At 37.2% G+C, this 65,157-nt stretch overlaps 3 protein-coding genes across 4 annotated transcripts in view; 2 read left to right on the top strand and 1 right to left on the bottom strand.

Annotated features, from left to right (window-relative positions):
• Positions 1-4,650: 4,650 nt before the first annotated feature.
• On the top strand, positions 4,651-20,413 carry LOC132184744 (Transmembrane Fragile-X-F-associated protein). Of its 2 annotated transcripts, XM_059598484.2 has the most exons (14): positions 4,651-4,813; positions 8,329-8,419; positions 8,558-8,642; positions 8,929-9,013; positions 11,499-11,568; positions 13,180-13,249; positions 16,237-16,282; positions 16,420-16,669; positions 16,777-16,982; positions 17,110-17,184; positions 18,187-18,256; positions 18,531-18,611; positions 19,832-19,911; positions 20,028-20,413. In XM_059598484.2, the coding sequence occupies exons 1-14, from the start codon at positions 4,695-4,697 to the stop codon at positions 20,104-20,106; spliced, it is 1,407 nt and encodes a 468-aa protein (XP_059454467.2). In that variant the 5' UTR covers positions 4,651-4,694; the 3' UTR covers positions 20,107-20,413. The 2 variants fall into 2 exon arrangements, with proteins under 2 accessions (XP_059454467.2, XP_059454468.2); XM_059598485.2 differs by lacking the exons at positions 19,832-19,911; positions 20,028-20,413 and adding an exon at positions 19,513-19,825.
• Positions 20,414-20,766: 353 nt separating this feature from the next.
• Positions 20,767-26,197, bottom strand: LOC132184746 (leucoanthocyanidin reductase). Its single transcript, XM_059598486.2, has 5 exons — positions 25,812-26,197; positions 25,514-25,654; positions 24,730-24,967; positions 21,330-21,533; positions 20,767-21,207 (listed from the first exon to the last, which is right to left on the bottom strand). The coding sequence occupies exons 1-5, from the start codon at positions 26,013-26,015 to the stop codon at positions 20,942-20,944; spliced, it is 1,053 nt and encodes a 350-aa protein (XP_059454469.2). The 5' UTR covers positions 26,016-26,197; the 3' UTR covers positions 20,767-20,941.
• A 38,224-nt stretch (positions 26,198-64,421) lies between these two features.
• The window catches only part of LOC148584463 (uncharacterized), a 2,090-nt gene continuing 1,354 nt past the window's right edge, over positions 64,422-65,157 (top strand). The window contains exons 1-2 of the mRNA XM_088518462.1: positions 64,422-64,859; positions 65,052-65,157. The exon at positions 65,052-65,157 is cut by the window's right edge and continues 204 nt beyond it. Coding sequence (XP_088374588.1) covers positions 64,422-64,859; positions 65,052-65,157 — 544 coding nt within the window. The remainder of the gene's footprint in view (positions 64,860-65,051) is intronic.

Genomic DNA, 65,157 nt, shown 5'->3' with positions numbered 1-65,157 from the left:
TTGTGCTCGATCGCAAGTACCTTGCGATTGATCGTAGTACCAGGGAGCTCCAATTTTCCCATATTCTCTTTTTGAGCCTAAATCACCCAGTTTTACTTCACTTTCTTCCAAAACCAAATAATTAAAACATGTAAGATAAGGGCTGAAAATATGAATATTTTAACGCTTATCAGCTCATATTCTCTTGGTTATTATCAGTCATTGGTAAGAAGATCTAGAGGTTTTATCATCCCTAAGATTTGTCATGTTCTTGAAGAAAGAAGAACTTGTTCTTCGTGTTCTTGAGAAAAGAAATTTTTTTTCTTCATGTTCTTAAAGAATTAAGAACTTGTTCTTCATGTTCTTGAAGAAGGAAAAACATGTTCTTGGAGAAGCAAAATTTTTTTTTTACCCAAAGTCAGGAGTGGCCATTGATATCCAAATAAGTAGGGCTGGGTATCGGTCATATCGGTCCGGTTAATGGGCTTATCAGTCGGTTAACCGATAAGCTATCGGTTAACCAAATCCTAACAGATTACCGACCGATAAGAAATGTTAACCGAAAATTATCGGTCATATCGGTAATCGGTTAACCAGTCGGTTAAATCGGTTTGGGCTTTTGTGGGCTTTTTATTGAGCTTTTAACTAGTTGCCAATTGGGCCAAAAATTAATTGTTTTGGAGGCCTAAATACATTTTGTTGGGCTAAAGTCTAAAATAACTTATTAAAAATTAGTTATTTTTTAGTATGTTTTTGGCTAAAATAGCTTATTGAAGCTTTTTTTTATTATTATTTTTTATTTATTTTTTAAATATAAATATAAAATTATAAAAAATTAAAAATTAAAAAACTTATTGGTCATATTGATTTTTCGATAAAAAATTATTAACCGACCGATAAGCTTATCGGTATAAAATTTTTAACTGATTACCGACCGATAACTATCGGTTACGGTTACTATCAGTTCGGTTAAATTCGGTAATCGATAACCGGTTAATATGCCCACCCCTACAAATAAGTGTTTTTCGTTCTTACGATTTAATTTTAAACAACTATTTTTCACATGTTCTTTATAAAGATTTATTGGGCATGAGAATTTGATTATTTCGCTGCACAAATATCTGATTTGCAATCATATTCCCAACATTTGAATCCAATGGTTGTTCATGAACTGAATAACCATGTTTGATTGATGGTTATGATATGACGTACATTATTAGTAGCGTGGGTCATCCAAGGTCAGACTCGGTCGGGCTGCTAGTGTATGTACGGTAGCTTGTAATAACCGGGGCACCGATATTATATTACATGTCCCTCGGGACAGCATCAACCCTACCAGGAATGGGAAATATCTCAGGTAGATCATATAGGGTTGGACTATGACATGATTCTCGCATTACAACATGTACTATATCTATATTGCATCCATGACCATATGATGAACTGTGACCCATACTATTGCATTTATACTCATTAAGTTATCTGACTTACATTTGTATCTTTTCCACCTATGTGTATACTTGTGTTGTTATAAATAATATAGTAGAAGATGGATGCTGAGAAGTATCCTGTTGTTGTGAGGGATTTGATTTGGGTCATTTTTTAGGACTTGGAACCCGTATGACTCAAGTTAATATAGGATGCTGATGTAGCTACCCGCCAGGATATGATAGAGATTATCGTTATGTTTTACCTCATTAAATGTATAGTTTAATTATGTTTTCAGAACAATTAAATTTAGTCTGTAACATATTTTGATGACTGATCTTTGAGTGCGACATTTGAAGGTTTATCGAGTTTATGGTGCTTTAAGTTTTACTCTGGTTATTTATTGATTGTAGGTTTAAATTATGACTATCTCTGTTATAAGTGAAAAGTATTCCGCTACAAACTCTCTTTGGAGAGAATAAGATCCTTGAGTTTTATTTCTCGTGGAATAAGACTGGGAAGCGAAACATGAAGTTAATTACCAGTTAATTGATTTTACTCGGGCGTTACAATATATGATAGCCATTATGTGTCCATGTCTAAGAACACTATTTACAATTACTCCCTTTGAATTTTCACCACTTTTATAATTATCGTCACAAAGTTCAAAAATTCTTAATTTAGTGTATCAAATTTCCAATTTTTTGCAATATCACCAATTCGTTAGATTTTTCCGTTAAATCTTAATGTATGGGTGCCAAAATTATTTTTTTTTTTGGAAAAAAAAAAATTGCAAAGATTCAAGCATTTGTCAAGATTTAACGGAGTTTGCAAAAAGACACGCCTCCGAATTTTTACAATTTGTATTTTTATTATAATAAAATGAAAGTATTTTGACATGATTTAATGAACAAAAAAAAAAAAAAAACTAACATAGAAGTGGCATTGCAAAAATTTAAAAGTTTTTGAATTTTGGATTGCAAAAGTGATGGAAGTTTAGAGGGTTAAGTGAAGTTTCCCCTAATTTTTTTTTTTTAAAAAAAGAAAAAAAATAATAATAATCAAGGTGTGGAATTTTTTTATTTATTTCTTAAATTATCATTTTTATTAGAGTTAGGGGTATAAATGAGCCGAGCTCAGACAAGCTATAATAATCAAGGTGTGGAAATTTTTTATTTTTTCATTTTTTTTCTTAAATTATCGAATTTATTAGAGTTAAGGGTGTAAATGAGTTGAGCTTGGAAGAGCTTTGCTTGTCCGAGCTCGGCTCGTTTAAATTTTATTTGAGTTGAGCTCAAGGACAAGTTGAAAAAGTGAGTTCAAGCTCGGCTCACATATTAAACGAACCGAGCCGAGCCGTCTCAGCAATCAGCTCAAATATTAACTAATTTTTGTTACAAATTTTTTTTCACTGAAAAGATTAAAAAAGCCGGCTTGTGCATGTGTAAGCATTAGCCAGCTATTGGCTTACACCTAACCTGCTATTACAGCAAGGGCGCACCAAGTTCTTGTCTCTCAATTGCTCTATGTGCTTTATTTTTAGAGATAAGTAAGGGTGGGAGTGAGCTTGGTTTTAGTAATGTGAGACAAAAGTTTGCATTGTGTTTTTTGAAAAGGCTGGACAAACACAAGGGAAAGTGAGACTTTGACCATGTGGGAGGTTGGATTTGGATTCTTGGCGTGGAGATGAACGTGTGGGAGGAGGTTGGATTCTTTTGGTACGTAGATACTCATCTAGTGTGGGATACTCTTCAATGAATTAGAAAATAACTCATCAGTAGAGCAAAAAAATCACATGAGCAACTATTAGAAACAAAAAAATAAAAAATAAAAAATCATTCACATTTAATATTAAAAATCATATGAATAATTATACATGGTAGGACATTCTTCCTTTGAAGCAATTATACATGATATAATATATAATATATTTTATAACATATTGTTTGTAATATATATATATATACGAGTCGAGCCGAGCTTATACGAGTTTGCTTCGTTTAATATTCGAGTTAGGATTTGTGTTCACAAACGGCTCATTTAATAATCGAGTCGAGCTTATACGAGCTGATCTCCAGTTCGGGGAACGGTGTTCGTTCGCTTACACCCCTAATTAGAGTATTTTTGTTCGGGGATCTCCAGTCCTAACTCAATAAATATGTGATATAATTATGATTTGTGTTCGTTTGCTTACACCCCTTACTCCTAATTGGAGTATTTTTGTTTTATTGAAAAAACATATCGGGTCATTTTTTTATCTTTTTGCTGGCATTGAAAGGACATTGTCAATTTTTTTAGTAATTTAAGAGAGGATATTATCTCAATTGAAAGTTTGAGGGAACATTTTTAATTAGGTAAAAGTTTCAACAAAAAAATAGTAAAACATATATAGATCCTCAAAAATTTCTTAAAGTGACTTTATTATATTTTTGAACTCCTAACAATTATATTTAAAACAAATAATTCAGATTGTGCTATTGAAAGTTTGAGAGAATATTTTCAATTAGGTGATAATTTGAAAAAAAAAAAAATAGTAAAACATATCTTGATCCTGAAAAATTTCTTAAAGTGACTTTATTATATTTTTAAAGTCCTAACAATTATATTTAAAACAAATAATTTAGATTGCGCAGTCTTACTGTTTACCACTTTTAAAACATCTAATTTTACCTTAATTAGTTGTATTTGATTTGATGATAAATGTTAATCTAATTATTTAAAGTAAAAATAACAATAATTAAAATCTAATTATTATTAAGAAAAAAATCATTCCATAAATGGCGAGGCAACCACAAAAAAAAAAAAAAAAAAAAAAGAAGAAAAAAGGCAAATTTTCGACAAACAAAATAAAAACCCAAAAAATCCGGGGGGACCGCCCAAATCAAACGACAAGCAAACACACCTTGGGCCTTTGCTTTGCCGTGAAAGCAAAGTTAGAGATTAAAGAGTTCCAATAGTAAATAGTGGAAGAATAGAGCTTTAGAGAGAGAGAGAGAGAGACAGAGAAAGCAGCAGTTATGCGTTTTGTTTTTATGTTCATCAAAGAGAGAGAGAGAGAGAATAAATGTATGCCTTTCCCTCCTCGCGCCCATCGAAAACAGAGAGCCAACTTCCAACTTTAGAGAGAGAGAGAGAGAGAAAGCGATTATCCATATAAATTTCCTTTTTTTTAAATTTTTTTTTTTTCTTCATTTTTGCTTGTAATTCATAGCTGCTATCTCTATATCTCTTTCCCCGTTTTTTTTTTTGGTGTGGTGGGTTGAAATTGGGAATTTTTGAGTTGTCAAATGATGAGCTGGAGGAGAGTATTGAACTCCGTTCAGGCCGTAGCAGCCCACAGCCTCCTCTTGTGCTTCACGCTCTTGCTCGTCCTCAAGCTCGACCATGTCGTCTCCTACTCCTGGTGGTAAGTTTTTTTTCTTCTTCTATATATTTGCAGTTGTATGTGAATCCTTTTCGGTTTTGCATTTGGTTGTTTTTTTTTCTTTTATGGTATTTTTTATTTGTGGTGTTTGGTTTTTATTGGATTGGGGTTATGGATTATGCTTGTTTTTCATAAACTGTCAAAATTGTGTGAATGTATTTTCCATTTTGTATTTGGTTGTTTTTTCTATTTCAGTTGGTGTTTGAATTCGTGGGTGTTTTGGTTTTTAGTCGATCGGTTTGGGATTTTGATTGTTTCAAAAAGGTAGGGAGGTGAAAGTGTCAAAATTTTATGGGTTTTGTTTCAGGTTTAGTGTGTGTGTATGCGCGTGGATGTATTTTCCATTTTGTTTGCTTGTTTTTCTTTTTTATTTGGTGTTTGTATTTGCCGGAGTTTGGTTTTATTGGATTGGTTGTGGATTTGATTGTTTCGAAAAGGTGGTAAGGTGGAAAAGTGTTAAATTTTATGGGTTTTGTTTGAATTTTGTTTAGAGCAATTATTGGGTGAAGCAACTCATGGGCTTTGTGTGTGCTTGTGTGTGTTTTTCCATTTTATAAGGTTTGTAGTGGTTACTGGTTAGTTTAGTTGTCCCAACGAACGTATGCCCCGCTCTCTTTTGGGAAGTAAATGGAGGAAATGAATTATGGGACCTACAAATCAATCATTATGTTATTTTGATTTTTTTTTTGATGGTGAAAAACTGGTGGCCGAAGTGCAAAATACTTTTTCCTGAATAGATTTATTGTGAAATTGTGTATTTGGTCGGGAAATAAGTGCATCTTCTTTCTACTGGCAGTTATAATGTAATTGTGTTTAAACAAATTTGACAAAATTGTGGAATCAGAGAACATATATAAATTAAGAAACAAGTTAAACGAGAAAAATATGTGATATAATTATGATTATGAATGTTTGGGATACAAATGATAATTGTCACAAAAAATAGCATTGAATTATATGCCAGAGCTGAAAAAAATAGGGTGCTAGTGTAACTTACGAATCAGAAAAACTCATCCTGACATTGTAAAAGCATAAGAAACAAGATTGAAAGGATTGGGAATTATTAGTGTGTCTAGTCTTTTGATTGTTAGTTGATAGTAAAGCTTAAGTTCATAATAAAGCTGTAGGTAGTTACCCTTTTTCATTTTGGGCTGGGTTTGAAGGTTTGTCCGGTTTGAGGTACTTTTGTTGTGAGAGTTGTCATAAAAAAAATAAAAAAATAGTTTACTTCTCATTGGCCTTAAATTGAAGGTTGAAAGTAATCTGCTCTGGATTTTGGGCCTAATGGTTAGATAATCTCAGAAAGCGACATGTTATTGTGATGAACAGATGTTGTATGTGTAAGAGAAGTGAGGAGAAGGTGGACCATCTTCTTCTTCATTGTGAGGTAGCTTCTGCTTTGTGGAGTGTCATCTTTGGTTGTTTTGGGATGTCTTGGGTGATGCCTAGACGGGTTTTCGATTTGTTTGCCTGTTGGTGGTCTTCTGGAAGGAGGGGGAGTGCCGCGGTCTGGAAGATGGTGCCTACTTGCCTTTTTTGGTGTTTATGGAGAGAGAGGAACAACAGGTGCTTTGAAGACTTGGAGAGGTCCTAGGAGGACATTTTATCCTCTTGTTTCCATACTTTGTATCTTTGGACTGTAGCGTATGTGTCCCTCGTTGCCGATTAGCTTTGATAATTTTCTTGTTCACTTTTCTATTTCTAGTTAGGTGATCCCTTTTGTATACTCCCTGTGTACTTTGAGGCACCTTACGCTTTTAATAAGACTGGTTATTACTTATAAAAAAAAAACACTACAATTCAAGGGAATTAGCCTCTCAATTATTTTCTAGTTTGATGTGCTGGTGGTAAATTTAATTTGATTAGGAATGCTTATGTCAGGAAGATGGTATTATATCTAGATAAAGCATGAAGGGTTTTGAATTATACACTCCATACTGGGTGATCTTGAATGGATCTATCACTGGGTTAGGTATGCGGTGAAATTCGGTTTCTCACTTGTTGGATAGGTTTCTTTTTCTCCAGATTCAAGGACATGTTCAAAAAAGCAGTTCAAGGAGCGATACCTACACCAATGCAGCTCATCTTCAAGAATATTGGAGCACGATTCTATTAACTAGGGGTGCTTCTCCTCATAATGGTTAAAATATGAGGCTTTCTCATCAATCATTCTTATAAAGTTGCTTGTTATGGTGGGAGACTTGCCTAGTGTTATGTTGCAAAAGTTGTATTCTATGAGAAACTGAAACTTACCCTAAATCACTAGAGTCAACGTAATACCAAGGCATTTGGCATATATATAATGTATGCATGTATCTTGCGTGTGCCTGTGTAGGGACTCATTAGACATTAGCAAAGCAACCCAAATAGATGAGAATTATAAATTGGAATGATTGGATTATTGAATTTCAATTTATATTATGTTATTTAGTGAGTCAATCGGGATAATCATATGATTAGAGCTAATCAAAGTTCAGTTTTTTGGAAACTTTGGCCAGAAGAGGAAAAAGCTTGAGGTTAAAATCTAGAGTGGGATTGAGTTTTACAAAATTGCTAATGGAGAAAGAGAAGTATTTTGGTATCTGGTTTAACAATCCAGCAATTTGTGGGCGGTGTGTATAAAAATTGCCATTGAGATTGAGCTGACTGGCAACCCTATTTAAAGTCGCAATGTTTAGCCGTACTTTTAAGTTCTTTGGTGGAGCCTTGCTGTTGGTTTGAAAGTACAGTGGCTAGAGTGATCCTTCCGAATGATGTAAGAGCGGGTCTTTTTGATTATGGGAATGGGCATCTTTCAATTTTCAAAGATTATGTGAAATTATGGACGGAGATTTAACAAGGGCAACTGTGGAATTTCTTCCCTGAAATAATTACTAATAGCACTTGCTCAACATTTCTTGCCCTTTTCTTTAAAGGATGGCCAACTTCCAGTAGTTTGGTGCGAAGCTCCCTGAAGTGATCTGACAAAGTCTTTCTGTGCTGATTAAAGCTTGTGGTCATATTCTCTTTAACAAGGTGTGGCTGGGGGATCCAAATATTGGATGTTCTGTTGATAGCTTGACCAACATTTAAGACTTAAGATCGGGTTGAGAAAGGTTTAGATTTACTGCAGCAAAACTTAAGTGGATTGTTAAATTATTAATTGAGGAGTAAATTGTAGATTTGCTGGGTTTATAGAAAATTTATGATGTATTCCAGTAATTAGCCTGAGTTGTAATATAGCCTAAACTATGTTGTATGGGGTGGTTGACAAAACAATCCAAAACTGTATAATGGAATTTCATCTTCTTGAATATAATTTTTGAAGATAATTGATGTGCTACTGTGTTATGATTTGAGTACCTCAGGAAAAAAATGACATTCTTGTAATCCGAAGCTTGTGATACACATAAATTGTTTATAAATATATTGAAAAATCTCTCCCCCATGTCACCACCCCCCCTCTCTCCCCCAAGAAAAAAGGCTTAATTACTAAATCTATTAATTTCAATGTACAGGATTATATTTTTCCCGCTTTGGATATTTCATGCAGTTGTTGCCCGAGGACGATTTTCATTACCTGCTCCATCAGTTCCACATAATCGTCATGTATGTTGTTATGCTTCTCTGCAATACCGGAGATTATTTTGTGGGACTGATTCATATATCAGCTGTGTGAATATTAAAATCTCAAATCTATGATCATGATCTGCAATTGTATACACTAATATTCTCTTTCTTGGACAGTGGGCACCGTGCCATGCCATTGTTGCAACACCATTGCTTATTGCATTTGAGTTGCTCCTTTGTATATATCTTGAGAGTTTTTATGGTAAGCAGCTGACACCCTAGCTTTTTAGCTAACCATTGGGTATTGACAACTGGAACTAATACAGTTTGTTTGTTTTTACTTTTCTTTTCATGCCCTGGGAATAACTTTGGTTTTTGAGTTGTTAATTACATTAATTCATGAGCATTAGTTTTTTTCAATTATCCAGCTCCTAAGCTTTATATCATGTGATTGATTCATTGTGCTAGAAGGCCTTTAATTCTTGCCATGATGGCAGGAGTTTGAGTTCTTAAAGTCTCAACTTATTAATGCATTACTTTTCGTACAGTTAATGGTTCTGCAGCTGTAAACTTGAAGATTGTCTTTCTTCCCTTACTGGCACTTGAAATAATTATTCTGATTGACAATTTCAGGTATTTTCTTTCTCATGAATTCTTTTGTTTTATTTGTTCGTGCTTTATTATATACCATTCCTTCTTGAAACAGAGATCATAAACTTAACTCACCTGTTCTAACATATAGTAAGTATAGTGGAAAGCAAATAGCATCGCTTTGTTTTCATCAGATGCACATCTTAGTTCATTTGAGTTCATTTTTGTTGAACTTGAATGGAATACTGAGTTATTGATACATGCAGTTGAATGAGCTCGTCCTGTTATCTTTCTCTGCTGTTTCTTTCTTTGTCCCCTTTTCAATACCAAGGATTCATTCTTTACAGACCCTGAAATGAATTTCTTTCATTTTTATGCAGTTTGTAATGCAGCATATATTGCTTCTAACACATTTATAAAATAGAAAGATATTCAGTTCAAATCCCTCTACACATGGATAGCAGCATTCAATAGTTTGCCATTTTCTAGTTTTCTTAAGTTTTTGGATTTTTGTTCTTTTTCTCCATATTAGGGGTTTCGCTTATATACTTCTTGTGTACTAGGGTTGCGCTCCTTTGCACTATTAATGAGATTGAATAACTTATAAAAAGAATAGAAAGCTTACTTTAAAAAAGAAGAAAGGATGATTTGAAGATAAAATGTGAAGTTTCTATTTTTAAGAAAAGAGAAATAAGTTCAAGTTGGGTGACTTCTCTTTTATACTTCTTGTGAGAGCACCTTATGCTTTTAATGATATCTCGATTACTTATAAAAAAAAAAAAGGAAAAAAAGAAAGGAGAAAATAAGTTATATGAGGGAAGATCTTGTGAATTTACCTTTTGATAGAGAAGGGTAAATGCATTGCAAACATCTATTATTGCATTATTTTTAAAGATTTTCCTACATTAGGAATGTGGTATTATGTCGGGAAATGAAGATGTGACTGATCTAAAACTATGGTTACTTATAGCTGAATTAAAAGGTGTAAACAATATAGTTTAAGGGTATATAAAATTAAAAGGGTTTTTCAATTTTTTTTTTGTCTTGACAATTTATAGTAAATATGTTATGTTCCTATTTACCTTTGCGAGTATGATATTGCCGAGAAGTAAATGTCCAATCAAAATGTCGCCTTCTGCACACCCCCCCACCCCCCTGCGGTTCAAATGGCAAAACTCTTATGCTGAATTTCTTAGGAGGGATTCTGAATTTTAATATTTTATAAATATAGAACATTGATTAAAAAAACAGTGAAAAAATTTTCCATTATCAAACTAAGAAGAACAATTTTAATCTACACTGAAACGACTGTGGCTGCATGCTATATAGCAAGTAACTACTATAAGTAACCGATAACAGGTACACAGGGTTTTGAGTTATAAAGTAAAAAATAACTGCTAGCTTCTAATGGATGGCAAATTTCAAGGAATTATTAATGGAAGAAGGTTGCCAATTGGTTGGTAAGCCTTCTGTCAGGCAATGATTCTCATTGAACTCAACAGTGTGTAATGTAAGTCGATGGTGGAAGAGGAACTTGAAGTTGGAGCATTAGATTTGGGAACATTCCAGAGCAATGAGCCCTAGAACTTAGAAGTGACTGAGATACAAGTTTTCAGTTGTTCAATGACAAACACCAGGAGTTCAAATCTTCAACAATGTCAGAAAACCCAAGATTATGCAAATGAAAGAGATTTTGAATAAATTAACATCCTAAAGAAAGAAAAAATTAGAAATTAAAGAACTATCTGGTGTATTGTAGAGAGACTTAAAGATTTAATGTTGGTGAAGCTTTGCTGGAAACTTTGAGCCCTTTGCTGAATTCCACGTTCATCCCTTGCCCTCCTCATTTTTGTTGTGGGTTTTGGGGTACTAGTGCTTGAATGTTCAAATGGTTACTGCTTTTGGTGTTTTCTAGAAGATAATTTCATATCTAATTGACGTTACCACAAACAGTTATTACAAAAAAGACATTTCGGTTTTGTTTGGTAAGGTTCACACCTTGGAAGAATTCTGCCACTTTCCTTCAACCCTGTGTCGTAATTTCTTCACCTTGTCTTCATTGCCTATAGAAACAATGCTGGATCCTGCAAATGTTTTTCCAGGCAGGAGTATGTATGGAAGAGTTCATTTGTATTGTGCTTTATTTGAGTTAGCTTGTCCATCCTGGGTAATGATTTCTTTCCTTTGGTTCTATAAGTTTGTACGTTAAAAGGTGCACATATGCGGGGTAGTATTTCATGAAACAGTAATTGTAGATTATTGCTTGAACTAATTTTTATCCCTTCCTATCAGCCTCTTTTTGACAATTATATTTGGCTTGGTAATTAACTCATGCACCTAACCGGAGTTGAATTTGTGATCTAACTCACCACCCCATACTTATGGGAGCTAAAAGTGCTATTTGCCCCAAAGGCCTTCGGTACTCTCTCACAAGTCACTATCAGACATAAATTTCAATTTAGTATCATGATTTTATTGTGAACAAGTATGCTTCAGGCTTTGTAACTGGTATTCATTTCTTTCACAGAATGTGTAGGGCTCTAATGCCTGGAGACGAAGAAAGCATGAGTGATGAGGCTATATGGGAGACACTTCCCGTAAGTCTATTGAACTAGTTGCTTAATTGTCTAAGGCTTGTCTTATATTGCCTATTAATGATTAATGGATTAGAAGTCATATGATTATCCTGATTGCTTTAATATATCTATGTACTGTTGTATTTATTTTAATTAATTAGTGTTGGGTCCCTTCCGGTTATTTGGTGTTAAATCCTTCTACAGTGTAATGAGTTGTCATGATGGTTTCTGTTTCTCTTGGAAGAGTGTTTGGCAGACTAAGGTTTCGTTGAGGGTGGCCTGTTTTGTATGGTGGTCGGCTGCCCTAGGAAAGATCCTTTTCATGGACAATCTCGAGAAACGGCACGTCATTTTGGTTGATAGGTGCTATATGTGTAAAAGGAATGAGGAGTCTGTGGACCATCTCCTTCTTTGTTGTGAGGTTGCTTGTGCCATTTGGAATGTTTTCCTCATTCGATTTGGGTTGTCTTTGGTTATGCTTAGACGAGTAGTCGATTTGTATGCTGCTTGTTGGACTGCTGGCAGCACTTGGAGTGCACCTTTGTGGAAGGTGGTGCCTTTCGTGGTGTTTATAGAGAGAAAGAAATGATATAAGTTTTGAGGACCGCAATAGGATTTTGGAGGAGATAAGTCTTTATTTTTCAACATGTATTTTTGGACAGCTGTTTATGTTTTTCCCTTGGTGATTAGTTATTATAATTTTCTTGTTCTTTTTGCCTTATCTAGCTAGGTGGCTTCTCTTGTATATTTCTTGTGTAAATGGGGCGCCTTATGCTTTTAATGATTACTCGATTACTTATTGAAAAAAAAAAGTAATTAATAAAATGTGAATGAATTTAAATGAAGAATAAGATGACAAGAATGTTCTAAGTTAGACCTCCTTGAGAATTTTTGACATCTTGGAACTCTACAAGCTTTTAAAATCTATATTGGAAGAAAATAAAGTTATATAGTAGAAGTCTAGTAATAATGGACTATATGAAACATTATAGATATTTTTAAAGGAAATGATGTGAGAAACAATGTAGTTGGGTTTTTTTTTTTTGTTTTTGGGAGGGGGGTTGAAACAGTGACCTCTTAAAGACTATAAAAAATGACTGGTTGTTTTATTCAAAGCATTTGTATTGAAACAATTCTTATGAGTCTGCAAAATTGATGTCATTCATGCATCTTGTCAACGCTTTGCTGCTGGATTCCTCTCTGCTTCTAGCAAGATGCAACCTCTCTGCTGGATTACTGTTGCATGGGACTTTTTTTTTTTGTTAGTAAATGCAGCATTGGTCAGCATCTGGGGCATTTAATGATATCCATTGGTATTTAAAATGAATCTGTTGGTTAAATTTTGGAAATGACCAATGATTTGGGTTTACATCCTCTGCTATGCTTTCTGTTCATGTGCTTTATAAGAGGCACATTTCTGGATATTAACTTTAACATTCAAGTAGCATGATCACAAACTTCGGCTTTTTTTGAAATGTGTTGGTTTGTAATATCAACTCCTGGTTTTAATTTTGGTTGTGAATCTGTCTAGCATTTCTGAAAACAATCTGGTGTCCGCCCTTTATGTTCTCTTTAAATAGTTTCTCACTGATTCAAAAAGGACTGAAGGATTTGCCAATGTATTGATTGTAGCACTTTTGGGTTGCAATCTCCATGGTCTTCTTTGCTGCTGCTACCATCTTCACCCTCCTAAAGCTTTGTGGTAATTTCTCTTTCTCCATAATTTTCAAACATAGCTACAATAAATGCACTATAATAAGTAAAGACTAATTTTTTTCTTCTCGTAAGCTTTATCTTACGGTCTCATGATCTGTTGTGTTATTACTGCCATATCATTTATTGGATAGCACCATTTTAATGGCCATCTTAATCTACTTTATATTTTTTTTGCTTGGAATTCTTTCGTGCATGACCAGAACTATTCCTTTTATAGAAAAGTAATATTGCTAGATTGACGAGTTACCCTTTTTTTTTTTTATTATTTATTGTACACTACCCAGAAAATGCAGTTGACTTCTTTAGGAAAGGCAAGGCTGATGAATTAAACACCACTCAGTAAGTTGAAGCAAATTGTTTATATGCAGCCTTCTCATAAGAGGGGGGGGGGGGGGGAGAAAAAAGGAAAAAAGAAGGAAAAGTCTTCGTTCTTTCTCTGAGATTTGTTGCATGGATACATCCATATTGTATTCGTATCCTGTAACTTTTTTTAGGGTCTCGCTCCCTGAGTTCAAGAGTATATACTCTTGCGTTATACGGTCCTATGTGTCATAGAGAAGTGTCTTCTTGGTTAGGGCCAACTAGGGCCGATCATGGACTGGTGTGATTGGTATTTTTCACGTTGTTCTGATGACTGAACTAAGGCTGTTGGTTATTTTAAAAATTGTGTCAAGCCGCACTGATTAGTGTTCCCAAACTGAGTTGATTCGCATGCCATCAGTTTGGTGGGGCTTGCCAGGTCGGTTTGGGCCTTTTTGAGTGTTGAGTTCTGGTTTTGTTTGGTGCATTTGTGCTTTCAAGTTCAGTCATTTTGGGCCCAAACCTGCGCTGATGTTTTGTTTGAGCGTTTGAGTTTTGAGTCCTGGTTTAGCTGTGTCAGCTCATAATAGCCCATTGCAAAATTGTAATGTAACGAAAAGAACCTGCTCATTTCTAACAAGGAAGTTGCACTTACATATATATAATATTTAGAAAAGGGGATCCAACATTAACACTCTGACTCTCTACCTTCAAATTGGTTTCTCAGGAATCTAATGTGTTTTTATTCCCTCCATGCCCCCATCCTAAACCAAAGGTTCCCATAACTTCACTCAAATCTATATCCTTAGCATCTGATTAGATCCATAATATAATTGCCGTCCCCTTCCCGGCTATTCAATGCCATCTACCCTACTCCAAATTCAGTTAGAGCAATCATTTTTTCTCTTGCAAAGCAACACAAAGCAAATATTTATGATGCGGGACAAAAAGACTTAAGAGAATAAAGCTTAGCGAAAAGAGGGAGAAGCCAAAAGAGAAGAGGATGAAGCTGGGAAAAAGCTTTAGAAAGTCGGGAGAAGCAAGCCAGAAGAAATTAGGGGAAGGGGAAGACAAATTCATGTCTCACAAAATCTCAATTCATCATAAACTCCTCAATACATCAGAAAAATATGTTTAAATAGGTGAGGGCTAAACCCGAAACCTAACCCTAGTAGTTCCTAGGCTGACAGCCCATAACATAAAACCCAAAATTATAAAGGTAACATAACCCGTCTGAAAATAAATGACATAAATAAAACCAAAATACAACTAATAAAAAGTCCAATTAGGCCCAATAATAATTCGTAGTGGCCAGTGTCTGATGTCCCCATCAATTTAAAGCTAGGAAGATACGTAACCTTAATTTCTATTTATCTTTTGTTCTTCAGCAATGGTTGAAGCACAAACATGGACAACACAACCAATGAGCAACCTTGGACCCGACACAAGCACAAAAGACTTAAGTCATAGACATCTTGGCTACCCCATCAAGGGATGAGTGTTGATGATGACCTAGTCACACTAGAGGATAATGAAAGAGAATATTAAAATATTAATTAAACAATTAAATTCATAATTTCTTATCAATTTAAGCCTCTGGGACAATTGGTGATTTTACATGGTATCATAACAGAAGTCCTAAGTTTGAATCCTTCACAGCTGATCTCTCATTTTAGTTAAATATTCCATGTGTTGAACCTCACTTGTTGATATGGAGTTTGAACCCTACATGTGAGGGAGAGTGTTAAAATTTAATTAAATGATTAAATTCACAATTTCCTATAAGTTTAAGCTTTTAAGACAGTTTAAGCTTTCAAATTGAGCATTGAGCCTGAGCCGAAGGCGTTGTATACTTGAAATGGAAACAACATGCTGTCATTTGACTATCAAAAACTGATTGATTTTGGTTGGTTTCTTTGACACCTTGATCAGCCCTAGGTTGATCAAGTTGTTGGAACATTATTGTTGGCGCCTTCAAATCATAATCTCAAAAAGCAACACTTTATTATTACTAATATGGTGATGCTTCACTCCAAAACTTGATTCCACGCTTCAAGTGTGGATGCTTGAGGTTCACCATCCGTTTGGTGAAATTTGTTATTGACTAAACCTTCAATTTCCATGTAACATGAATGGAAGAAACCAATTTTTATGTCACCATCCATATCCGAGAGACATGAATGAAGGAATCCAATTTTTCTTTCTTTCATTAATGGAGTAGCTTATCATAGGATGGAAAGAAATAGACAATTTTTCATTACGCATTAACAATAAGAAAATTTTGTAGGAATATTATGTTCTAATTACATATTACTAATTCTTAAGGTGTTAGTGTCCTAATTACTAACTGCCATGTTGTGTTCTTTTGTTTTTCTTTTTGCATTTTACAGTCCCTGGTTCGCCGTGTCTTCATTTATTTATTTTATTGTTTCCCTGTATTTACTGCCTGTTGAATGCCTTTTGTGCTTGTTGAGGATTTCTCCATAGAAGATTTTTCTTTATTGGAATTTCTAAATTCTTGAACCTTACTAATTTTTGGTGGATTGAGAGTCCTTGTTCAGGACAATGGTGGGTTGCTGTGGTTTCTCACATTTTTTATGGCTTCTGCCTCTTTGTCATTACTTTATATATTACTCCTGTATATTATTTAATTGAGTACACATGATGTAACAGGTGATGTAGGTGCTCTTGGCTGGTGGGACTTATTTATAAATTTTGGGTATGATTAATGTACTCTAATGTCATTTATACTGTTTAATGTGTAATTTTTAGCAGTGTTTCCTTGAACATTGGTACATCAATGTTTATCTTCAAGGTTTGGAATGAAAAATAAATTCTGAACCTTTTCTTTTTCAGTATTGCGGAATGCTTTTCCTTTCTTGTTTGTACAAAGTGGTCTAATCCGGTGATTCATAGAAACTCTCGCACAAGGGAAGCTAGTTCATCTTCTACAACTATTAGGTATATTGACTGGACCAATGGTTTAGTAATTTCTCCAGAGGAGGATCAACAGCAAGATAGAATGTGCAGTCTGCAAGACATTGGAGGCCATATCATGAAAATTCCGATAATTGGTTTTCAAATCCTCCTGTGTATGCGCCTAGAGGTATGCTTTTTTTTGAACAAAAAAATAGAGGTATGCATTTTAAAGTTGTGGTAATGCCTAGTCTTTGGGATATCTTATCAATAGACGTATGTTGTTTCTGATTTCAGGGAACTCCTGCTAATGCTAGGCATATACCACTGCCAGTTCTTTTCTCTCCTCTTTTCCTACTGCAAGGTGCAGGTCTCCTATTTGCTGCCTCTAGGTTGGTGGAGAAAATTGTACTTTTACTTCATAGTGGAGTTGGCACAGGATTATATTTTCGATTTTCTGCAAGTGCTCATGACTGCTTCGGGTTCTTGCACCATGGTTCCAGGTAATGACTTCTTCCCCCTCCCATTGAAAAATCTTGAATAGGCAGGACTGAACTTACTGAATCCATAATGTAAAAATTGACTGATGCAAGTGCTATGGATTCCTAATCTGAAAATCTTCAACAACAGGCTACTGGGTTGGTGGTCAATTGATGAAGGCAGTCGAGAAGAACAGGCCCGACTATTCCAGCAGGGGGCTTCTGGGTTAGTATTCCTTTTACCTGTGCTATAATATTTTTAAGTGTATATGCAAATGTTATAAATGTGTTTTGGTTGCATATGTGAACATGTGACTGAGTGACATGGTATCCTGTCTTTTATGCAATAAAAAATTTATTATAGGCAAAAATATAATTTAACAATAGATGCAAAATCACTGAAATCAGTAAAAAAAATGCAGAAAATTTGCTGGTGTAGCAGTACACCAGAATATGAACATACTGCGGCAACTAATTGAGCTTCTTTTTTTTTTTTTTCCCCGCTGGAGGCATGAAGATATATGAAATAAAAATGCTTACTTTAGGGGAAGAAAAATTATTTATTCTGTTTGAAATTAGTTTTTCCGATGCATGTAGGATGCTGCATTTGATTTTTTTTCCTGTTTGGATAACATATTTGAATCACATTTCTAATGGCCTTTCTATTTTTTTTTTTTTTGAGATATTCTCATATATCTGGTCCTTAATTTTCCTTGATTCGCCATTAGTCTTTAATAATAAGGAATACTTGTGGTGCCAATTTCCTACCGGATTTTGAGAGATTGGTTACTTGCAGGAGCATTCCACTTTTCTACTGAAGAACAAAATATAATAATAATGCCACTTAGTAATGTCATGTCATTTTTTGTCATTGTCTACTCCCTGTTCATTGTTGTCATGTGCTTGACCATATAGTTTCACGCAAATTTTAGTGTCAATGGGTAATGTGCATTGGATATTATTAAATTTTGACTACTGATAACTAGCCAGAAATAATCTTCTAATTTGGATTGTTACAATCACATGAAGGCCATTTATGAAAATGGACTGTCCTTATTTCATGTATCATGTGTTCATCTTTAGAACATTATGATACAGCTTGAAAGTGCAGTCATTTCCTTTCTGCCTGTGGGTGTCATTATATCTTTACTTTCCATAGGAAATTCATCAAAAGGTTTTGCACTCTGCAATTCTGCTGATCTTTGTACATTGATTCCTTGCCATACAGGTATAACACTTTCTGTGGCTATCCACCTGAGATGGTGAAGAAAATGCCTAAAAAGGATCTTGCAGAGGAGGTGATCATAATTCTCTTGGCATTTATTTGTTTGTTTCTTTTTGCAATCATAAATTATTTCTCTATATGCATTTATAGATGCATGCATACACATATAAATTTTTACATAGATGATAATATTAATACCTATAAATATCTGATTAAATTTCCCCATTATTGGTTTTGCTTATGTTTTACCTGTTGTTTTCATTGGTAAATTTCAGCAAATTCCAAAATTATAAATGACACAACTACTGTTTTCATTTGTGTTGTATTTATGATTCATTTTATCTCAGGTTTGGAGACTGCAAGCAGCTCTAGGTGAGCAGACGGAAATCACAAAATACAGTCAACAGGAGTTTGAAAGACTTCAAAATGTAATTTTCTCATCCTTGATTACTAGTTTAACAACAATGTGCAATGATGTGAACTTGTGAATTTGTGAACTTTTTGCATTCAGAACCATTGTTTTCTGTTCTTGGACAAATTAGTCTCATAATATTATTGAAAGAAAAGGGCAAAGCCCTCGTACACAATTTAGCCTCACCTTGAGAATTACTTTGACCAAGATGCAACTAGGATTTAAAGTTGACATATGCTGAATACCCTCATGTCATTTCTAGAGTTTAGACTTGTATACATTCTCACAAAAGATTCAAATTTTTGTAATGTGTGAGTTTCAATTATAGGCGATTATAAATCTTGGATTAATATGCATGTCAACATTTAGTTAATGAGCATCATTGTAATTCAGAGTTCTCACATCCAGAATTTTTGCGGCCTTGTTGTCTAACTTTTCAGAATACGACTCCAATTTTTATCTGTAGGGCCTTAATTTATTCAACAATTGTTCTCATGGTTTTAGGAAGTTGTGTTGAATTAAGAATGTGCATAATTTTTATGCAGACCCTAAGGGAAAGTTGAACGTGCAACTGAATGAAGTAGGGAAAGTGGTGGTGATAATGATAATGACATAATTAGCCAAAATTAAGTTTTTGTATATGGGATTGCCTCATTTAAGATTTTCATGCAAGCTCAGAATCTAGTTGATTTTTGCAACTCGAGAGGTTTTTACTGGAAAGTTTTTTATAATTATTTATGTGTTGTCCCAAGGAATACTATTTGAATTAAGAAACTTAATTTGCAAGGAGTATAACATGAAAGGTAGTATTTATGTAATCATTACTTTATACATCTGCATTGTATCAATTATCTAAGCGCAGTGGGTAATAACATTTGTTACTCTCATTATAATGGCTGTTAAAATGAGATGTGCAGAAGGTGTTTTTGATGAAAATGATTGATTTTAGATATCCAAAGTCCATACAGTTACACCAAGGCATTCATTGTTAAGTGCAAAACCAGTCCCACAAATATTGGTGTGTTGATTTCATCTGAAACAAAAGGTACTGTGAATGCATCCTCAATTACACCACGTTCGCCTGTCAAATTGGAAATTGATGTCTTGGGTGTCTTTTGTATGTGCATGTGTATTGAGGCATCCATGCTTGTTTGAGATCCTGTTCATTTTGAAAATTGCTTCTAATAAATGTGAATCCACCTCAATGCATTAATGTTGTCCCGATGCACTGGCCAGGAAAAGGTTTTATGTAGGGTTTGCTTTGAGGGAGAGATTAGTGTGGTCCTACTTCCATGCAGGCATCGTATCCTTTGCAGGTAGCTGTTCTTACCTTGATGCTCCTTCTTACTAACATGCAAACTTCATTAATCTCAATCCTTTTTACTTTTTCATTTTTCTAGTATGGTTTTTATTGTTTCCTAATGCATTGCAGTTCCTGCTGTGAGAAGTGTAAAAAATGCCCAATTTGCCGCATCCCTATTGACGAGCGCTTGCCTGTATATGATGTTTAGGTTTTAACTTGCCCTGTTTGTTTTCCAAGAGCACAAATTGGAGCCGCATAGAGAAAAGGTAAAAAAAAAAAAAAACAACAGGAGAATGTTTATTACAGTTTCACACTTTTTACTGAAACTTGTACAATAGTGAGTGTTGCTTGTGCAAGTTAACATGACAAGGATTAGGTCATACACGAATTGCAGTTGCTATAACTATACAAAGCTTGGTTAGCTGTTTTTCAAAAAATTTTCCTCCTAAATTGTAAATATACTAAAACTTTTGTAGGCGGAAATAACAGTAATAGCAAGTTGCAAGTTCTTTTCATGCCGTTTTAACAGCAATTGTGTTGATGTGAGCTGTATTCTGTGAAAAAACACTAATTTTATCTTCATATGTTATGTGAAAAAGACTGACACCACATTATAGGGTAAATTTAGTATGTAATGAAGTCAATATGAGCTGAAAAAATATTTAATTATTGCTGTTTTATTTCTCAGCTTGTTTCCTTTTTTGTTCATAAAGGCTGACCAACATTTTACCATGGTAGGATATTGTGCTTGATTTGAACATATTTTACATGGTAGAATTTTCCTAATCATTGATGGGAAAAATAAAAAAGATGACAGTGTTCACATATTAGAACTTGAAAAGAAGACCCTTTCTGCAGTGGGTGGGAATAGGGGGACAACATAGAAAACTCCAATATTCAATCCAAATTTAGAATGAAACAGATGCCCCCTACCTTGTAACTTGGGGTGCTTTATCGCATAGAATTCGAAATTATCTAGTACTTGAAGATTTGAATACACATTTAGTGAGAGTCCTTGAGCAATTGCAGTGACAGAAATGTTGTCATGCTGTGATAATCAGGGCTTCTGGTTTAGAATTAGGCCCAATTATGGCATCCTTGCTCATTTTCTCCTCAACTACCTTTTTGACTTCAACACTCTTTACGACAAAGTCATTGAAGCAGTCATCAATGGTTCTGAAAGGTGTGTCCGGATACAGAGAGCAGACATCAACATCGTTAGGGTTGTCCATCGAGTAATTTATTTGGCAGCCCCTTATGAAAATGTCGTGGGTAAGGGCTGCGACAATGCTTTCTGGGATGCGCATATCTGCAAATAAAAGAGTGAATGCCCGTGAAATGTATTGGGCCGGATATTGTTTTCCTCCTCCGAACTTGGTTGGTTCGGAGGGAGTGCATTTGTGACGAAAGCGTAGGAGGTTTGAAGCATACCTTTGGCAGCAGCAAGTAGGTCGTCCTCTGAAATGGTGACCCTAGGAAGCTCGCGCTCGATCTTCTTCTCCCACAAAGAGGCGAGCTCGTTCATGTTTAGTAGATTGCTTGGTGGTCGAAAATGAACACATTTGTTGAGTGTTCGAGCATCATCAATGGTTTTCATAGTGAATTTTCCAATGTCACTACCCGCCACGAAATAAGCTATAAATTAAATAAACAAATAGGGGAAATTAGCTCAAAATATACATATGCTAATATCATTAAAAGATCAATTTAGAGTCATACGGAGGATGAATTCCATCATTTAGTAAATTAAATTAATAAAAATAAAAAAGGTTTAAAACATAATTACATCAAAATCTTGTAACTTAAAAAAAAAAAAATTGGTTGACCTTTTAAATATTATATATGTACAAAAGACAAAGGGTAAAAAAAGATTTTTATTTTCTTTTTTCTTTTTGAAGTACAAAAAATAATAATAATTTGAAATTTGACAATTTAATTTAATTTTGTGATTCAAAGAGGGGTCATATTTGACGTGATCCCCACATGATTATCGTTGCATTGCATCATTTTTCATTCTAATGTATGTCTAATTACAGAGCACTGATTGGCAGCACGCGCGGGCGTGGCACGCCCAGTGCAAAAATTTTTTTTTTTTTTTTTTTTTTTTTTAAGCTCAACAGCACGGGCCCCTAATTACATGGTTATACATTTTAAACTTTAAATGATGTCACATCATATATTGTCACATCATATATGTTGCTTAGTTTACAAGATTTGACCGTCTTTTAAGAAATGGTACTGTCGAAAATAATTACTACTCTGAGATATGTGTATATTGTAGTCCTCTAAGAACATAAAAAATGAGTAATGCTATACATCACGCCATTATGTCTCATATCACGTGGTGCATGAAAATGATTTTATTTTTTATTTTATTTTTTCATGTTGTATGTAATTGCTCGACCAAAACAACTAATGTAGGTCCAATATTTGTGTACAAACAAAAGTGTTTGACCCTTTGAATATTTCGGTTGGTGCTTTGGTGGTTGAACGGTGGTGATGGCCCTGATGGGAGCTGGGGCCGACCATCACAGAGAAAATGGGGTTAGAATTTCAAATATCTCTAAACTTTCCTAAAATCCCAATCCAACAAGGTTGGAGTGTATTTAGAGGGGTAAAATGGTCATTTTATTTTTTAGACTTTTTATTTTTTTATTTTTATTTTTTTTTAAAGTAGTGGTAAAAACTATATTTTTATTCTACAACTATTTTAAATGCTTACGTGGCAGCCTAAAGAAAAATACTAAGAGTCAATTTTTTTTTTTGGCCCATCTCGTTTTACAAATAAATCATTAAATTTGTGGACTTATGTGGATCATATATAAGTCAATGATGCACCCTACAAATCTAACAGTTGATCTATTAAATTTATAGGAAAATATAGGCTAAATATAATAAACTTATTGACTTCTAGCATTTCTCCCAAATAAATATTAGATCAATTATTGTTAAAAAAAAAAAAACAAAATCAAGGATTACTTAAGTCACATTGTAGAATAAAAAATATAATTATTATTTAAAAAAAAAAAATTTATATTAGCTGATATAGTAAGCAGTGTTATATAAGCTGGTATAGTAAGTAGTGTTATATTTAATTTTGTTAAAAGAAAAATATTTTTCATTTTTTTTTTTTAGTTTGGTCTCTAATTTTTATTTTTTATTTTTAAATAGTCACTCTCTAAAAAAAACAAAAGTAGGAACCCCACAGAATTGGGTCACCTTAAATGCTCCCCATTTGGTAGGATAAGCTACCAGTCAAATCTATCACGTGCTCCTTAGTCCTTCACCTAACCCTGCATTCCTCAACACGTCCTCAACACGTCATCATTTACTCCTGAGTATCGTAATTCGTCGTTATCAATGAAAATTACTTCTTCTTCTTCTTCTTTTTTATTTATTAATTAATTAATTAATTAATAAGTTGATTTGGGGATTAAATATTAAAATAATAATAATAATAATAAATAAAGCTTAAAAGCTGCCATATTGGATGATTGCCTCAATAAGCCGCCGACACCATTCTCGACAAAAATCCACTACAACGGTTGCCGTCCCTATAATCACGGGAGTACTACTAATTCTCCTTAAATGACTACACGAAAAAAAAAAAATTGTAATATTGGTGGCTCTCCTCCTAATGACACGTGTCTAACTCCTTCGTATCTTTTACTAGATTTTTGACACGTGTCAAGAATTATAATCTTAAGATTAAAATTTATTATTCAGCTCAATCACCACTCCATTAATACCAATTTATCATCCCAACCAAACCCTAAACATGTCTCAAGAATTCTTCTAGCTAAACATTGGTGGGCCATCCAACAAAATTAGTAAAGGGTCTATATATTATATTTAGGTAGATAAAATCTATTTAAAAATTAAGTTGTAAAAGATTCTTTCAACCCTAGTGTCATGTGTTTTTTAGTATATGATAATTTTTTTTTTTTTTTTGAGTAACGGTAGAAACCATTTTTTTTCTTCTATAATTATCTCATAATACTGACGTGACAACTCCAACTAACCTTTGAATTAGTCTTTTTTTTTTTTTAAAAAAAAAAAAAAACTAAGGGTTGGTTGTGACTATTATGTTAGCATCGTGGCATTGTAGGATAAAAATATAATATATAGCATTACCTTTTTTTAAAACATTAATAAAAAAAAGGAAGCTTTCAACATGCTCAAAACACACATGAGAGACTGAGTTAAAAGAATTTCTATAACTCAATTTGTAGGAAATTTGTATGCTATATATATATATGCTGCAATTTATAACCCGACACGATCAATCTAGACATGATATATATACCTAATTACCATATTTTACCGAGACACATCACATGCAACAAATAGTTAAAAAAAAAAAAGCTTTGCTCAAGTCCTACTTTTTTTCAACTCTAAAATATTTTTATTTTTTATATCACATGTTTTTATTACTATTTAAATAAAAAAAAAATCATATATATATATATTTTTTCACTTTTTCATACAAAAATACCTACCATTGCCAAACGGACCCTTAGGGTTTTCTCCAAAGATTTTGTAAATACTAAGGCAATTTTTCAAAAGTTTCTGCTGCTTCCTTACATGATGCATGTATATTTTTCTGTTTCTATTCATTTATATCAAAATAAAAGGGAAAAGACCAGCTCTCTCTCTCTCTCTCTCTCTCTCTCTCTCTCTCTTATTTATTTATTTATTTTTTTAAAGTAAACGAATATTTTGGAAGAGGCCACTCTATTGTACTTTAAGATTCTACATACATGCATGATGTGTCAATGTAGCAGCTGCGTCCATGCTAATGCTAATGAATGAGGATGAGATACATACATACCTTTCACATTACCATCACCATAAATGTCGCAGCGATCCAACGGTGGGAGAACGTCCGCTGGATGAGTGTTGTCATGGTAGGGCCACGCGGCAATGGAGTTGCAGCAAATATATGTGTAGGGAATCCCAGCCGCCTCCACATACCTTCTGACTTTTCTCTTGGAGTGGTAGAAACTCAGTGCCGGCTCCACCGGGTCTGCTCTGTCTATGTCGTGCCCGAACTCAGATGGCAAAAACCTCTGCAACACCAAATGTATAAATATTAATGCATGATATCGACACAACACAAATTCTATTTATGACCAATTTTTCTCTTAAATATAAAAAAAAATTTGAATTTTAACTAAATAAATTGTTTTTATTTTATTTTATTTTTTTTCAAATTTTCAGAATTTTAAAATTTTTTTTTTATTATTTATTTATTTTTTTAAAATTACACGAGAGAAAGAAGTTGATTATAAATTAAATTTACGTGGTGACCTTAATATTTTAATCTTTTTTTCTCCATCAATAATATGAATTCTATCTAATCATGTTTTTGTCCGTTTTGAAACAGGTTATGGATAAGGATACGGAGAATCTTAAAAAAAATCAAACAAACAAACGAAAAAGAAAAAGAAAAAGAAAAAGAAAAAGAAGGAAAAAAAAAAAGAATTCAAACGGTCAAACAACCCAAAAAAAAAAAAAAGAAATAAAAAATATTAGCAATCGAATTTTGAAAAAAATGTAGAACTACTGTAAATAAATAAAATGGACTGACATGTTTTATATGGGTAGAACAATACCTTAACAGTGCCAACGGCTTTAATGGCATCAACTAGAATGAGCTGGTCGGAGATACGGCCACCACCAATGGCTGATATTACAACCTCAATCTTGTTCTCTTTCAAAATATTTTCCAACAAATCCTGATCCTCTATTGAACCCTAATAATATCAAATCAAGCACCCATAAGATCCTCCTCATCATAAAACATGTTTTTTTTTTTCTTCCTTCTTATTTTATTATTCAATTAAGCATAAAAGAAAAGAAAAGAAAAGAAAAGAAAAGGTCAAAAGAAGCCTTGAGGTTTTATATATGTACATATATGATAATGGCTCCTTTGTCTTGCAGGGATTTGATGATGGAGGCCTTGGAAGGGGAGGCTTGACCGGATTGGACAAGAAGGTAAGTGGGTCGGCCGGAGTCAAGGCTAGCCTCCGCCACAAACTGGCCGATGAACCCGGTTGCGCCGATGATCATGGCTCCGCCGCAGGCCTCCGAGACATTAGGAGTTGAACCACACATTTTTTTTTGTTGTTGTTGTCGCCGTCACAAGTGTTATTTTATGCTTTCCCTACTTTTAAGGACAACACATAAAGACACCGGCGGCTGAGACAAAAAGGGTGAGAGCTGAGAGTGGGTTTTATAGAAGTGGGTCTAAGGAGGATTTGGTAAAGAAGATGGGGTTTGGTGCATTTTTTTTTCGTTTCCTTTGAGTGGAACGTTTGATAGCATATCACATCCTCGACTGGTAGATATGGAAGTGATCATAACCAACGAAATCTTTGCTTTATCGATTGAGTGGTCTTTATTTGATTTATACTTACTACTTTCAAGTGGAATTTCTCTCTCTCTCTCTCTCTCTCTCTCTATATATATATATATATATATATATATGTCTTCCTAGAATTTTTTTTGAATAATTCTAAATGTGATGTGACTTTTAAAATTACCAATAAATAAAAGTTCAATATATTACATCTTAAATTTAACGATAGTTTTTTCGTTAAAAAAAAAAAAAAATAACGATAATTTTAAAAGCCAAATTATATTTAGAAGGACCTTAAAGTGACTTAGCTAACAGGAGTAACATTTCTCTCTCTCTCTATATATATGGTTAGTGTATTATTACAAAAGAAGTTCCACTTACGTACGTGCAATTAATATCTTCTAGCGTTCCTTTTCACTGGTACTAAATTAAGATTACGGGAACACAACTTTGATACCACTTGTCATGATCCTAAATATTTAAGAATAATTATTGTAATAAGGATATGATAATAACTTGGCACTTCAAGGGGCCAACACCTCCACAAGCATCTAGATTTCAATGAGATTAGTGTAATCCTGCATCAGATGCAAGATGTTTCACTTGCTTCGATCAATCAGACATTGTGAAAGTAGATGTTTACGTGCAACTCCAGTTTGCAATATAATTGCAAGAAAACCCAAGTTGTTGGATGCAAGAATTAAATATGTCCCTTTAGTCATATGCAAAGATACACTAATAGTGTCTTTCTTGTGTCCTACAAATTTCTTTTGTGCAATTCTTTTTTTTTTTTTTTTTTTTTGGGTAAATACAACTTCATTAATAAGAAAACAGATTACAAAGGCAAAGGAAAGAAAAAACAAAAATAAAAGAACAACTCAAAAACTCAACCATGAAAGACAACAAGCATCTCAGAGCTCTGAAAGAAAACCAAGAAGGTGAAAGTCAATTGGAAATGCAGCTTTGAAGGTCATGGCCCATTATGATGGATAAAGCCATCAAAAGTATAAGAACCCTTGAAAACTTAGATCTAGTATGGCATCCAAAGAAACCGAATAGACTATGAGATGACAACTTAGATCTAGTCTGGCTTCCAGGGAAATCGAACAAACGAAGAAGGAAAATAATAGCGAAAAGGGGATCTCCTATACAGACAAAGAGTCTGAAGTTCAAACAGTTCGGGTTAACTTGTATAGAACACAACACCACCACCCAACATAAAACATAGAAAAACCCATAAACCAGTAACTTCATTGTAGAACAAGGCGGAGGAAGGTGGTGAGCGGATGTTGTCTAGCGCATAAGGACCACACCCCGACGCGTGGCTATTTGGGGATGAGGCAGAATGTGACAACGGTGAGAGTGGTGATATGGCATGTTGCAGGCTGGGCCTGGCGGAGAAAGGAAGATTTGATTTTGAAAAACCTAATCTTCAAAACATCGCAGAAAATTGGCTGGCGATGTGGTGGAGAAGACGATTGAGGACATAAGAACACGACTACTGTTTTAAGAGGATGTTGGATAAATCGTCAAAGATGATGGGTTGATCATCTAGAGAAAACTCTAGAGAGAAAGACCTAGAGAAAACTCTAGGCACATAAGAGTTCTATCTCGAAGAGAGAAACTCAACAAAAAGAAAAGCATAAGACACTAGAAGAGGGGAGGAGGAGGAGGGGGAAACCAGAAGGTTCCTCCTCCTCCTCTAGCCCCGACAGTAGGGAAAAAAGCGTTCTTTGAAGGAGAGAGAAGAGAGCTTATTTAGGGTTTCTTTTTTTATGCAATTCTTATTCATAGGGTGTTTGAGTTCACTCTAGAAAGTGCTAATTCTAGAGTGACTATATGTGATTTAAAGTGTCCTTTAAGTTCGACTTGGTGGTTACAATTTTATGACCTATGGATCAAATGATTTTGGACCAATATTGAATGTGCACAAATGAGGGAAGCTGATAATCGAAGACAACCGTTGGAGTTTGAAGTGGGGGATCGTGTGTTCCTTAAGATCTCACCAATGAGGGGAGTGATGCGATTTGGAAAAAAATGGAAGCTCAACCCCGATTTATTGGACCCTTCAAAGTCACTTAGAGGGTGGGGAGATTGGCATACAGGGTTGCCTTACTCTAGATTTGGTAGGGACATATGCTGTTTTTCATGTCTCGATGTTGAGGAAGTACATTGCTAACCTAGACGTAGTGGTGAAGTACAAGCCATTGGAGATCCAAGAAGGACTGACGTACACCGATGAGCCTATAAAGATCATGGATCGGAAGGAGCAAGTGCTACGTATCAAGACGATCCTCATCGTTAAGGTATTGTGGCCTAACCGTGGTGTCGATGAAGTATCATGGGAGGCGAAGCAGGACATGTGGAACCGTTATCCGCATTTGTCTAATACTTGAAATGTGTATGACTCTTTTTTCAAGATTATACTTGGATAATATATCTATTCCTATTTTGTTTATGGAATGGTCAATTAAGAAAGAGTTTGCTTTCCTCTACAGGGTTATGGCATATATACCCGTCGATCCGAATTGCATGTGGAACTACTTATTCTATATGTTAATCGACTTGGGAGTCGAGATTGATGAGGATTGGTATAGTGTGGTCAACATCGAGTACAATGCTTTGGACGACTTACGAGGCAACTTTTCAAGGTTATTTGAGGATGAAGTAGTGTTAGTTGATGAATGGGAGGAGATAGCTCAAGAGCCTACAGAGCACGATACTGACGATACTACAGATGAGAGGTAAACATTTCACCCCTTTCAAGTACTATTCTTTAGGTATTTTATCTTGAAATTTCGATAATGCAATTTTTAGAAGGAGGGGAGAATGAAGTGACCCAAATAATTAACCAGGCTTAGATAGCTTAGTTAGGGGATTAATTGGACTTTTGGGTCACTAGGAATAGATGGAATGGAATTTTGAGAATTTTAGACTCTTGGGCCCAACGCTCGTGTGGGGACCACGCGAGCGCTCGTCTGCAAATAGTACACAAGCGCTCGTGTAGGGACTAGCTCGAGCGTACGTTGACTTTTGGTTAACCATTGGATATTTCCGGAGCATACTAGTGCAACCATAAAACCGCTGGGTAAATAGTACGGGAATGCTCGACACTATAGTACCAAGCGCTCGTTGCACTACAGGTTTGCTCCTGCAGAGCCCTCAACTTTTTTTCCCTATAAATATGTATTAATCCAAATAATTAACCAAGTTTAAGTAGCTTAGTTAGAAGGTTAATTTGGGTTTTGGGTCACTTGGACTAGTTGGAAGGGCAGTTTGAAAATTTTAGACTTTCTGATCGGACGTACGCATAGGGGACCACGCCGATGTATGCTTGCAAATAGTACACGAACGTACGCATGGGGGACCACATGGACGTACACATGGGGGACCACCTGGACGTACGTTGACTTTTGGTTGACCACTAGTTAATGTTCTTACGTTTAATGTAGCCTTTGGTCCGTTGGGTAAATAGTAAGCAGACGTACACCCCTATAGTACCGTACGTACGCTGCTTTTCAAAACAACTTTGCAGTGCTCATAGCCTTTTCCCACCTATAAATACCTGATCCCTACATGCCCATTTACTCTCCATTTTTCGCCCATGAGCCCTTTGGAACCCCTATGTGAGTGTTTTGTGAGTGTGGTGAGTTCTTGGAGAAGAAAAGGTAATTCTTGGAGGTTTTGTTTCAAGAAGGTAACTTTCTATGCTTAAGCTTTCTCTTTAGTTGTTATATTGCATTTCTAGACTAGCTTAGTTGTTGGTTTGAGCTTTTAGCTAGGTTATGCCTTTAATCTTTGTTTGAGTTGGTTCAGCCTTTCATCTTTGTGGAACGTATTTTCTTATGCATGGAGGCATTGTGTTGAGATAGGAAGGTCCTAGAAATCTTTTGGGTAGCTTTAGAACCAGTTTGGGAGGCTAGGATAACGTTTGAAACAAATGAGGTTCTACCTGAACCTTCTGGGCGGACGTACGACCTTGAGCCCGGACGTACGACCCAAAGCATTCCAAGGAACACCACTTTGACCAGTCGTCTGATAGCCTTTGTTTTCATATTCTAAGTTTATTTTAGTTAGATTTAGAACTAATGATAGGTCTTTTATCTGTATTCGAGGTTATGGAACCTCAAGGAGATTTAATGGAGGAGCCTTACGACCCGGGTGAGTACAAACTTACATGGATACTTGTTACTTTTCCAGCATTGCATGACTGTTATATATATATATCAAACATGCATATTTTGCAACTCTCATGATAAGCGCCAAATGTTGCACATTTAAGTCTCTTAACTCGCATATGTTAGTTCCTTAGCATTGCTATTTATTTGATTTTGTGTTGTTTTATTGTTTTCAGATTTTAAATAAAGATGCAATTAATTCCATATATTTTGGGCTTAAATGCACACTTTAAGAAGACCTAGAAGATATGATTAAGCTTAACCAATCATAATAGATGAACTATATGATGTGGTTAAGTTTAATAAAATAAAGGAAATGATTAAATCGAAATTTCTCTAATTGGAGTCAAAATCGGATTGGATTCAAATTTGGATAACACTCGATACATGGGTCAATTAGAAAGCTTAAGGGAACTAAGCATTACATAGCAAGTTAAAAATAAAATAAAATAAAATAAAATTGTATGCCTTGGTTGTTTCATCTGATAAGAAGTCCAATAAATTCTGAGATGTTGATTCATTTATATTGGAACTATTTTGAAGCCTCATGATTGCATGTTAGTTCACTTTGCACTAATTGAAGCTTGTTGTATCTCAATTTGCCATGGTACGTGATTTGACTTGTGAATTCCTTGAAATTTTGAAGATGGAGTTTATAATTTTAAGCTTGCTAATGAATGAGAACCATTATTTTTGTGATACTTTATTATTTTGAATGACATAATGATGACAATGTTTGTGCGTATCATTCCTAGAAAACCCTTTCGAGACTTCACTCGTCCTCTAGGAAATGCTTAAGGGTTTAAAAGGCTTGTTCCATACACTAAATGCAATTGTACATCCCACGAAAGATAGATTTATCTTTTTGTTTTTTTAAGTTTATTTTCTATTTTGTATTGCTAAGGGACTAGCAATATGTAAGTTTGAGGGTTTGATAAGCGCCGAATGTTGCACATTTAAGCCCCTTTAAGTCGCATATGTTAATTCCTTAGCATTGTTATTTATTTGATTTTGTGTTGTTTTATTGTTCTCAGGTTTTAAATAAATATGCAATTAATTCCATTGATTTTGGGCTTAAAAGCATACTTTGAGAAGACCTAGAAGATATGATTAAGCTTAAACAATCATAATAGATGACCTATATGATGTAGTTAAGTTTAATCAAATAAAGGAAATGATTAAATCGAAATTTCTCTTATTGGAGTCAAAATCGGATTGGATTCAAATTTGCATTCTGCATATGTCTTAGTATTTTGATTATAACTTTCTGCTCAAGTATCGGATTGAGGTTATTCTAGTGGCAGTAGAAAGATAGATCAAAATACTACAAATCATTGTGAAATAGGATTTTCCTAATTCGAATGTTTGTTATGCTCAAATTGTCCCGCAATAAAAGAACGCAAATTTGGACAAATTCTATTCCGATTTGAACTAGGATTGCTTCCTAATTTGACTAGGAGATTGAATTACGGGTTTATGGGGTTTTCTAGGGCTTCTAGGACTTGTTGGCTCCCTATAAATAGGCCTCTAAATATTGTAAATAGACACACCACTTCTAGGGCAAAAATCACCAAATAGTCATTGGAGCTTAGCGGAGTCATGAGCGGTTAAACCCCTTTGTGGGGTGTTGATGTAACCCTATCTAAGCGCAATGGTTTGATTTTATTTAATTTCTAGATTTTCAGTTTATGCATGTTGATTGTATAACTATGAAAATTGCTACCTTTTGATCATGTTCTTAATTATTAAATGCAATTGTTCTTAAATTCCAAAATCAATATTTGTGAAATTCTTCTCTTATCTTAGAAAGTATTTTACTTTTTTTGATCTCAAATCATTCTTGTTTTTTGTGATTATGAGGATGATGGTTATATAATGGGTTTAATTGACATGTGATTAATAGGATTTGATAGGCCATGCCTAGGGAAGACAGATTGTACTTTACCCTAGTTTAGTGTAATTTAGGTAGACAATCTATGCCAACCGAAGATGGGTTACACTTATTCATTAATTATATGTATTATATTAAAGAATTTGATAGGCCATACCTAGGGAAGACGGGTCGTATCGCATCTTAGTGGTTATGTGGACAATCCATGCCAACTGAAGATGGATTATACTTATTCTTTAATAAGGTAGTTTTTTGTTTATTTATAACATGTATATAATGAATTTCTGGATTAAATCTAATTAACCATTGTTGTGCAGATAGAGGTGAAGTCAATACCTTACATTCTCTTTTATATTTAATTCTCTTTTAATTTCATGCACATTAATTACAACCCAAATCAATCATCTTTTTAATCAAATTAATTTTGATATTTTGAATTTGATAACAAAATCCCTGCGGTCTTTGATGTTCGACACCCTCAATATAGCTCTATCCTACAGGATTCGTACTATTGCAAGTGATTTATTATTATTGATATATTTTGGTACACAAAACGACCACATCATCTCATGAAATACATTTTGGACTGCTGTGAACTCTCTTTTGTGAAAACGTATATTGATTGACAAGATAATGATGAGACTTGTAAAATTATGCATGAAAAATACGAATAAGATTAATTGCATTGTATGACATGGTACATCAGTACGTGTGGGATAACGACCATGAGCTTATTATATAGGTTAACTTTATAATCAAGTGTGTGTGTGTGGGCCTTGGCTTTAGTGGTTTCCGTGACCAGCGCAGCCATTGCCAAATGGTTGGTCATTACATGACGTACACCACAAGTAGTATGGGTGATAAGTGCTAGAATATTCATATTTTCAGCCCTTAACTTGCATGTTTTAATCCTTTAGTTTTGGTTAATTAGGTCATTTTACTTCCTTTTTGTATTTTCTTTGTTTTATAGGCTTTTGGAAGAAAATAAAGCGTTTCTGAAAAAATTCCAAGCTTAAAGGGTAAATTGGGAAGATCTAGAAGATATGGTTAAGCTTAACCAATCATGGTTAAAGTTTAATCAAATAAAGGAAAGGATTAATTCGGAATTTCTCAATTTGAAGTCAAATCGGATTGGATGCAAAATTGGATTCTGAATATGTCTCGGTATTTTCGCCATAACTTTCAGATCAGATATCCGATTGAGGTGATTCAAGCGGCATTGGAAAGACAACTCAAACTTATACAATTCATTGTGAAATAGTATTTTCCCAATTCGGAGCGTCGCAAGGCCAAAATCACGCCGCAAGATAGAACCGCAATTCTGGGCGAATCCTATTCCGATTTGGGCGTAGGTTTTCTTTAACCTAATTGGGCTTGGACTTAAATCTCCGAAATTCCTAAGATTACTAGGGCTTCTAGGACTCTCCTAAGCCCTATAAATCGACCTCTAAGCCTCACAATTGAGGGGATCAGACGAAGATGCGCCTGGGGCGCCGTTCTTGGTCGCTTTCCGTGTTTTATGGGTTTTTGTAGCTTGGAACTCGAATTCTTTTGTAAGTTTTTAATTTTAATGATGTAATTTAGTTTCTTTATGATTTCTTTTGTCATGAGAGGCTAATTCTTCAACTAAGGTTGAAGATGAAGCCTCACCATTGATTAGTTTTATATTTTTATGTTTCGTTCGTACAAATCCGTCGTTTAATGTAATGTATGTTCGTTTCAGTTCAATTGTGTGACAAAATTGTGATTGATTGTTGTTTACAAATCGTGAAAATGTTGGATATTCGTTGTGTTTCATCCAATGGATACATCGAATGATTTGATTGAGACTTATATCCATTGTAATTTACGGATACAATGGATGATTTGATCTCAATTGGATATTCGTTGTGATTTGTAATAGAGATGGATTCATCGAATGATTCAATTGGTTTATAAAAAAACAATAGAACATATATATAGGGTTTAATTGTTTGTCGGATGCATGAATGAAAACATAAGAATGTATGCTTTGATTTGGTGAGGTGAATTCTAAAATCTTAGTCGTTTATCTTTTGATTATTTTTATTTTATTTAGTTTATGTTAGTTTATTTTCAAAATCAAAATCATTCGGAACTAGGTTAAGATATAATTGATTTAGATAGAAATTAAATTTCACAAACACAATTCCCTGTGGATCGACCTCGCACTTGCACACACACTATATTGCACACGACTCGTGCGCTTGCGAGTACAATTAAATTTGTACATCAAATTTTGGCGCCGTTGCCGGGGATTTGTTTGTTTGTGAAAATTGATTTTTGTTTAAATTGATTTTATTTTTCTACTAGTTATTTTCTTTTTACAGTTTGTTGCCTTTTATTTTTTTTATTTGTTTCTGTTTATAGTTACTAATAAAAATAAAAAAATAAACAAAAAAATAAAAAAGAGAAAAAGTTGTTTGTTTTTGTTGTTTCTGTTGTAGCTCTGCCGAAGGAACTAGTCCCTGCCAAAGCACTTGATCGCACATCACCTACACTCGAGTGCATTCGAGCCTAACGCAGCAAGCATCCTGCGTGCCTGCGCTCGACAGTTCCGCAGGTGCGCGCGAGTGCACACCCCGCGCCCATGTACGCTCGATCGCACATCACTGGCGCTCGAGTGCACCTTTGTAGACTACACCAAAACGGGCCAGCACCTTGAATTTTGCCAAACTTATGTTTGGTCCGTTTTGTGAGTTTTTGTTTTGATTTTTTGTTTTTAATTTTTGGTATTTTTGTTTATTTTATTTTTTTTTAAAAAAAAAACCAAAAAAATCCAAAATTTTTTTTGGTTAATGTTTCATGTGGAAGTGTGCTTTGTTTAAAGAGTGAGGATAAGCATGAATTTTCCTTTAGGTAATTTTAATGCTACCCTTAGTTGTAGGACATCCGCTTTTTCCAACCATCCTCATCATTTTCACCCACATGGACCATGTTCATACTGCTCTAACCCTTATCATAGTTCAAGTAATTGTCCATCTTGGGGACAATTTTCCAATTTTTCACATGAGCAGATGAACACCAATTTCTCCAGTTTGGGGTCTGAATCAAATTTCAATTGCTAAACCCTCGATTGGAGCAACCATTCTAATTTCTCGTGGCAAGCTAATGCTACGGGAAATTATACTCCCCAATTTGATGAACTGCACCATCCTGAATATCCGCAGTTTGACAACCAATCCTCTACCCCTTCACCCTGCAATTATCCTCCACAAGATTTATCATTGGAAAACACCCTCAAAGAGTTCATACAGTCTAATGGCCAAACCTTGCAAGAGCTTAAAAATGCCACCATGGTCAACTCCCAAGCCATAAATGAAGTGAAGAATGCAGCCACGGCCAGCACTCAAGCAATTGAAAAGTTGGAAGGACAGCTTGGTTATTTAGTTGCTGAACTCACTAGAATAGAGGAATAAGAGCTTCAAAGTCAGTTGATGGCTAAAAGGCACTACATGATTGATGAGGATGATTCTAGCAATCCTTATCATGAGCATGTCAAAGCCACCACCCCAATTAGGAGAGAGAAAATTGTTGAGGAGACTGTTGATGAGACAAGTCTAGAGGACCCATTGGGAAAGTGCTTTGCTCAATTTGGATGTGACCTAGACCTTGACAAGTTACTTGAGCAAGCTGATGCCTTATTGGACTCCACTCCTAAGATGCGAATTGAAAATGGGGAAACCACTGAGATATCATTCCCTAACTCACCCTCATTAGCAGCTGAGCCTTTCATTGTGGGTAACCATGAGGAGAAAGAAAAAGAGGAGCAGGTTGATCACATTGAGCCCCCATCAACTCCAAATCTATCCAGTGACAAGGGAGTGAGTACTGAAGCTCACTCCTTCATCAAAATCCCTCTTGAGACAATTCATGAACCCCAACCTTCAATTCTTCAATGTCTCAAAGAGCCGTCTCATGCTGAAATTCTCAAGGATCTATGCATACAAGGTCACAAAGCTAGGAACCATGTTCATAAGAAGATCCTTCGAAGCAAGCAACAAGGCTACCTAAGACGGCAAAACATCCTTCCAGAGGGATATCAAATTCTTAAGAAGAAAGGGTGGAAGGGATTGGTTGGACACCCAAATGATCGAGGAAAGTGTGGTATTCTTTCTTTCTTTTTTATTTTCAGCACTTTATTTTGATTTCTTTTCCTTTTTGTCATTTCATTTTGTGTCATTTTCTTTTTATTTCTATCAGCAATTAATCTATTGATATTTGTTTCTATGAGAAAATATTGCTGCTAGATTTTGACAGGTGTTTTGGTGTTCAAGTTTGGGGGACGCCCTGGCCTTTGCACACTCGAGTTTCCGCATCCTACGGTATTGTGTCTCTTGCTACATTGGGGACAATGTGTCATTTAAGTTTGGGGGTGTGGACAAACACATTGTCTTTTTGTTTGTTTGTGTCTTTTTGTTTGTTTTTATCTGTTTGTTTTGTTTTTTTTTTTAAAAAAAATAGTGCTATGTTGTTGATTGGTCATGAGTTACATCATAACTATGGTTTGCATGTCATTAGTGTGTTTAACTTTTTGAACACTACATGTCATTAGAAATCCGAGTCCTTTGACTCATTCGGTGGATTAGAGAGACTTCACATGTCTAAGTTGATTATCACAAGCACACTAGCATAAAGTTTGTGAGGTATGAGATTTGGATTGATTAGGGTGTGCCTTGTGATTTGTAGGATGAAGTGTTGATGAAACGTTGGCTTGAAGATAGAAAATGAAAAAAAAAAAAAAATTGTCATCATTAGTTTGAGCTTTTCATTGAGTAACCGGATCTCATGCCTCACTGAGCATTGAGTGTTCGCGTAAAAAGATGAGAAATTCAACTTGGTTGACTGTATGGCTAGTTTGGCTTCGTAGCCTTTTTGACTTGAGTAATTAAGCCTTAGGGATGTTTTACATCTAGTGCCCTAAAACCATCTGGTTTGGGAGTCACTGGCCCAATACTCGTTACATAGGTCAATTAGAAAGCTTAAGAGAGCCGAACATTGCACAGCCTACGCAAAAAAAAAAAAAAAAATGAAAATAAAAAATATATATATATAAAAAAAAAAATGCATGTCTTGATCTAAGCCTTTGGTGTTTTCATTTGTGAAAATTCTTATGAATTTTGAGGTACACCAAACTTTGAGAAAAATTGAAGCCTCTTAACTTTGTGTTAGTCTCACTTTGCACATTTGGAGCTTGTGTTGTCTCAAATTTCCACCTTTGAGTTGAATGATTTGTGGTTGGCTTGATGATTTGATTGTGGTGTTTACTTTGTTAAACCTGCTCATGATATGAGAACCATATGATGTTTGTATGAAAATTGTGTTTGTCAATGACGTAGTACTAAAAATGTTTGTGGGTATCATTTCTATTAAACCCTCACGAGACTTTACTCGTCCTCTAGGGATGCCTAGGGGTTTAAAAGGCTTGTTGCATACGCTAAATGCAATCGTACATCCCACGAAAGATGGATTTATCTTTTGTTTTCTGTTTTTTCATTCTTGTTTTTAGTTTTGTATTGCTAAGGGACTAGCAATATGTAAGTTTGGGGGTGTGATAAGTGCTAGAATATTCATATTTTCAGCCCTTAACTTGCATGTTTTAATCCTTTAGTTTTGGTTAATTAAGCCATTTTACTTCATTTTTGTATTTTCTTTGTTTTATAGGCTTTTGGAAGAAAATAAAGCGTTTCTGGAAAAATTCCAAGCTTAAAGGGCAAATTGGGAAGATCTAGAAGATATGGTTAAGCTTAACCAATCATAGTTAGTTTAATCAAATAAAGGAAATGATTAATTCGGAATTTCTCAATTTGAAGTCAAATCGGATTGGATGCAAAATTGGATTTTGAATACGTCTCGGTATTTTGGCCATAACTTTCAGCTCAGATATCCGATTGAGGTGATTCAAGCGGAATTGGAAAGATAACTCAAACCTATACAATTCATTGTGAAATAGAATTTTCTTAATTCGCAGCGTCGCAAGGCTAAAATCACGCCGCAAGATAGGACAGCAATTCTGGGCGAATCCTATTCCGATTTGAGCTTACGTTTTCTTTAACCAAATTGGGCTTGGACTTAAATCTCCGAAATTCCTAGGATTACTAGGGCTTTTAGGACTCTCCTAAGCCCTATAAATAGACCTCTAAGCCTCACAATTGAGGGGATCAGACGAAGACGCGCCGGGGGCGCTGTTCTTGGTCGCTTTCCGTGTTTTATGGGTTTTTGTAGCTTGGAACTAAAATTCTTTTGTAAGTTTTTAATTTTAATGAAGTAATTTAGTTTCTTTATGATTTATTTTGTCATGAGAGGCTAATTCTTCAACTAAGGTTGAAGATGAAGCCTCACCATTGATTAGTTTTATATTTTTATGTTTCGTTCGTACAAATCCGTCGTTTAATGTAATGTATGTTCGTTTCAGTTCAATTGTGTGACAAAATTGTGATTGATTGTTGTTTACAAATCGTAAAAATGTTGGATATTCGTTGTGTTTCATCCAATGGATACATCGAATGATTTGATTGAGACTTATATCCATTGTGATTTACGGATACAATGGATGATTTGATCTCAATTGGATATTCGTTGTGATTTGTAATAGAGATGGATTCATCGAATGATTCAATTGGTTTATAAAAAAACAATAGAACATATATATAGGGTTTAATTGTTTGTCGGATGCATGAATGAAAACATAAGAATGTATGCTTTGATTTGGTGAGGTGAATTCTAAAACCTTAGTCGTTTATCTTTTGATTATTTTTATTTTATTTAGTTTATGTTAGTTTATTTTCAAAATCAAAATCATTCGGAACTAGGTTAAGATATAATTGATTTAGATAGAAATTAAATTTCACAAACACAATTCCCTGTGGATCGACCTCGCACTTGCACACACACTATATTGCACACGACTCGTGCGCTTGCGAGTACAATTAAATTTGTACATCAGTGGGTCACCCGAGGTCGGACTCAGTCAGGCTACTAGTGGTGGACGGTAGCATACAATGGTTGGGGCACCGGCATTGTATTATTGGTCATTCGGGACAACGCCAACCCTGCTGAGAATGGTTAATATCTCAGGTAGACCATACTGTTGAACTATGATATGATTTTCATATTACCGTATATATTATATCTATATTGCATTCTTGATAAAATGTCACCTCATAATGCTGCGTGTATTTGATAAACAACTGAGTTCACCATTTAATGATGGGTATGTCATGTGCATTTATACTCACTAAGTCGTCGGGCTTACCCTTTTATTCTTTCTCTTTTTTTTCTCCATATGTACATCTGTGCGTTATAGATAGTTTAGAAGAAGATGGATATTGCAAAGCATCTGGTTATCGTGGAGGATTCGATTTGAGAGTTGCTTGTGGACTTATTGTGAGATTAGGCGGGGGCTCATGGTAACTAGTACTTAAAATGGTTAAGGTACTAGTAGTGTGGGCCACTCAAGGTCGGACTCAGTCAGGCTGCTAGTGTTATGGATGGTAGCTTAAAATGGTTGAGGTACCGCCATTGTATTACAGGTCCCTCGGGACAGCGCTAACCCTGTTGAGAAGGGGTAATATCTCGGGTAGACCATACAGTTGAACTATCACTAATTCACATGATTATAACATGTATTATACCTATATTGCATTCATGTGTAATTTTCATACTTAAAATGTTGTATATTTTACCAAATGGAGTTCATCACTAAGTAGCATGGGTATTATGTGCATTTACTCACTAAGTCTTTAGACTTACCCCTTTATTTTCCCCCCTCCATTATGTATAATTGCGCAGTTTAGCTAGCATAGAGGAAGATGCCTTTGGACAACATAATAGTGGTGGCCTAGGATCTGATCTAGGTCATTTTTTAAGATATGGACCCGGTCTGGCTTAAGTCCATGTAAGACGATGGAGGAACCCCACGGGCAAATATGATAGAGATAGTGATCATACTAACATTACTTAAACTTAGGCGTTAATTTTGTGATCTTATGTTCAGACAATTATCTTGGTTTATAATATATTGATGATCAGTCTGTTGACCAGCACATTTGAAGATCTATCTATGTTATGATGTTTTATCTTTACTCTGGTTGTTATAATTGGAGTACGTAGTTATTGCTTTCTTGTTCCTGTAGTTAAGGTCTTCTGCTGTATTCTCTCGTTTAAGACATGTTAAGATTCTTGAGTCTTGTCTAGTAAGGGATAAGGCTAGGAGAAGGACTATGGGATCAATTACCAGTTAATTGATTTCCACGGGCATCGCTCAATTTTTATTTTTATTTTTATTTTTTTCAAAAAAAAAAAAAAATTTCCCCTTCCAAAAATATCAAAAAATTTGAACAGTGAAAAGTCACCTTAAGAACAGTGATGTTTCACTATTCAAATGTCAATTTTCTTAAGGTGACGTTTGAACAGTAATTACACCATTGGTGAAGTGTTGTGTGAGCAAAAAAGACTTCATTTAGTACGTTTGAACAATAAACGTAATTATTCTTGATTCTTGACCCTATGTTTAGTATTGTTTAGCAAGCGTCACTATTCAAACGTCACTAAATGAATAGTGGCAATTTTTGTGACAAAAAGTTACTTTTCATGAGTCACTAATTGCATGTTTTTTTGTACTATGTGACAGCCTGTAAGTCAACGAACGTTCGGTGTATTGTTTACACAATGATTCTAGTGTTGCAAGGTGTACGTTTGATATCTTGTGGGTCAAAAGTTAGTCAACAAATGTTCGATGGTCCCCCTATGAACGTTCGGCAAGAACCCAAAAATCCCAAAAATCTTTCTTCCAGTAAATCTTAATGAACCAGGAAATATTGCTAACCCTCCAACTAAGCCAAACACAACCTAGTAATTACCCAGGACACTACACATCGTGCCACGTGCTAAATGAGTGGAGACAGTTTTTTCTTGGGCGTCGTTTGGTACATGGAATTGTTATTCCTTAAGGATACAAATAGTTATTAGGGGAAACTTCACATTAGACCCTTGAGCTTCCACGTGATTTGACAAACCCTCCCACCCCTCTCGGGAACTTTAAAATCTCTCAATTTGGACTTCTGAACTTTCAATTGCTCTCAATTTGGACAATTCTGTCAGATTTTAAAACGTTAAAAGTTAGACAATGACGTTTATATCGTTGACTTTTGATTTTTTTTTTTTTTTTTTCAAATTTACCTTTACTTCCAAATTACAATAATAAAATCTGGCCGTGAGCCGAGACCCACGGCTAGGTCTGGCCGGGACCCAACCATGGGTCAGTAGACCCACTTAGGTCTCAGGCCAGAGCGGGTCTCGGCCAAACCCACGAGGTTTTTTCTTTTTCTTTTTTTTTTTTCCTTTTTTCTTTTTTGTAAAAAAAAAAAACAAAAATTAGGGGTATTTTGGTCTTTTTAGGTGTTGCCGTTAGAAGTTAACAACTAAATCTGACGGACGATCCAAATTGAGAGCAATTGAAAGTCAAGGGTCCAAATTGAGAGATTTTAAAGTTTGGGGTTTGTCAAATCGCGTGGAAGTTCAAATGTCTAAAGTAAAATTTCTCCTTATTATTACTAGGAATATATACATGGAGTTGAAATGGAATGATCATTCATTTTCTTTAGTTTGATGATGTTGATACCAAATATATCCCAAAGCCCAAACCAAAAGGCCCACTTTGAAGGAAAGACCAGGGGCTCGCCCAGATAATTGGGCTCTTAGACCCAAAGCTCAGAAGGTCCAAGTATAGTCACTCGATTATATTAGATATACAATTAAGTGTAGAGTTATGTCAACAAGTGGCATTAGAACCACCTGACCCTATAATCAAGGATATGATCACTCATCAAACAAACTCAATCTGGGAGTTGCAACCCAAATCATAGATCAACCAACCGAATGTATCCCAAGAAGTGTCTAGATACCTAAAAACCTATCCACCTGAATCACTGATGCTATCTCAAGGGATAATCTACAGTTTCGAACACTCCCACATATCAAGCGAGTCAAGTGGGAGTTTCACTAGAATCCACCTACCTACAACCTCTATAGAAGGAGGAGCCACCTATGGAATAGATACGTGCTCTCTACTCTTACTTTTACTATTCTCAGTTATTGTTATTATTCACTATTGAATATTTGTTACTCTTATTATAATCAAATTCTCACTCAGGCATCGAAGGTGGCACGACCGCCACACCCCCCACCTTGTTGTCCGTCACTACTGATCCTTTCTCTTTCTTAGCAGGCTCTTGAATCAAGTTGCTACCAGGGTTGATAACTGTCTCAACAGTTGGCTCCGTCTGTGGGAACGTGGATCATCTAACGATCCAAAGTTCAAACGGGACAAAAGTCACGAATGGTAGCCATAAGATCTCAAGGCCAAGTCGAAAACACAGTCAACATGGCCAACGTTCCTCCTGTCCAGCCAGAAAATTTCATTCAACACGATGCTGACAACCACAGAACCGAGGAGTTTCCCACCGAACCTATTGTTTTTTGCCCACATCTGCCAAACAGCAAGCGTCTAGGAACCTTAGAAGCACAGAACGAGTAAATAATGGGAACCTTGGAGCTCTTACATCAGAGAAGCTACGAGAACCATACTCCAGAAGTACCCAGTGGACTTCCCAGATTGCCTCCAACCAACGAAGATAGTTCCACGGGTAGTGCACGGATGGATGCTATCCAAGCTACGCTGGATAACATAACCCATCGCTTGAATGGCTCCCGTACCGCAAATCATGATTTCTTGGTGATAGATCTACCATTTACCAAGAAAATCATAGAAGTTGGTCTACCCAAGAGGTTCAAATTGCCACACATGGATTGTTATGACGGAAGCCAAGATCCGGCAGACCACCTTGAAACCTACAGAGCTCACATGACACTACAAGCATCATCTGACGCCATCCTTTGCCAGGCGTTCCCTCTCACCCTCAAAGGAGCTGCCAAATACTGGTTTAGTAGTTTGCAACCTCAGTCAATAAGTACCTTTGCTGAACTTGGTAAGAATTTCCTTTCTCGTTTCCTTGGAAACTGCCGTCGTCGTAAGCCGGCGGCATATTTGCTAACCATCAAACAGGAAAGTGATGAGTCATTGAAAAGCTATATGGCTCGATTCAACCACGAAAAGCTCACGGTCGACGACCCAGACGAAAGAATCATTCTTCCGACTTTGATGGGCGGCATATGGCCATACAGCCCCTTCATGGCCAATATTAGCCGTGATCCCCCAAGGAACCTGGATGAGCTCATGGCGAGAGTTGAGAAATTCATCAACGGCAAAGAAATAGTAAGAGCCTAAGCCGAACAATCCCAGCAACTCCCAGAGAGGAAGAGAGAAGGCAGACAGCCCGAGAATAGTTTGCGGCCTCAAAAAGCAGACAATCTGTTCAAAACATATCCAGCATGCGTACCGCCTTCACGTTTCCAACGCGGCCCACTGGAACCTCCACCTCCACCTCCAGTACCAGGTATGGCAACTAACTTGTTAATGCAGGTAAGGAATCACCCGGGATTTCATTGGCCAAATCCCATACGGTTGCCTTCAGAAGCCAGAAAAACAAAAAAGTACTACGAATATTATCGAGACGTTGGACACAACAAAGAAGACTGCTACCAGTTGAAGAGGCTGATTGATAGGCTATTCCAGAACATGAGAGAACGGAATGAACATCCTAACACATGACAACCTCCAAATCTGAGGACGAACCCTCCAGAAGAACAACCTGCCCAGCTCGTTCCAAGAGGAGAGATCAGAACAATTTTTAGGGGATTCGCAAGAGGTGGCCCCACGAATGCCATGAGAAAGGCGTACACCCGGCGGTTCCGAGCAATGGAAGTATACATTATAGACCGCCCTGCTAAAGCCCTGAGGCTTCACCAGCCATAGCAGACATCTGACATTACTTTTATTGAAGAAGATGCACGTGAAGTACAACACCCTCATGATTATCCGTTGGTCTGGCCAACTTTACCATCCACTGGGTATTGATTAACAATGGCAGTTCTGCAGACATACTATACACCCCAGCATACGATCTGATGCAGTTTGGTAGGGAGAAACTTCCACCGATAACTTCCCCTTGATTGGCTTTGCCAGGGACAAAGTCCACCCAGTGGGAACCATTGACCTTCCTGTCACAGCAGGTACGCCCCCATGTTAAACCATTGTTATGGTTTAATTTTTATTAGTAAATTGCCCTTCGGCCTACAATGCTATCTTGGGAAGGACCACTCTCAACAAAATGAAGGCGATCCCATCCACCTACCACTTAAAAATGAAGTTCCCGACGGAAGCTGGGATAGGGGAAGTCAGAGGTGACCAGCAGTCCGCTCGGAGATGCTACATGACATCGTTGAAAGACCCACAAGCCAAAGCAACTATGGTGATCGATATTGTGGACACACGAAACGAACAGAAGTTGCTGTAAGCGAAACAAGCGGAATCACTTTCCTCAGTCCAGATCGACAATAACATCGATCATGTAGTTCAGATTGGCCAACACTTACTCGGAGAATGCCGTGAGAAGCTCATCCAAATTCTCAAGAAGCATAGAAAGGTCTTTGCATGGACTCACAACGATATGCCTGGCATCAACACTGAAGTAGATCCCATTGTCAAACCAGTAATCCAGAAGTGAAGAAGTTTTGCCCTTGAGCGCAACATGGCCATTGCTGAAGAAGTAAAGAAGCTCTTGGCAGCGGGATTCATCAGAAAAATCGACTACCCCAACTGGATCTCTAATGTTGTAATGGTGAAGAAGGCAAATGGTAAGTGGCGTATATCTGTCGATTTTACAGATCTCAACCAAGCATGTCCCAAAGACAGTTTTTTGTTGCCTCGAATCGATCTCTTGGTGGACTCCACCTTTGGCCACGAGCTGTTAAGCTTCATGGATGCCTTCTCTAGTTACAACCAAATCAAGATGGACCCAGCGGACCAGGAGAAAAAGGCCTTCATCACCGACAGAGGACTTTACTGCTACACCACTATGCACTTTGGATTGAAGAACACTGGGTCACATAACCAGAGGTTAGTAAATTCCATGTTTAAAAAGCAAATAGGACATAATGTTGAAGTTTATGTTGACGATATGTTGGTGAAAAGCCATTATCCTAGTGACCATGTAACTGATTTAGAAGAAGCCATTGAAGTCTTAGAAGAACATAACATGAAACTTAACCCTCTAAATGTGCCTTTGGAGTGTCGTTTGGGAATTTTTTGGGATTCATGGTATCTCAACGTGGCATCAAAGCAAACCCAGAAAAGATTAAAGCCCTTATTGACATGCAGCCACCCCGTAGTACTAAGGAATTGCAGCGTCTCACGGGACGGTTGGTAGCACTCAATAGATTCATAGCCCGATCCACAAACAGAAGTACCGCATAAGTCATTTGAGTGGAACGATGAATGCGAGGTAGCGTTCAAGAACCTTAAGGAGTACTTAGCTTCACCACCACTCCTTAGTAGAGCTGAACCCGGAGAACCACTCTATGTTTATCTGGCCTCCACCGCCACCACTGTTAGTTCTGTTCTTATCAGGGAAGATCAAAAACTACAAAGACCAGATATCCAAGAATCGAGAAGTTGGCATTCGCCCTGATCACCTCTGCCAGACGGCTCCGACCTTATTACCAAGCTCATCCCATCAAGGTACGTACTACTCACCCATTAAAGAAGTCCCTCCACAAGCCAAACACCTCGAGCCACCTAGTACAATGTTCGTCGAGCTAGGCGAGTTCGACATTGAGTACCTCCCAAGAACTGTGATAAAGGCATAGGCAGTTGCGGGGATCCTGGGACAGTTCACTGAAGAAATTGAAGAATCGAATGAAGATAGTTCAGAGCCCGTCTGGTTTATTGAGGTTGATGGGTCATCATCCTCGGAAAGCAGTGGAGCTGGAATTATTATTAAAACACCCGATGGGGTCACCATTTAGCACGCGGTCCGGTTCAAATTCCAAGCAACTAATAACGAAGCAGAGTATGAGGCACTCATTGCTGGACTCCATCCGGCAAAGCAACTGGGAGCCAACCGAGTAAGTGTACAGAACGACTCAATTGGTGGTAGGTCAATTAATAGGCGAGTATGAAGCCAAAGGAGACAAGATTAAACTGTACTTATGTTGTCCAAATATCTAACTAAATTAATAGGTAAATAATTGTATGTTTTACCTGCAATTGCACAAGGTCAACATAGTAGTATATGGTGTAAGTACAGGATCATTCCCACGAGGATTGCTGAATTTTGCTTAAAAATAAATTTCTTAAGTAAAACAAAGATTGATTGTTTAAGTGATCATAATAAAAGGTAGGGCTTTGATATCCACCACTAATTATATTAAGCTAATATAACAATATGCCAATGCTTTGATCATGTTATGCATATCTAATGTTTGTCAACCTAAGGGCATGACATATACTGCTTATGCTATAGATTTTCCTAAGCAACGAGTTAGGCATGGCGTATACTCTAACTCTTTTCCTTTCTAAGGGATTTACCATGGTGTATACTAATTTGTTCCATAGGAAAGAATATATTTTATGGAAATCGACAAACACATAAGGCCTAGGGCATGAGCATATACTCCCGGTTCCTCATGTTGATTAACCTAAGAACCGCGGTGTGGATTCTTTTGTTACTTTTATTAAACCCAGGACTCGGTCATCTAAATTGATTTAACTAACTAGTCCATACCACATGCTTATGTTGATCAGGCATACACATATGAGGAATTCATGCAAGCAGGTATTAATCAAGTTAAATAGCACAACAAGATCATTACAAAGACGCCAATATTGAAATATTAACTAAACATAACTAGGGCTTCAATCTAGTCCTACTAAATAAATTAGCTACACATAAAGTTGATGTTAAACATCTTCATCAAATAAAAGGAAAGAAAAGAAAAGAAAGGAAAGGAAAAGAATAAACTCGAAACTTGAACTAGAAGAGCTCCAATTCTTCTCATTCTCAAAAGTCTCTCTACTCTAGAGACTTAAAGGTCTATTTATAGGCTTTAGAAGTCCTTGACAAACTAGTAAACCTAGGAAAGAATGACAATCTGGCCGTAGCTTTGATGTGTCTCCTGCGCATGGGTGCGATCGATCGCAACCCGTGTGCGCTTGATCGCAGGTCTGCGATCGAGCCTCTTCTGTTGTGCGCTCGTGGCCTGCTTCATGCTTTGTCTTTTGGTACTGCGCTCGATCGCAGGGGCTCCCATTTTTCCCATTTTCTTTCTTTGGGCCCAAAGCTTCTAGATTTACTTCATTTTCTTGCAAAAGCCTACAAAAGTATAGACAACACAAAAAGGAATTAAAATGACCTAATTAACTAAAACCAAAGGATTAAAACATGCAAGTTAAGGGCTGAAAATGTGAATATTTTAGCACTTAACAGGCTTCCTCACTACTCTTTCCCGTAAGTGCTCCTCCACAAGCTGAATCAACCATCCCTTTGTTAGTATCATCTAAGCCTTCATAGAAAATTTGTACCCAATCATCTTGAAGGATGTTGTGATGTGGGCACTTGAGTAGCAGTGAATTGAAGTGATCCCATGCCTCAAAGAAAAGATATCTGTGTCTTTGTTGGAACATTTGAAGTTCCCTTTTAAGCTGTCTTGTCTTTTGAGTTGGGAAAAACTTCTTCAGAAATTTGGGGGCTAATTCTTCACAAGTATGGATAGAATTTGCAGGCAAAGAATTATACCACAGTTTAGCATTATCTTTCAACGAGAAAGGAAAGAGGACTAATGTACATATCTCTCGTAATCTCCCAGTTTCACAACGTAAAGGATTTCCCAAGAATGATCTTTTTCCCAAACATTCTCTCACACAAAGAGAAACTCAAGCACAACAAGAGCACAAGGATTTTCTGAAACTAATAAGACTTGTTTCATTACAAAAAAGATGCAGGTACATAAAACAAATATCAGCCCAAATATGGGATCATACAAAAAATATTATAGATCCTTATCACTATCAAGATCTACAGGAGATGCATTATCCCTAGCAGGGGTTCTTCACCATCACCAAAGGGACGAGGGAGGAATGCAGAGGGACAAGCGATCTTGAGAGCCCGATCCTTGGATACAAATAAAGACCATCGGAGTTCAACAGGAATGTCCCGCCAACACACTGTTTTAGGGTCCCTTGGCCCGAACTCTCCTTGCCAAAAACTCAGGCATGCCTTGGAACCACTATGGCATTATCCCTAGTAGGGGTTCTTCACCATCACCAAAGGGACGAGGGAGGAATGCAGAGGGACAAGCGATCTTGAGAGCCTGATCCTTGGATACAAATAAAGACCGTCGGACTTCAACAGGAATGTCCCGCCAACTCACTGTCTTAGGGTCCCTTGGCTCGAACTCTCCACTCCAAAAAATCTGGCATGCCTTGAAACCACTCCTGAAGACACCCCTCCAACAACTCTGGTTAGCTGATGGGACACGCCACAATTCTTCCTTCAGACCAAGGATTTGACCATGTTGAAAGCGTAGGCGAGCAAAAAATCCGTCCCTATCTTTGGCAGCGTCTTCTCGAATCCTTCAGATCACTGAGTCTTTCTCTCTGGCTTGATTAGCTTCATTGCGAGCCCCAGCTTTTGCAAGCCTCTGTGAGGCATGAGCTTCAAGGATTTCATTCTCGACTTTCCTTAATGCCACCTCAGACGTGTATTTTGTAGATTGGGCATTTTTAGCCAATTCCTCAGCCGTCTGGACCCTCTGTCGATAAAAGGCCATTGAGTTCTGAACAACAACCATTTGACTATGACAAGCCACAGACTTAGCCTCAGCCTCATTATAGACACCCTGAAGATTGATGCATTCGGTACATATAGCTTCCAGGGATTGCTGCCTCTCTAGCTCCAACGACAGCTCACGGTTTTGATCACGAAGTCGAGAATTTTCTCCAAAAGCGGCCTCCAATTTCAGCTCCAGCTCCGATACAGTAGACTGCTGAGAGGTGCTAGCCATGTCAGGAGCCCGATGTCCTGTAGCCATTCCATAACACATGGCCATAGCATCCAAAGCAGCCTATGCCAACGAAGAACAAACTTGAAGGGCTGCAGGGTCCACCTGGACGGAGGATGACACTGGTCTTAGCAAATGAGCCAAAGCTCCAAGTGGACCTTTAGCCTCAGAATTCACCCCAAGGTGAGACAAACCCTCAAACACTTGAGGAGCAGCAGCAGCTTCTAAAAGGCCTCCAAAGAAGATTGGCGTCTCCTTCACGTCTCCCAAAGGCGTTTTTAAAGTTGACATGGCTGTGTCACCATCCTCAAAAGACTCCAAGACTTCCGTATGAATCGACTCCGTAACAATGACAGTATTCCCCACAACTGTGGGATCCCCCTCAGGTTGGCACTGAGTTTCCTCCATTACCGTCCCAACAAAGACCTTGTCCTCAGAGGTAATACATGGAGTGGACGGGGGCTGTGTATCCCCCAAGATGGCCTCAACAAGCTGATTATCTTCGGGGGCTGCCCTCAGAGCCACTAAGGATTGTACCTCTTCTACAACTACCTCGGCAGGCCCACCATTGGGCTCACAATCATCCGAGGCCTCTTTGCCTTCAAAGGATGAAGATGAGAAAATATTTATAACGGTTGGGCGACGAACTTCTTCATCCACACCAGGCGAACCAGTTCGGCTGCCTAATGAAGAAGATGATGATGAGAAAACAAGACGTACCACTGGTTGGCCTGGTCGCTGTATGGCCAATGGCATCATCCAAACCACCTCTTCAGCTGTAGCTTCTCTTGGAGGTGGATTAGGATGAGATGAAGTAGATGGATCTCTTGTGGCAGAAGACGGACCTCTGGTCTGCCACCAAATGAACCCTTGGCGTCAACAAAGGCGCAACCTCTAGAACCTCTGGCTCGCCAGCAGCAGAGCATTCTGATCCATCGACAGAAGGTGAACCCCTAGGTCCGCCAGCAGGGGCATTAACAGACCTCCGCAGCCGAGGCGCTGTACCCACCAGTTGCAAATGAAAGGACGGGAATAACATTTCCTGGTTTCCTAGAATCCCTATGTAGGCATCTCCGTTTGGTGGGTCTTGCAAATGAATGTTCCCCGGGAGAAATATGATATGTTGCTGCCCCCTGTTGACCACCCGAAGCTGCAGACCCAATAAAAGTAGGATTACCAGACGATTCAACCCCTGCTTCATCCAACCCAGCAGTTGGGCCTGCCTCCTCGCCAGCCAGGCCCGCCTCCTCGTCGACTGGGTGAGCCTCCTCACTAGCAGGGCCTCCCTCTTCAGCAGCATCCACTTCCTTTTTAGGGATCACGATCATGAAACGGGCTTTCGGCTTGAAGAAGCCCGCTCGGTGGCTTGGGATCGTCCCGTTAGCTAGACAGCCAGGACGAGTACCCGGAAAGAAAAGATGGGGAAAATTGTTGGCCCTACGCTCTCGAGCGCTCTTTTGGGCCTCACTTAGGTTTGATAGGTTTCTATATCCAAGAGACATTTTCATGTGTTCTGCCGGGATCAACCAGTCATCGTGAGTCCAGAAATTCTGGACTGTGACTTCATCCTTGGCCCAATCAATGGCTCTATGCAGACGAATCAGTATAGACCTGGGAAGCATCGGCATGTCCAGAGCCCCGTTAGGAATTTGGCCCCGCTGGGATCTCAATGGAAAGTCATGATGCTCGTTCTCAAAAAACTCGAAGCCCCTAGAAATGAAGAAGAATTTCTCCTTCAAGTTCTTGATTTTAGAAATCCTGTATGGAAGCTTGAATACAGCCCCTACCTTACGGGAGTGAAACTTCCAGATGTCATCCGCCTCATCGTTGATGGGAAAAGCCTTGTACAAATAAAGAAACTCCCACGCCGTGATTTGCAAACATCCTTAGTCTTTGTGCAACTCTAGCCAGAGGATAGCCATCCCTATTAGAACTCTCCAACCATTTGGAGAAACTTGGAAAGAAGCCAAGTTCAGTATATGTAAAATCTCCCTAATCACCCGAGGAATCGACAATCTGAAGCCGGCTTCCAGAATCTGGACTGACAAACAGATTTCGTCCCCATTTGCTGGACCGGTAGCACCTTGACCGACGACAGGGAGTCGGATTTGGACACCTTCAGGGAACTTGTATACCTCCCTGCAAACCTGAAAATCTGAAGGTCTGAGTCGAGAATGAAGAGCGGATCCACTGAATTCCATCACGACACAAAGGGCAGAAGAGAAAAAGAAATACAAGGTTGGAGCAAAAAGAGAAGTAAAGATGTTCGGCGGCGATGAGGAAAAAAGGAGATAACCCTAGATTTAAAGGCGTCCACACAAATTAATAGGATAACCAACTTTGCCAAGTGTCGCTCGAAAATTCAAAAGTCTCACGGTAGATTTGAAGCATTTGTGGAGAATCGTCTGTTGATAAAATGTCCTTATGTACTCGTGCAGCAAAAATGGCCATGTGTTTCCTATGGATTTAAACGACCCCTAAAGAAATTCAAACGGGCGTCTCGAAGGAGACGTTGGCAGGGAAGATGTACCATCACCATAAATCGCCCCAACCCAAGCAAACCCTGGGATGACACGTGTCAACCGCAAGCCTTAGAAAACGTGCGCCGTTTGTCATCATTATGGCAAATGGTCACATCCCCCAAAAAGCGCGCCACGCCTCAAAACATGGCATTCATGAATGTTGAGGAAACGTGCGCCAAAATGAATGAAGGAGATAAGATGGGCCACGAATTTCGGGAGCCCAAGGAGAAATAGAAGTCCATTTATTCCCATTACGCCACTATAGTGACCTAAGGAAATGGTGGGGTACTGTTGATACCAAATATATCCCAAAGCCCAAACCAAAAGGCCCGCTTTGAAGGAAAGACCTGGGGCTCACCCAGATAATTGGGCTCTAAGACCTAAAGCTCAGAAGGTCCAAGTATAGTCACTCGATTATATGAGATATACAATTAAGTTTATAGTTATGTCAACAAGTGGCATTAGAACCACCTGCCCCTATAATCAAGGATATGATCACTCATCAAACAAACTCAATTTGGGAGTTGCAACCCAAATCATAGAGCAACCAATCGAATGTATCCCAAGAAGAGTCTAGATACCTAAAAACCTATCCACCTGAATCATTGATGCTATCTCAAGGGATAATCTGCAGTTACGAACACTCCCACAAATCAAAAGAGTCAAGTGGGAGTTTCACTAGAATCCACCTACCTACAACCTCTATAAAAGGAAAGAGCCACCTATGGAATAGATACGTACTCTCTACTCTTACTTTTACTATTCTTAGTTATTGTTATTATTCACTATTCAATATTTGTTACTCTTATTATAATCAAATTCTCACTCAGGCACTGGAGGTAACACGACCGCCATACCCCCCACCTCGCAGTTTGTCACTACTGGTCCTTTCTCTTTCTTAGTAGACTCTTGAATCAAGTTGCTACTAGGGTTGATAACTGTCTCAACAGATGATAACACACATTCACTAATTGGAATTGACCAAAATTCCTAAAAAAAATAAGGTAATAATAATAATAATAATAATAATAATAATAATAATAATAATAATAATAAGGGTAGATATATTATAGGGGTAATTTCACTGAAGACCCCTGAACTTTCACTTGATTTGAGAAACCCCCCTTAAACTTCAAAATCGCTCAATTTAGTTACTTGAACTTTCAATTACAATCAATTTGGACCCTCTATTAGATTTTAAATGTTAAATGACGTTTATACCCCTGACTTTTTTTTATAAAATTCCAACTTTACCCTTAATTCTGAAATTTTTTTTTTTTAAATTAAAAAAAAATGAAAATCGGGGATATTTTGGTCTTTTCTAGTATTTCTAATGGTTAAATTTGATGGATGAGTTCAAATTGAGAGCAATTGAAAGTTTATGAACTAAATTAAGAGATTTTGAAGTTTAGGAGGGTTTGTCAAATCGAGTGGAGGTTCAGGGGTCTTCAGTGAAGTTAGTCCTATATTATAAGTCCCAGAGTCAACTTGCCAAAACTGTAAGATTCCTAGGTTTTTTTTTTTAAGACTTTTTACTCTTTGGCTTAATCGAAATATTAATAAAATTTCTACTCTTATTTTTTTCCCAAAAGGATTAACAACCGTTAGTCTCGTTGAAACGGTGCATTTTAATGTACTGTCATTAAGTCGAAATTTTTGATCTTATGTGTCCACAAAACTCGCCGTTTTGGCACGAGCCAAAACGTTGAGTTTTGAGGGACTTGAGGTTTTATTTCAAAACCTCCAATTTCTCTTTCCCAACACAGTGCTCCCGGACTGAGTTTCTATGGACGCTGAAAAGTTTGGGGGTTTATTTCCCGAACTTAAAAGCATAATTAGCATCCATAACATTTTTGAGTTTTCAAGGAGTAACAACTTACATCTTGGAGCCAAGGTCCCAGAACATTGTCCCAAATGTCAGTGCTATGAAAATTGTGAAGAGAAATCTTACGGCAGTGTACAGTGGGTTGCGCCAATAGGACCATCGTAATTTCCATAGGCAAGGTATGCATTGAGTGAAAAATGACTGAATATTTAGTTGCGAAATAAAGTTCCTTTGAACCAAGAGCAGGACTTGGGGGTTTATTTCCTGGACTGAGTTTCTTTGGACCCCGGAAAGTTTGTTGGCCGATCGTAAACCGTCAAACCGTCTGCCGTCGCTCATGGCCGTGGGTCTTGCTTTGAGAAGGACGGAGAACCTCTTTCGGGGAAGCGGAGTTTGCGACGGAAGAGAAATTGGAGGTTTCAAAATAAAACCCCAAAGTCCAACAAAACTAACCGTTTTGGTTGTGGACATGTAGAATTAAAAATTCAACTTATGGCAGTACATTAAAACGCACCGCTTCAATGAGATTAACAGCTGTTAATCCTTTTGGAAAAAAAATAACGATGGCAATTTTATTAGCATTTCGATTAACGGTAGGGAATAAAAAGTCTAAAAAATAAAAACTTAGGGATTTTACCGTTTTGGCGGTTTGACTCAAAGACTTATAATATATTTACCATAATAATAATAACAATAATAATAATATTTTCTCTATTTTTTTTCATCTCATCTTACAAATTTAATAGATCAATCATTAGATTTGTAAATTAATGTAAATCATACTTACATTCAATGGTTTATTTATCTATTAACTATAGAATGGTCAAAAGATAGTTAAAAAATAAATGAATTTAATCTTTCAAAATGTATAAAAGTTTATGAAAATTTTGTGAAATTTTTTCCAAAGAGGGAAGGTAAAGGTAATTCTTGTTATACATGACATCTCATGTTCTATCTTCTTTTTATTTATTTTTTTATTTTTGGGCATGACAACTTGTTGTGTCAGTTGTTGTGGTTGACGACAAAATTGAGAAAATAAAATTACAAAAGTAGCCTTGCGTTGCTGTACAACAATTTACAACAACACAATTCCAAAGAAAATATGATGAGTCTCTTAATTATTTGAAGGGAAAAATGCAGTTTTCCCCTCCTGAAGTTTCATGAGTTTTTCAATTTTAATTTTAAAGTTCAAAAATTGGCAATCAACTCCCCTAAAGTTTAAAAAATTGGCAATTTAAACATTCAGTTTAATTTTTCAGTTAAATTGGACAGAAATTTTTTAAAAAAAGCCTAAGAGTAATGATGTAATTTCATAGATTTCCGTCAATTTTGACGGAAAAATTAAACGAAGAGTTTAAATTGCCAATTTTTGAAACTTCAGGGGGGTAGATTGCTAATTTTTGAACTTTAAGGTTAAAATTAAAAAATTCCTAAAACTTCAGGGGTAAATTGCATTTTTCCCTTATTTGAATTAATGCTCATGTTTCCTTGTGGACCTAAATCCCTCGTTTCCATGTGGATTTTTTTTTTTTTTAAAAAAAAAAATCCACTCCCTTTTTTTTCCAATTTATTTTTTTATTTTTTATTAAAAGTATTTTCATCAATAAGAGGACATTGACAATTTTTGATAATTTGTAGGGATATTATCACAATTTAAAGTTTAAAAGAAAAATTGTCAATTAAGTGATAATTTGAGAGATGAGAGTTTATGCACTTTACCCAAAAATAAATTTATATGGCCGGATGTCAAGGCTTGGACTTAACATAGTTTTGATTAATTATTTGGCCTCCCATGTGGTATTTAGAAAATTTGTTTGGTTTTTGGTGTTTTAATTTAAATTTTTACAGAAAATAATAATAATAATGGGTTTTGTGAAAAATTAATTTAATTCTTAAATAATGATGACTGGGGCGAAATTGTTCCATAGCTAAGAGAATTAATTGCAACAGACGACACCGATAACATTGACGATACGTACGCACGTCATATTGAAAGTCTTCAACTTATTTCGATACGTAAGAACTCCATCGTTTTCTTTTCTTTTCTTCCTTGTTTTGGTTTCCAACACAAAAGGCATGCAAAGAATTCCATATATGGTATTCTTTTCCATTTTTGTTTTCCAACACGCATGAAACAATCTTTGTTCCAGATATTTCATTCATACGATGATGAGTTGTCTCCTTGACCTTCACTAATCATGCACGTAGGTATAAGAAGAAAAATCATCAATGGACCACAAGGCTACCTGTGGTCATTTGGAGCTACTCCTATGTTTCGTATATAACTACGCAAGTATCAGTCACACTTATATTTTCATTCTCATATTAACTGGACGTGATTTTTAAAATTACCATTCGATAAAAATTTAATAGTAATCAATTTCAAATTCGATGACAATTTTAATAGTTACGTCAATGAGTGTAAGAGTGGTGGGGGCATGTGTTAGCATACAAACACCGATGCTCATCACTCTATGATCCCTCCATTAACTATAATATATTCTACACTAAAGGGAACTTGTAGCTCATTGCATTTTGTGATTCAAACTGGATAGGAAGTCCAGACGGTCGTAGGTTTACTATCTCAGGGTTTGCAGTTTTTCTTGAAAATTGCTTGGTTTCTTGGAGTGCATAGAAACAAGCAATTGTCTCAAGATCTAGTACTGAGGCCGAGTATCGCTCGTTGGCTACTATCGAGCCGATTTGCTCTACAGGTTCTACTAATGATGCAGTAGCAACAGCAGTGGATGCAAATGTCCATTAATATTCCATCACCATAAATCCAGCAAACAAAGATTGTGAAGTGCAGATGATGATGGAGTATCAACAGAAGATGTTGCAGAATCCTCAAATCAATGAGGGCAGAAAAGGGATTCAGGTCCACAAGAAACAAGGAGGTCCACAAGGAAACATGACCATTAATTCAAATAAGATACTCATCATATTATCTTTGGAATTGTGTGTTGCTGTAAATTGTTGTACAGCAACACGTACAAGCCTGCTTTTGTAATTTTGTTTTCTCAATTTTGTCCTCAACCTCAACAACTGACACAACAAGTTGTCATGCCCAAAAACAACCAAAAAAACAAAAAAGACAGAACATGAGCTGTCATATATAACAAGAATCACGTTTACCTTTCCCTCTTTCGAAAAAATTTAATGAGATAAAGACTATCATAAATTTTATTGATGAAAATATATTTTATTTGCTTTCTGTTTTCTTTAAAAATATACTGGGAACATATGTAGTTATGAGTTCCATTTTTCAAAACGGGACAAGGAGTAAAACTGCTCATGGTTGTGGATTTCACTTACTGGGCCCCCTTTGGGCTCATCAGTTTTTATTTCTTGTTTCAGGTGGTGACCAGGCTGCACTAGGAGGCCGGAATGGGGGCGGGCGTATTTAGGATTTCTTATGATTTCATATTAGTCAAGTTAATAAGTGCGTTGGCACAGTTTTCTTTCAGAAATTGATAGATATATTTTAATAAGGATCTCTATCTCGTTGTGAGACATATTTCTGTTAAACAAGAATATTTCAGTTTAGTTATTATTTTTAGACATGATATTCTAGACTTTCATGCACTCATTGTTATACTAGTATTGTTTAGTTGATAAACCTTATGGATCTTTGCAAGTAAGAAAATCATTAACGAACCTAACTCTAACGGGCTGGGGATGTTACAATTTTAGTATCAGAACAAAGGTTATAAGGTTCTGTAGACTTTAAGAATTAGAACTATTGATAGAAGTAGTGGGGTAATGGGAAGCCACATTCCGGCCAAGTAGAGTCTATCTTTGTAGTCACTTATAGATAGTACATGAATACATTCTAATTGCTTATTATTTTCTTCTCTTTTACCTCGGTCGTAGAGCAATGGCACCCCCGACTCGTAGCCGTACTAACAACATCGAGGAGGGTCATACCGAGGGCAACGAGGCTGGGAATGGAGGAAACACCACTGCCAACCAGCAACCGGAAGCTTTGACTGCGTTGGCGGCGCAACTTGTGAGCTTACTGGCAATGGGTACCAATACCAAGGGTGGAACATCCAATTAAGGGCAGCAAGGGTGTACTTTCGGAAACTTTAATCGGAAACGCCCTCCTGTTTTTGATGGACAACCCGACGCAATAGCTGCCGAAAACTGGGTCTTACAAATAGAGAAGCTGATGGATGTGATGAGCTGCACCGAAGAACAGAGGGTCAAGTATGGTACCTTCTACCTCACTGAGGGAGCTGAACGGTGGTGGACTGCTCAGAAGGAACACCTGCAACAACGACTAGGAGCAATCATTCCCTGGATGGACTTCAAGGAGGCGTTCTTGGAACGATTCTTTCCTCAAACTACTCGACAGGCCAAGGCCCAGGAATTTACAGATTTGATTCAAGGATCAATGACGGTGGAGCAATATGCTGCCAAGTTCATTGAACTTTCTCGCTTCGCGCCTTACTTGGTGTCCACAGAAGAGCTCACAGCAAGAAGGTTTGAACGAGGGTTACAGCCGCGCATCATGAATCAGATTGTGGGATTCGAGATTTGCAAATTGACAGACTTGATCAACAAGGCGGCAATAATTGAGCGGACACAGAGAATGAACTCGGAATACTTTAATCAGAAAAAGAGAACTGCACCGCAAGGAAACCGCGCAGGGGGACAATCATTCCATGCCAATAAGAGGAGACTTAACCAACCAGCAGAGAGGAGTTACACACCTCAGCAATTCCATAACCAAAGAGGGGCCGAGCAACGCCCTTCCTGCCAGAAGTATGGTAGGATGCATAGTGGGAATTGCCTCTACGGGCAATCAGGCTGCTTTAAGTGCAGGAAACCTGGACATATCGCGAGAGACTGTAGGACTCCTGCCAACAACCAAGCCAATCAGAACTGCTCAGAGGGACAGAGAACCACGGCACCTGCTCGGGTATATGCTTTGACACCAAACAATGCAGCGGCGTCAAACGACGAAGTAACAGGTACTCTTCCTATTTCGTCTGGTATAGCTTCTGTTCTTTTTGATTCAGGGCCAACACACTCGTTTGTGTCGTATTTCTTTGTTAAAGCCTGCTATCTGGAGTCTGAAGCCTTAGATGTAAATTTAGCAGTTGCTACACCGATAGGGAGTACAATTTTATGCACCTTAGTAGTTAAGGATTGTCCTATTTTAGTTGAAGGCCATGTAATGCCCGCGAATCTCGTTATCTTTGAGATGAACGGGTTTGATATTATTTTAGGCATGGATTGGCTATCCATGTATCATGCTTGCGTGGACTGCTTCCACAAGGAGATCGTGTTTAGACCACCGGGAGCAGCAGAGTTCAAGATTCGGGGGAATCAAAATACCGGCACAGTCAAATTGATATCTGCACTACCGGCGACCAAACTACTGAGAAGTGGGTGTTCAGGATACTTGGCTTGCGTGACAGAAAAAAAAATCGGGATGCAAGCTTGAGGAAATACCTATAGTACGAGAATTTGCAGACGTTTTTCCAGAAGAGTTGCCAGGGATACCGCCAGACAGGGAGATCGAATTCACCATTGACTTATTACCAAACACTGCACCCATATCCAAGGCTCCGTACAGAATGGCACCGTTGGAGCTCAAGGAACTCAAGGATCAGTTACAAGAACTTCTGGACAAGGGTTTTATCCGCCCTAGTGTTTCTCCATGGGGAGCACCGGTCCTATTCGTGAAGAAAAAGGATGGGTCGATGAGCCTATGTATCAACTATCGGGAACTGAATAAGGTGACAATCAAGAATAGATACCCATTACCGAGGATTGATGACCTCTTTGACCAGCTCCAAGGGTCACAGGTATTCTCAAAAATTGACCTTCGTTCTGGCTATCACCAACTCAAGATTCAAGAGAAGGATGTACAAAAGACGGCGTTCCGAACAAGGTATGGGCATTATGAATTCTTAGTCATGCCTTTTGGGTTAACTAATGCTCCGGCAGCTTTCATGGATATGATGAATCGGATTTTTCGAGAGCTTGTCGATCGGTGTGTGGTGGTATTTATCGACGACATCTTAATCTACTCAAAGAGTTGGGAGGAGCATGAAGAGCATTTGTGGACGGTGTTGAGCATCTTGAGGAAACACCAACTCTACGCGAAATTCAAGAAATGCGAATTTTGGTTGGACAATATGGCATTCTTAGGGCACGTTGTTACCAAGGATGGAATTGCAGTAGACCTAGGGAAAGTGGAGGCGGTGGTCAATTGGGTGAGGCCGTCGAATGCCCATGAGGTGCGAAGTTTTTTGGGTCTTGCCGGCTATTATAGAAGGTTCGTTGAAGGGTTTTCTCGGTTGGCAGCACCACTGACCAGACTTACAAGGAAGAACGAAAAATTTCAGTGGTCGGAGGAGTGTGAACAAAGTTTCCAAGAATTGAAGGAACGTTTAGTCACCGCACCGGTCCTCACTCTCCCATCAGGATCGGATGGATTTGTAATTTATAGTGACGCCTCACACAAAGGGTTGGGTTGCGTACTAATGCAGAAAGGGAAAGTAATCGCCTATGCCTCGAGACAATTGAAGACTTACGAGCGCAATTATTCGACTCATGACCTTGAGCTTGCTGCGGTAGTCTTTGCTCTTAAGATATGGCAACACTACTTATACGGGGAGCGTTGTGAAATCTACACAGATCATAAAAGCCTGAAATACTTCTTCACCCAGAAAGAGCTCAATATGCGCCAAAGACGTTGGCTGGAACTCCTAAAGGACTACGATTGTACGATCAACTACCACCCAGGGAAGGCGAATGTAGTTGCTGATGCTCTTAGTAGAAAAACTATTGTTGGAAGCGTATCTGCCATGTTCACCATGCAAAAGAAACTACTCTTTGACTTGGAGAAGGCCGGAGTAGAGATGATGGTGGGAGAAATCCAGTCTTACATGAGTAGCCTAAGCTTGGAGCCGACCTTAATGGAGCAAATTAGAACCGCCCAGTTATCAGATAACGAAATTATTAGAAGCCGTGAAGAAGTTGAAAAATGGGTACAATCGGATTTTCACATTGGTGGAGATGGGATATTAAAGTTTCGCAACCGAGTGTGCATTCCCAAGGACGCAAAACTGAAGAGAGTCATCTTGTCAGAAGCCCATCAGTCCCTATATACAGTCCATCCAAGTAACACCAAGATGTATCGGGATTTACGTATAAATTATTGGTGGAAAGGAATGAAGAAGGATATCGCACGGTATGTAGAACAATGCCTCACTTGTCAGCAAGTTATGGCAGAGCACCAGAGACCTGCGGGACCTTTGCAACCTCTACCTATTCCTGAGTGGAAATGGGAACGTATTTCGATGGATTTTGTGTCAGGCTTTCCTCGAGCTCCTAGTGGCCAAGATGCAGTATGGGTCATTGTTGATCGGTTGACTAAGACTGCGCACTTCCTACCCATCAAGATGACTTACAGTATGGATCGACTTGCCGAGCTTTACATCAAGGAGATCGTACGATTACATGGGATTCCTGTGTCGATTGTGTCGGATCGTGATCCAAGATTCACCTCTAGATTTTGGAGGAGTTTACAGGAAGCATTGGGAACAAAGCTAACCTTCAGCACAACGTTTCACCCTCAAACAGACGGACAGACTGAACGGAAAATTCAAACCTTGGAAGACATGTTGCGACTATGTGTTTTGGACTTCAAAGGAAGCTGGATCCAGTACATTCCATTGATAGAGTTCGCTTACAAGAACAGCTATCACGCTAGCATTGAGATGGCACCCTATGAAGCCTTGTACGGGAGGCGGTGTAGGTCGCCATTATACTGGGACAAAGTAGGAGAGAGAAAATTACTCGGACCAGAGATCATTCAAGACACCTGTGAGAAGATAGCAGTGATTAAGCAGAGATTAGCAGCAGCTCAGAGTCGATAGAAGAGCTACGCCGATGTTAGACGACGAGAACTAGAATTTGAAGTCGGCACAAAGGTCTTTCTCAAGGTCGCCCCTATGAAAGGAGTAATGAGATTCGGAAGAAGAGGAAAGCTGAGCCCCAGATTTGTGGGCCCCTTCGAGATTCTCGAGAAGATTGGCACAGTGGCATATTGTTTGGCACTACCACCAAACTTGACAGGAATTCACAATGTATTTCATATATCCATGCTAAGGAAGTACGTACCGGATCCCACACATGTATTGGAAAGCGAACCCCTGCAGATTCAATCCAACATGACTTATGAGGAGACACCGACAAGAATACTGGATAGAAGGGAACAAGTCCTCAGGAACAAGACTATCTCTTTAGTGAAAGTCTTCTGGAGTAACCACTCTGTGGAAGAAGCTTCATGGGAATTGGAGGAGAGCATGGGGAGAAGTACCCGTATCTGTTTGAGTGAAAGCTGACAGGCCTTGAGGCAACTCTAGCACATCAGGTACTTCCTATGGTTAGTGGATTAGTTGTTCACCAAATTCCGAGGACGGAATTTTTATAAGGGGGGAGGATTGTGACAATCCTAAGTCCCTTTAGAGTATTTTTAGTTGACTCGTAGTTTTTTTTTTTTAAAAAAAAAGGGTTGGCTTAGGTTAACAATGAGAATGGACAAATTAAAAATATGTAATAATATTAATAATAATAATAATAATAATGATAATAATAATAATAAGTAAATAAAATAAAAGAGTAAAATATAAATAATAGTAATATATATATATATATATATATATATATATATATATATATGGAAAGCCTAGGCACCGACGAAAAAAAAAAAAAAAACCCCTAAGCTCCTCAAAACCTATTTTCTATCTCTTTTCTAAAGCCTATATAATGGTATGGAACAAACTCTTGCCGCACACCAGGAAAGGAAGAGAGAATGGAAGAAAAAAAAAAGAAAGAAGAATTTCCCTGCCACTCACTTTTCTCTCCTCACGTCACTCTTGCTGTTGTGCGTCAGGTATGTTTTTTTTTGCCTCACATATTGTTTCTTTCTTCTTCTTCTTATATATATATATACTTAATGGAGAGCATTAGTGTTTTGTCAAATTCAGTATTTTACCTTGGTTGCCGTGTGGCCTTATAGTGGGAAAGAGATTTGTCTTCTTGGTTTACTCCTCACGTGCAGCTATATATATATATAGTGATTTGAAGGATTTATAGATATATATATACATGAATACTTTAAAGTATATATATATATATAATGAGTTGAAGGATTTCAAATATATGGACATCTGATTGTTCAATATATTTATAATGATTCAAGGTATATATATATATATATAGTAGTACTTTAAAATATATCAATACATATATAGTTCTGACGGAGGTATATTATATACACGCATGGTAAAGTTATATATATATATATATATATATACATAGCATGCTGACGGACGTGTATATATATATATGGTATTCAAGTTGTTCATCTATATATATAGAGGGGGTAGTGGGCAGTGTATATATATATATATATATATATATAGTATGGAAGAACTTAAAGTAAATATATATAAAGGAGTACTACTAAATAAAATAAATTCTGAAAATTTTATGAGAAAATATACCTAAATACCTAAGTAAGTTCATTCTCAATTGATTAGCAAGCCAACTCATAATAGTAGTAGAATGTTTTGTTGTGATGTGTATGAGGGTAGTAATGTGTCTGTATTTCCTTCAGGAGATTAGTTAGCAGTCAGAGGAAAATTTTACTGCAGTCAAGAGGTAAGTGAATTTGTTATCCCTTCCATAAAAATTATCATGTCATGCTATTTATGCAATTTTGTTTTCAATTGCAAATGATTATTTTGTTTATATTATGGAATTTTGCTACATGCATGACAAGTTTGAGAAAAAGAAATATTGTGAAAATAGTGATGTTTATAAAGAGAATTTTGAGACAATGATCATAAACCCTCCTACATGTTTCCCTAGAGAAGTACAAGAAATGAGAAAAGAGTGTTATAAAATGAGGGCACATGTAGGGAGGAGTGTATTTTTGGCCCAAGAGAAACAAGAGAGAAGCTCGGTACCGATGCTAAGGATGGAGGCGCAACCGCTGAAGGAGGCTCTGCCAGAAGATGGTTCTATCATAGTTTTATTTTTGCCATGCTGAGTGCACCCAGAGTTAATCGGCTGGCCAGGGGATGGGGCTGCGGCCACAGTAGTATCTCATCCCAGGTCCCAAGGACCGCGCAACCCTAGTATATGGGGGTAACAGTATACATGGGCCCTAGTATGAGATAAAAACTATCATAAATTTTATTGATGAAAATATATTTTATTTGCTTTCTGTTTTCTTTAAAAATATACTGGGAACATATGTAGTTATGAGTTCCATTTTTCAAAACGGGATAAGGAGTAAAACTGCTCATGGTTGTGGATTTCACTTAATGGGCCCCCTTTGGGCTCATCAATTTTTATTTCTTGTTTCAGGTGGTGACCAGGCTGCACTAGGAGGCCGGAATGGGGGCAGGCGTATTTAGGATTTCTTATGATTTCATATTAGTCAAGTTAATAAGTGCGTTGGCACAGTTTTCTTTCGGAAATTGATAGATATATTTTAATAAGGATCTCTATCTCGTTGTGAGACATATTTCTGTTAAACAAGAATATTTCAGTTTAGTTATTATTTTTAGACATGATATTCTAGACTTTCATGCATTCATTGTTATACTAGTATTGTTTAGTTGATAAACCTTATGGATCTTTGCAAGTAAGAAAATCATTAACGAACCTAACCCTAACGGGCTGGGGATGTTACAGCAATGCTTAACCACATTCATGAACACAACTTTCCACGCATGAAGATGGACTTTCCTTGTTGGGACGAAGATGATCCATCCGGTTGGGTGTCCAGAGCGGAACGATTTTTTCGTTTCTATGGAACACCGGAAACTTCCAGAGTTGAGATTGTATCTATCCATGTTCAAGGGGAAGCCGTTCAATGGTATGATTCGTTTGAAGCAAGCCGTGGAACGCCCACTTGGGCAGCTTTTGTGGAAGGTCTTCTTGTCTGGTTCGGCCCTTCCGCATTTGAAGATGTTGATGGTGAGGTAGCTAAGATCCGACAAACTTCCTCCGTCAGCGAATATCAAATCCGATTTGAGCGCTTGGCCAACCGTGCTTGCTATTGGTCTGAACGACAACCGATCGATTCCTTTATGGAGGGTCTCCGATCTGATATCAGGAGAGAAGTTAAGACCTATTGGCCACGGACCATAGTAGCTGCATTTTCCTTTGCACGAGTACAATAAGAAAAGCTCAGTGAAGAGACACGTAGAACGACTTGGGCATCAAGTAGGCCGGTCAATGGGGGTGGGGGTTCCTCTTTAGCATCGACACGAAAAACTGCCCGTTTGACCCAAGAAGAAAAAATAGCAAATGAACTTTGCTGGCATTGCGATGAGAAATGGCATCAAGGGCACGTGTGCAAACAGGGGAAACTCTTGATGATCGAACTAGTGGTGGAGCAAGCTGACAGTGAGGAGTCCGAGCAAGAAGACAATGACAATATTGGTGATGAAGGTAAGGTGACTTGTACTG

The sequence above is a fragment of the Corylus avellana genome, chromosome 7, assembly GCF_965113065.1.
Source record: "Corylus avellana chromosome 7, dhCorAvel1.hap1.2, whole genome shotgun sequence".
NCBI classification, from domain to species: domain Eukaryota; kingdom Viridiplantae; phylum Streptophyta; class Magnoliopsida; order Fagales; family Betulaceae; genus Corylus; species Corylus avellana.
Note: the sequence above shows the minus strand (reverse complement) of the source record. Positions and strands in the feature narration are given on the sequence as shown.

Coding starts and splice junctions, on each gene's coding strand:
- LOC132184746 (XM_059598486.2), bottom strand. CDS start 26,015: ATGTGTGGTTCAACTCCTAATGTCTCGGAGGCCTGCGGCGGAGCCATG. Junction 24,968..25,513: donor AAGCCGTTGGCACTGTTAAG/GTATTGTTCTAC, acceptor TTGGTGTTGCAG/AGGTTTTTGCCATCTGAGTT. Junction 21,534..24,729: donor TGGTGATGGTAATGTGAAAG/GTATGTATGTAT, acceptor TTTAATTTATAG/CTTATTTCGTGGCGGGTAGT.
- LOC132184744 (XM_059598484.2), top strand. CDS start 4,695: ATGATGAGCTGGAGGAGAGTATTGAACTCCGTTCAGGCCGTAGCAGCC. Junction 8,420..8,557: donor CAGTTCCACATAATCGTCAT/GTATGTTGTTAT, acceptor TTTCTTGGACAG/TGGGCACCGTGCCATGCCAT. Junction 16,983..17,109: donor TTCTTGCACCATGGTTCCAG/GTAATGACTTCT, acceptor CTTCAACAACAG/GCTACTGGGTTGGTGGTCAA.